The sequence below is a fragment of the Petaurus breviceps genome, unplaced genomic scaffold (genome assembly GCF_028583685.1).
Source record: "Petaurus breviceps papuanus isolate PSGF00001 unplaced genomic scaffold, PetGlider_PUasm1.0 90895, whole genome shotgun sequence".
In the NCBI taxonomy this organism is placed as follows: Eukaryota; Metazoa; Chordata; class Mammalia; order Diprotodontia; family Petauridae; genus Petaurus; species Petaurus breviceps.
The window spans coordinates 29,551,646-29,623,643 of record NW_027187372.1 but is presented as its reverse complement, the minus strand read 5'-3'; the positions used below and the strand labels follow the sequence as shown (position 1 = coordinate 29,623,643).

Below are 71,998 nucleotides of genomic sequence, written 5' to 3'. Positions count from 1 at the left end.
TGGAGCCCCCAGGCATGGGACAATGCACCCACGAACCTCCTATAGTGCCAGGGGCCTGAGCTCCAGACCAGCATCCCCCGGGGTCCTTAGCAAGAGGGGGCAGAAGAAAAGCATGGCTAGGGCTGGGGCTGGGGGTGGGGGCGGGGTGGTTGGGAAGGAGAATCAAACAGAAACCTTCTCATCTTCCTATCAGCAGCCATGCAAGGAATATTGTTCAGTGTGGTACAAAAGCAGTACTGAAAATAGCTGCAGCCCAAGTGGGGCTGCCAACCACTGCCTGAGATAACGTCTACTTGGAGACACTGGTGTCTTTGTGGGGCTGTCACTGTCCCTATTGTTCCAGAGCCTATTGCCTGGGGAATATTGTTCCCAGCTTTTGTCTCCCCTGGTTCTCTTCTGTTTGCCTTTACTTACCATTTCATTCTTCCCTTCTTTTGTGCTCTCCCTATTCCCTCCTTTGTCTCTCCCTCTCCTCCCCCGCCTGTGGCTGTGGATTGGTGCCCAGGGACACAATAGGACCTACCCCCTCCCATCCCATTGTCCCACCCTGAACCACACACACCCTATTGTCCCATTCTGGCCCTCTAGGGGCCGGAGGGCCCCTGGGACTTTGGAGTGAGGCAGAGTGGGTGGGGGTGGATTTGCCCCTCCCTGCCTCTGACTAAGAGGGGAGGGAAGGGGGACACCAAGAGGGAGGTCTAATTGGGTTCAGTAGGTGGGATCTTTGGACCTAAGAAAGCTCCAGATGCTTTCCGGAACCTAGTTTTCCTTTGGCTTTAATGGGGGTAGTGCTTATATAGGGAGGGGATTTGGCAAACAGAAGCTACCTTTGAAAACATCCTTTGGTCCTACAGCATAGGTAGTTGGGATGGAAAAGGTAGTGAGGAGAGGGACGGAAGAGGCAATTGGGAAGAAGGGAGGAGGGATGCCTTCACTACCAAACACTCAGCAACCCTCTTTCAGAGCTGCTGGTATGCATTTCCCTGACCTGGACCCTTCATTCCCTGCCCCCTCCCCCTCAGACTATCCTGATCAAAGGGACTTCTGTTTATTTGCACATTCAAATCCAGCCTGGCCTCGAGTAGCCCGCCTCCAGTAACTCGATCTCATTCGGCGCCAGGGTGAAGAAAGAAGTGGGGACCAACCCTCTCCACCCCACCCCCAAACCACCTCTCTAATTTAGCAGTCCTGGGCAAAGGGGTGGAGGAGGGGGTGGAAGTGGGACACTAGGACCACAGCCTGGGCACAGGCCGAAAAACTGGGCAGTGGCAAGTGAAAAAGACTGCAAGTCAATTTCCACAGTACCAGCTGGGCTCAGACCTCTGCCCTCCCACTCCATGGAGGAGTAAACTGGGGCATTATACAGGCAGAGAAATTCTTTCACATAGTAGCCATTTAATAGATGCTCTATTAATTGGAATCTTGTGATAGCTGGTCAGATCTTCATCCCATTCTTTCTCAGTCTCTCCTTCCTTCTTCCTCCACCTCCCCATCTTCTCCCCCCCCCTCCCCACAAATACATGCTCACTCCACCACTGCCACCAACATAGGAAGGGGTCTGGTCTTCTTGGGCAGCTAAGTGGAACAGTGGATAGAGCACAGGGTCTGGAGTCAGGAAGATCTGAGTTCAAATATGACTTCAGACACTTAGCTGTGTGACCCTGGGCAAGTCACTTAACCCTCATTGCCTCAGTTCCTCATCTGTTAAATGAGCTGGAGAAGGAAATGGCAAACCACTCCAGTCTCTTAGTCAAGAAAACTCCAACAGAAATGACTCAACAACAACTGGTCTTCCCAGAAACCACTAAGTCCTGTGAGTTTAGCTATTAGTGATAGGCAGCATTGTCTAGAAGAAAGGTCATTGTATTGGAATCCAAAGATCCTTCATATCTGTGTGACAGGTAACAAGTCCTTTAACCTTTCTAAGCCTCAGCTTTCCTCAATGTATAATGGGCAAAATACTTGAAAAGACAATAAAAGCATGAGCTGCTATAATGATTAATTGTAATATTAATATATTATTATAATTGACTTATCCTTATGCCTGCTTTCATTCTCCCGAATCTTGAGTAAAGAGAGATGGAATCTTCAGCTATCCTAAAGGGACTAAGTTTTTTTGGATGAGAACAGACTTCAATGTAGAAGAGGGAGCAGTGAAGAAAAGGTCATCTGACTTCAAATTTAATAGAGCAAAATTCTCAGTATAGGAGCCTAGACATAGGAAAGACACAAGCATATATTAAACACCTGTTATATGGCAGGCACTGTGCTAGGCCCTTTGCAAATATTATCTCATTTGATCCTCACAACAATCCTATGAGGTAGGTACTATTTTTTTATCCCCATTTTACAGTTGTGGAAACTGAGGCAGATAGTAAAGTGACTTGCTGTAGCAGCAAGCGCCCTAGCATCACCAGGGTGGCTGTCAACACAGGTTCTTAAATCTTCTTTTCTAAAGGAAAACAACTCAAAATGGGTTAATAGTCTTGCTTTAATCAAACATGTCATTTACCCAGTTCAGGGGGAAAAGGTCAGCACCCCCAACTTCAGAGAATACAAACAAGTTACAAGCAGACAGAGAAACAGATCAACAGACAGGGCTTCCAGCTGTCTGACCATTGCATCCATACCTAGTCAGTTACCAGAGAGGGAAGCACCAACATCTGGGTTTTCAAAGCCAGGGGGCTCAATGGCTGCCCAGAGTCTCCTCTGGTGAAATCACATAACACTTCTCAAAGTGAGCCCCAAAGCAAAATCTCACATCAGGGTATATATAACCTTCTCCTGGCTCAGAGAATGCACAGCCCTCTTGACCCACTGCCCAATCTCACAGCACCAAGGTATGGGCATTTCTGATAAACAAGCCTACAGCCACAGGCTTCAGGTGACCACATTCAGCCTATTAGGGGGCAGAGTATATTTTCAAATCAAGGAAGGTTCTCAGAGTCACTTAAGCCTATCAAAGGGCCTAGGGTCAAGGAAGATCTTAAATTCCCATTCCCATAACATTTGCTGAATTCATATAGCTAAAAAATCTCTTTTTAGGCTAGATTTGATCTCAGATCTTCCTGACTCCAAGCCCATCACTCTATTCACTGCATCACCTAGCTAGAAAAGCCACCAGAATCCAACCCTTTTATTTTACAGATGAAAAAACTAAAGCTCAGTGAGTGTAAGTGACTAGCCTACAGTCACAGAAGTATGAGGAAGAATTTGAACACGAGTCCTCTGACTCCAAAAGCCACAGTTCCTTCTCCCTTACCCTGAAAATCAAGCTCAGGGATGTAAGATGAAGGAGACCTGGATAGGTAGCAGCTGTTTTGAAAAAGATCCTGGGGTTTTAGTGGATTGCAAGCAGAATGTGACTCACAGCAGTGTGGTGTCAGTCAAAACAAAAGGTGTTGTGACCTTAGATAGCATTGAGGGGAATGTTTCCAGGAATAGGGAGGTGATAATCCCACTGTACTCTCTGTCCTGGTCAGACCTCGTCTAGAGGACTGTGTTCACTTCTGGGCACACGGCTTTAGAAGGACAGAGGAGTTGAATAAGATCCAGGAGGGCAACCAGAATGTTGAGGGGCCCATTGATTAAGAAAACTCTCTCAGTCAGAGAACCACAAAATATAGAGTTCCGTGAACTCATAAAATATTGAGGTTTAAGGTTCAGGGGTGCTCAAGACCCCAGAACACCAATACGCCAGGTCCTGCTGAATGAATTCAACTCAAGTCTTCTCTCAGCCAAAGAAAGCAAAGTTTATTAAAGGTTCGCCATAATGGGTAGACTCTTAAGGAACCTAGGTATCTGTGATGCTTGTATTGGACAAGCAGGCCAGAATAATCTGACACAGAGTGAATCTGAGCTAGGAAATACTCTGGCTTTCTTTTTTCATAGAGGCAAGATGGGGCCTTATATACAGAAAGTTGTGGGACGAATCTAGGGGTTGTCCAAAGGAGGAGTTTGGGAGGCTCTTCAGGAGGAGTCAAATGAGGTCAGACTCCAATGATGAGAGATTAAGGGTGGGAAATAGCTGAAGGCTACCTGGAGATGACAGACAATGGAGGGCTAGGCCAATTTAAGGGTGTAACAGATTTGGGTATAGATATTTTGAGAGGATCAAGGGTGGGGGCTAACCGGACAAAGGAGGACTAAGCCAGTAACAAAGATTGGGCTTGAGCTATAATGAAAGGCTTATGGCCTCAGGCAAATGCCTCATCAAATGAGAAGATTCAAGGAGAGTTAAAGGGGCATTCCCAGAGCCTGTACCTTATCAGGTATGTAGAAGCATGCCTCCTGAGAGGTCTTCCAGCAAAGGCTGGTGCCAGATGTGGTAGTGCAGACCTGTAATCCCTGCTATAAAGGGAAGCTGAGGCCAGTGGACCTCTTGAGTTGGGGAATTCTGAGGCACTGGAGGGTTAAAGCTAATGGGAGTCCACACAAAGTTCATCATCAGTGTAGTGAGCTTCCTTACTCTCACCTCAAAGCAGGAGGTCACCAGCCTGCCCAAGGAAGGACAAATGGAAGTAGGTAGGAAACAGAGCAGGTCAAAACTTTCAAGTCCATTAGGAAACGGAACAGCCACTTCCAGTCTGGGGCAGATAGAGAGATGCAGACAGAAAGAGGGGGAGAGAGTGAGTGGAAAGGAGGGAAGGGAAGAGAAAGGGAGTGGAGAGAGGGGGAAAGAGAAAGGGGAGGGGAAGGAGGGAGGGAGCACACTCAAAACTTGGATGACCACTTGTTAGGTATTGTTATAGTGAATATTCAGAGGTACAGTGGGTAGAATTCTGGACCTGGAGTGAGGAAGACCTGAATTCAAATCATATCTTAGAGGCTATGTGACTGTGGGTAAGTCCTTTAACCCCTCTCTACATCAGTTTCCTTTACTGTTAAAATGAAGGTAGTAGTAGCACTTGCCTGTTGTGTGGATGAAATGAGATAATATTTATAAAGTGATTTGGACACCTTAAAGTAATTAGGAGGCTCTGGGAGCCCCCTCCAGCTCTCCTTGAGTCCTTGAGGTACAGGTTCTGAGAACCCCACCTTGAACTCTGATTAAATGGTCCCATTTGATGAGGCATTTGCATGAAGCCATAAGCCTTACATTGTGGCTGGGCCCAGACCTCTGTTATTAGCCTAGCCCTCCATTGTCCACCTACTTCCCACCCTTGAGCCTATCAAAATATCAATCCACCCTTGAACTGGTCTAGCCCACCATTGTCTGTCTGCTCCAGGTAGCCTCCAGCAACTTCCCACCCTTAATCACTCATTGACCTCAATTACTCCTCCTAAAGACCCTCCCCAAACTCCTTCTCTAGACCACCCCAAGATTCCTCCCACAACCTTCTGTATATAAGAGCCCATCTTCCCTCCATGTGGTGTGAGAGCGCCATAGAATGACCTAACACAGTCTTACTCTGTGTCCAGTACAAGTGAACTTTTGATAAACTTTACTTTTCTTTGGCTGAGAAGACTTGAGTCAAACTCATTTGGCAGGACCTGGCATGTTGGTATTTTGGGGACTCCAGAGCAACCCTAACCCTCTCTATGGGTAACCTCTTCAAAAGTACCATGTAAATGCCAGCTTTTATTATTCCTTTGGTGTACAGAGATTGGATCAGATGAATGCTGAGCTATCTACCAACTTAGAAGTTCTAAGCTCTGTGATGCTTCTCTTCACCCGTCATTGCACCGTCCTGGCATATTAAGCTTTACTACCATGTTTCCCCGATAATAAGACCTATCCCGAAAATAAGCCCTCCCCTTACTGTGTAAGATTCCTCTAAAAATAAGCCCTCCCCCGAAAATAAGCCCTATTGAGATTGCTACTGTAGTTAAGGTGATCCCCTTCGCTACACGCTACATTATGGTACCCTCTGTATGCACCGTCCCCCCCCTCCCCTCCCTCCCCCCATGAAACGCACTCCGAGCTCCGAGCTGCATCCAATCAGAGCTGCAGCAGTGAGCTCATCATCCTGTTCTTTATTGAATTCATTATTGAATAAAGGTACATTTTTTTGTTCACATTTCCCTGTTTATTAAAATTGCTGTCAATGTTCATTAAAGTAAGCCCTCCCCTGAAAATAAGCCCTCTGGTGTTTTTCTGTCCAAAAAATTAATAAGACAGTGTCTTATCGGGGAAACACGGTAGATGTTGTCGTTAGTCCTTTGCTCTGGAATGGACCATGGCATCAGGGATGTGATGCCCCACTTGTAAGCGAATTGGATTTAAGTGAGGAAGGGCTGTGCAAAATCACCAGCCTCACTTTCTCCTCAGAGCCATCTGGGTCCAGTGGCCAGAGATGGGATGGAGAAGGCAGAGGTGGAGTCAGCACTTCGGAATGAGGAGCACCATTGTTATGTTTCTTAGTAGAATGGACCTAATGTCTTGATAATCTATTGTTCCTAAGGCTGGAATGAAGGATGGGATCCCCCACCCCACCCCTCACCCCTGTTTCTAGCAGAAGAGAATATTTCCAAAACAGCTGGATAAAATACCTTTGAAAGAAATAATTTTTAAAAAGCATTTTTAAGCTCATATTATGCACCAGCAAGTCAGTCAGCAAGCCTTTATTACTGCCTACTCTATGCCAGAGGCTGAATCAAATGCTGGGGAGACAAAGAAAGGCAAGAGACAGTCCCTGCCCTCAAGAAGCTTGCAATCTAAGGAAGGTTAGCATGAGGATACAAAGACAAAAGTGAAACAAGGGAGGGATCCCAATAGGTTCAGCAGGAATTCTGATCTTATCTGAGACCAGAAAACCTGCAATAGGGTCTGGAAAGAATTCAAGGTCTCAGGCTTAATTGGAGTGAGAGTTGTAGAAGTTTATTGTTATACTTCCATGAGAAGTGGGCAAGAGTCCTTTAGGGGACCTGCGAGTGAGAGGGGTACATGCTTTTACCTTTAAAGGGTAGGGCTGCCATTGTCAGGGCTGACCAGATGGGAGGGGCCTCAATGCATAGACAGAGGTCTGAGCTGACCAAGAGGAGCTTGTGAATAGACAGTTTAGATAAGATTTGGGCCAGCCGAAGGAGACAAAAGGCAAGGATAAAGGAGGGTGTGGGCCAGGCCCAGAAGAAGTGAAGAGATTAAGTAAGAGCAAAGGGGTCACAGGGTGTTGCCTAGGTGGAGTGTGGGATAGGGAGAAGGGGCTGAGCTCAAGGGTGGGAAAGGACAAATTGCAGTTACAACTGAACAGACTGGTTTTGCAAGTTGATTTCACAAATTGATCTAGACCCCAGGTACCCCATCAAAGTCATAAGGCAGTCAATTTTTTCAAAGCTTTTTTCACAATACTCACTTCCACATACTCTAGGCTCTAGTCAAACCAGAGCACAGATCTAGTTAGAAGCCAATGTAGTAGAGGAGAAGCAAATATGAATTGGGAGTTGGACAGAGGTTCAAATTCCCTCTGTGAACTTGGGCAGGGAATGTAACTGCTCGGGTCCTGGGTTTTTCATCTTTAAAATGAGGGAATTAGACTAAGGTCCATTCCATTTCGTTTTCTTTTTAAAGATATTTCTTGATCTTAAAAAAAAAATATTACCTGGATTTATCCCATATCCTTCCCTCTAGCCCTCACAGAGAGCTAACCTTATAACAAAGTCAAGTGAACAAACATTTATTAAGTACTTGTCAGGCATTGTACTAAGCCTGATACAAAGAAAGGCAAAATCAAAAAAACAAAAAACGATCCCTGCTCTCAAAAACTCACCTTCTTATGGAGGAGATGGTATGCAAACAAGTATAATGGTGGCTTTGCAAGTACCTAGATAACCCAGGATGGAGGCACCTTGTTTCTGGGAGAAGACATCCTGCAATCTGCTAGCATGGGAGTGGCAATAGCCTCTTTTGATTGACTGCAGAGCCAGAATACACTGCTTCTTTTAAAACTGACAGCCTGGGGCACTCATTCTTCCCTCAGAATTCAAAAAGGGCTATTAGACTCCTTCCTATCCATTTTTAGCAAGGGTGTCTTCTCATCCTTCCCCCTTTTACCCTGTGACCCTGAAAAATTGGCTTGGGGTTTTGTTTGCCCTTTTCAGTTCTAGGCACAGGCAGAGGAATCTTCACTGGATCCAGAATGGAGTCATGGTGACCTTAGAGGTAGGATGTCAGGTTGGACATGTAGGCAGCCAACTTAGCAGGGAAACCCTGAGAAGCCAGAGTGCCTGAAATGTGAGTCCAAAGTTGGCTCTGGACTTGGAACTTGTAGGGTCTGCGTTATGTAGGAACTGAGTTAAGTTGTAAACCAAATCACCTTCTCCCAAGAGAATGAGGTGGTACAGGGGGAAATCATGAATGTTTATATGTTTATTCTATATTAAAATATAAGTATACATGTGTACATGTTTGTGTGTGTATACAGAGAGAGAGAGACAAAAGGGGGGGGAGGGAGAGAGAGGTGGCTCAGTGGTTAGAGTGCAGGACCTAGAGTCAGGAAGACCTGAGTTCAAATCTGGCCTCATACACTTACTAGCTTTGTGACCCTGGGCAAGTCACTTAACCTTGTTTGCCTCAGTTTCCTCTTCTGTAAAATTAACTGGAGAAAGAAATAGCAAACCACTCCAGTATTTTTGCCAAGAAACCCCCCCCCCCAAAAGGGTCACAGAGTTGGACATGATTAAAAAAGATTAAACAACAAAATATTTAATATATTTATATTTACTAATAAATATTTATCAATTTATATTTAAATATAAATATATTATATATTTATTTATTGGGCAGGTAGCTAGGTGGCACAGTAGATAGAGTGCTGGACCTTGAGATAGGAAGACCTGAATCCAAATCCAGCCTCAAACACTTGGTAGTTGTGTGATTCTGGATCAAGTCACTTAACCTCCATTTGCCTCTGTTTCCTCATCTGCAAAATGGGTATAATAATAACACCTACCTCGAAGGGTTGTTGTCAGGACAGGATGAGATGATAATCAGACAGGACTGAAATGACTCACAACAACAAAATAGTGCAGCACCTGGCACATGGTGTTACATAAATGTTGACTGTTATTGTTGCTATACCTTTGAAATAAATATTCCTTTGTAAAAGATAATCCAGTTGTTAAGGGGTTAAATGGAACTAGGGTTGTGGGGACCTCTACACCATTGGTGGGGACTAGAACCAATGGCAGAGGACCTAGATGCCCCCAAACACCTTTAAGGTAACCGGAAAATTCTGTGGGAGGGATAATTTGTAAACTGATTTGGCCTTCAGGCAATGGGAACCGGGATAATCATTATCATACAACTATGTATGAACAAGATATAGAAAAGATTAATTAGAGATAACAACAGAGGAAAGTACTAGTATTGAAGAGGGTCAAAAATGGTTTTTAAAAGAGGAAGGAAAAATGAGCCAAGTTGGTCAATAACATAAAAATGTGATATCATGTGTAGTTATCCATACCAGTGAACCCGTTTCTTCAAATGAACCAGGAGAGGCATCTTCTCATATCTCTTTGGGGATTCAGTTTTGGTTGTTTGTGGGTTGTTTTTTCATTTACAATTTCATCTTATGTATTTCCTGTCTTCCTCTCAATCTACAATCTATGTTCCTATGATCTACCTTGAGACAAGGATTACTATTCTGCTACATCCACAAGAATTCCTTAAACCTAGAATATAAAAAAATAGACATCACCAAGAAAACACAGGCTCTCCACCAGCTAGCACTGCACCATCCACACATGGAACCATCAGTTCTAGCAAATGGAGAAATTTCGAATGCTGTGGATAAGTTCACTTACCTTGGCAGTATACTTTCCAGGGACGTACACACAGATGATGAGGTTGATGCACGTGTTGCTAGACCTAGCTCCGTGTTTGGGAGACTCTAAAAGAAAGTGTGGGAGAGAAATATTGGGCTACCTACCAAACTGAAGGTCTGCTGAGCCATTCTTCTGAATTCATTGTTGCATGCCTGTGAAATATGGACAATCTAGCATCCTGTCAGAAAATTGAACTGCTTCCATTTGAATTGTTTTAGGAAGATTCTGAAGATCACCTGGCAAAATAAGGTACTGGACACTGAGGTTCTCTCCTGAGCTAAATTGCCAAGCGTTCAAACTACTGTAGAGAGTGCAACTCTGATGGGCAGGCCATGTAGTCCAAATGCCATATGTATTTTACCTAAAAGACTATTTTATGGAGAACTCACACAAGGCACAGAGGTCAGAAGAAATGGTACAAGGACACTCTCAAGGTCTCTCTGAAGAAATCTGGAATTGATTGTGAGACATGGGATACACTGGCATAGGACTGTCCAGCATGGTGTGCCTGCATCAAAGAAGGTTCTGTGTTCTACGAACAAAGCAGAGTCACAACAACACAAAGCAAATGTAAGATGTACAGATCTAGAGACATCCCAAATGTTCAAATGGATCATTTGTTTCTGACCTGTGGTAGAGCCTCCTGAGCTCATATTGGGCTGATTAGCAACAATTGAACACGTTGTGCCTGGATCCCAACATCATGATGTCGGTTGGTCCTCATTTGTATGAAGGACAGACAACAACAATCTCCAATTTATCCTGTATATACCTTGTTTCTACATAGCTGTTTGTGTCTTGACTCCTCCATTAGACAGTGAGTTCCTTGAGGGTAGGGGCTAGTTTTTTGGCCTTTCTTTGTATCATCAAGCACTTGGCACAGTGCTTGGAACACAATAGGTACTTAATAAATGCTTTTTGGCTAATCTGACTGACTGGTGGAACATCATAGAAGTAGAGCTATCTTAGTAATCATCTGCTCCAGGGGTTCTTAACCTTTTTTGTGTCATGGACCACTTGGGCAGTCTTGGGAAGACTTCTCAAAATAATGCCTGATTAAGAACCTCCAATCTGGTTCAATCCCTTCAAGAAATCTATGGGGAATTTATATTCAGAATTAGGAAAGGGGAAAGGGGTTAAAGTTGATATTGTTACCTTCCATTAGCCTGGCTAATGACAGTCCAGTCTTTGGGCATGCTCTGAAATGAGCTCTTCGAATTTGGGGCCCACAAGACCCAAAGTGAATGTGTTGGTGGGGGGGAGACACAAAAAGTGCTTAAAAAAATAAAGATTATATTTAATCTAATGTGAATAACTTTTGGAAATTGCTCATATAGAAGATTAGGGAAATCAAAGGATTAGTATCTTGCAGAGTGGGAGAGAAAAAGCATCATGCAGATCATGAATAATTTTTATTGAAATAGCTATAATCCTATTAAAGGAAAAATGATATAATCAGTAGAGAGCTAGCCCCAGGGTTAGTAAGATCAAGGATTAGGTCTCCCTTTAAAGGTGTAGTAGATAAATGACCCTTGGCAAATCATTTTAACCAATTAATCAATAAATATTTGCTAGGTGCCTACTTTATGCCAGGCACTGTGCCAAGCACTAGGGATACAAAAGACAGTCCCTGTCCTCTAGGAGCCTACAATCTAATGAGTGTAATTAATCTCTTGATGTCTAGGAACTCTTATCTTTGTGTTTTTCTTAATTTTCAGTACCTTTTGTTTTTATTTTTAATTTTTGCTTTTTGAAGGGGGGAAGGAAGGGCAATTGGTGTTAAGTGACTTGTCCAAGGCCACATGGCTAGTAACTGTCAAGTGTCTGAGGTTGGATTTGAACTCAGGTCCTCTATTCACTGTGCCACCTAGCTACCCCCACCTTTTGTTTTTATAATACTCCATATTTCCAAACACATCCCTCTAAATCCCTTCCTCATTGAGTCATCTCTTATAACCAAGGCTTTTCTGAAAAATTTTAGCAAATCATCAATACATCATCCAAATGCAAAGACTCCATATCCTTAAGAGGGGAAGGAGGTGAATTTTTTCTCTTTTCATCTGGGTCAAGTTTGCTCATTATAATTATACAGTTTTTAGTTTCATTTTATTGCTATTCTTTCATTTACATCCTTGCAATTACTATGTATATTGTTTTCCTACATCTTTTCATTTTGCATTGCATCAGTTCATGTAAGTCTTCAAATTCTTCTCTTTATTCTTCATATTCATCATCTCTTATGTTGCATTGCATACTGCAGTTTGTTTAGTTATTTCCCATTCATTGGTAATCTGTTTTGTTTCTCATTCTTGGCTATTACAAAGAATCCTATTATTAATATTTTTCTGTATATTGAGATTTATGTATATCTAGGCAACTCTCTTAGATTATCAATTGCAGAACAACTGCTTGCTTATTTGCATCTCTGGAAGGAACTTCCTCAGAATGGAAAATTTTACATGATGAAATTGCATATTAAACAACAACAACAAAAATCTTTACCCCTAGACTTCCACCCAGGAAAGCATTAGGAAAAGAAGGCTAGGTCCCACCTCTGCATGTATGCATGTGCAATATAAGTGAGCTAGTACAGTTCGAGCTTAGGGCACCACCTGGTGGTTCATACAGATACAGCATACCCCAAATAGAGAGGCTTAGCCACGTCCCTCTGGTTGCCACCCAAAGCAATTTGTGTGTGTTGGAGGAGAGGGAGGGAACATGGTAGGAAAAGATGACAACTGCTCTATCATCTAAATTATTTCACTCATTGGAAAGACTTTAAGATGTACATTCAGAATGAATTTCCCCTGAAGTGACTTCTCTGGTCCATAATTTCATTGTTTCCTATAAAAGGAGGAATTAGATATATAAAACAAGAATAATATGGTAATGTTTGACTAATAAAATAAGTAGCTGACTTTTATGTAATGCTCCATGTATCATTTGATTTGATTACCTGCTTTAAAAGGTAGTGCAAATAAAAGGAAATAATGTATATTAAAGCACTTGAAAATCTATAAAATTCAAGTATTTAGGTTTCATAAGAATAAACTCCTTAATATCATCTCCAAAAAGAGCAACAGAAATACCAAAAGAAGCAAAAACTACCAGAAAGCTTTAAAGGATTTTTAAGGGGAAAAAAAGTTAAAAAATGAATAAGCAAGAGTTCCAAAATGATGACAAAATATTATGGATTAAGAAAAGCAGAGGCAAAAATGCCAGAAAAAAAATACACTAAAGTATCAATATATGTACAAGAAATACAATTGGCATTTTTTCAGGACATAATAAAATGGACAATGGGCATATAAAAGAAAATGAAGAAGAAAATTAACTTAGCAAAAAATATCATGCGAAGAAATGAAGATCTTCATATGATCAAGAAATCTCAAACCAAGATACTGGCAGAACTCAACAGCAGAGAAATATCTTTAAAAAAAAAATCAATGAAGCAACTCACACAATGTAAAGCAAGAGTCTATCACTGGAAGACACAATAGAAGAAACAACAGAGAAAAGTGAAAGACAAGCAATGGGAAGAGTGCAAGTGGAAAATAGACTCAGAACTTATGCAAACAAAATTGTTAAATAAGGAAGATAGAACAAAGAGAGAAATTTTAAGAATTCAGACATCCTAAAAACTGTGAAGAAAATATAATCTGACCATTATATTTCAGGAAATTGTGCAAAAAAAATTTTTCCTGAAAAATATAAAAAAACAAAGATTATGAGTCAAAGATGACAAAAGAGGTAAACCCTAAATTCAATTCATCATGAAATATTGTCAAGCTTCAAGATTACAATGACAAGAAGATTTTATACATAGTCATGAAGTCCCACATATTCTATTTAAATTAATGCAAATTACATAAGACTTTACTACAAAAATGAGATGTGTAGCTATAACATACTCAAAATTTTGTCGCAAAATTAATTTTCCAAGTAAACCAAGCATTCTTTCTGAAGATGGTCATCTAAGAGCCCATATAATTTCAAAAATTTGTGGATTTTGATATGTAAAATCATCAAGAATGCAAAACTGATTTTTTATATTTTAAGATTTACCAGGCATATTCAAAATAAGCCTGAGAGATAGGTACTGTTGGTATTCTTAACTTTACAAGTGAGAAAATTGAGACTCAGAAAGGTTAAGTGACTTGATCATAGCCACACAGCTACTAAGGGTCAAAGGTGGGATTTGAATCTATATTTCTCTTTACTCCAAGTCCAATTCTCTTCCCACTATATCACAAAAGCATCATCAAGATATATGCTGTCTGTGAATTCAGAAGACCAATAGACTAGCAAAACACATATAATCTGCAATATGTTCCCGGCACAGCATAGGTGTTATATAAATGCTTACTACTACTACTACTACTACTACTACTACTACTACTACTACTACTACTACTACTACTACTACTACTATATGTTTTCTTATACATGTCCTTTTGCCTCAAAGGAAAGAATCAGTAGATTCTTCCTCAACCAAGATTCTTTTCATTGACAGAGGTCTTGTCATAAGCATCATAGCGATGCTTTGGAGACATCTTACCAACTTAACAAGTAAGAGTTTCTTCTATCTTCTCCAAAGTTGGAGGAGAATTCTTTATTGTACCATGCATTAGTTAGAATTCCTTGTCCAATAGGGTCTATCCCCTGAAAAATAAAAGTACCTTCCCCCCTCCCCCCCAGCCTCATTTAATTATAAACGAAGTTGAATATAAGCTCCTTGAGGGTAGAGGGTATTTCACTTTTGTCTTTTTATCCCCAGCACCTACCACAGTGTTTTACACATAGTAGGTACTAATAAATATTTGTGGAATTGAATTGAAGATCCATTTCAAATGATGTTACCCTTTGTTGTTCAAGAGAAAGATTCTATGTTCAAGATCACAGAATCATAGGACTTCAGGGGAACATGCTTTAGAAGTCATCTAGTATAACCCATAGCTAGGAAAGGATTCCCTCTACAATGCTATTGACAAATGGTAGTGTGTCTTCTACTTGGAGATCTCCAGTGAGGAAGGCAGTGGGGTGGAGAAGGGGGATAAGCATTTATTAGACACTTATTATGTGCCTGGTATTATGTTAAACTCTTTAGAACCCTTGTGAAGTAGATGCTATCATTATCATCATCAGTAACGATAATAATAGCTAACATTAAGCATCTACTATATATATGTCAGACACCATGCTAAGCACTTTGCAATTGCTATTTCATTTGATCATCACAACAACACTGGGAGGTAGGTACTATTACTCTCCCCATTTTACATTTGAGGAAATTGAAAGAGATAGACATTAAATGACTTGCCCAGGGTGACACAGCAAGTAAATGTTTAAGCCTGAATTTGAATGTGAATTGTTTTGACTCCAAATCCATCTATTGCATGAATTAGTTGCCCGTTAACTTCTGAAATAGCACATTCCACTTTTGTACTGCTCTAATTGTTATGACATTTTGTAATGAACCTTTATACTGTTTTGAACTTTTGTACTGTTCTAATTGTTAGGCAATTTTCTCTCACATCATGATACAGTTCTCTCTTCATTTTCCTCCCAACTGTATGTCTGATGGCAGCTAGGTGGTACAGAGGATAGAGTGCTGGACCTGGGGTGAGGAAGACTCATCTTACTGAGTCAAATTTGGCCTCAGACACTTCCTAGCTGTGTAACCCTGGGCAAGTCACTTAACTGTTTGCTTCAGTTTTCTTATCTGTCAAATGAGTTGGAGAAGAAAATGTAAAACCCCTCCAATTGCTTTGCCAAGAAAACCCCAAATGGGTTCATGAGGAGTCATACATGACTGAAAATGACTGAACAACAACATATATGTAAAGGCTCCTCAGTTTCCATCCAGTTCATGCCCCCAACTGTGGGCATCCTCCAAGGCCCTCTTCCAAAGCTTCTTCTCTTTTCTCTCTCTATGCTCTCTCACTTGGTGAGCTTGCCAGCTCCCATGGGTTCAATTAATATCTCTTCACATATTTTTCAGAGCTTTATATACTGTGTACTCTATTCTCTCCCCTCATCTACAGTCCTGCCTATTGGATATTTCAACTCACTATCCCATAGATGTCTCAAACTAAACATGTCCAGAAGCAGCTTATTCTCCCGAAACCCTCCCCTGTTTTGACCATCCTTATTTCTATCAAGGACACCACCATCCTCCCACTTATTAAGTAAACAATCTCACTGTCATCTTCAGCTCTTTACTCTTATCCAATCAATTGCCAGATTTTGTCATTTCTTTTTCCTTAATGCTTCTTGTATCTTCTTCTCTGCATTCATACAGTCATCACCCCAGTTTAGGACTTTATCACCTCTTACCTGAACTATTGTAATAGACTCCTAGGTGGTCTCTCTGCCTCAGATTTTCATCTACTCCAATCCCTCTTGCACACAACTACCAAAATGATTTGTTCCAAAGCGTAGTTAGTTAGGAGTGTACTGGAACCAGTTTGAATCAGTCTTCAGATTGTTAAATTTTCCATATGAGTATAAATACTCATAAATACTTTAGAGATTGGCACAGCTACAAATTGAGGCTTGATTTATTGTTTTGTTGATTGACTAGACTTAAGAAAGTGATGGGAAAAAATGTTAATAATACAAATGAAATTTAAAAGTATGTCCAACACATACAGGTTTGGGTTTGGTTTTGTTTTTTTGAGAGAGAGAGCTGGTTGTTAAACATTTACCAGCACACCCTTGTGCATAGGTCTAACCATGTCACCCCTCTCTTTACACTCAATAAACTCCAGTGACTTATCATTATTTCCAAGATCAAATACAAACTCCTGTCTTCGGCACTTAACGTTCTCAGAAATCTGACCCCTTCTACATTGATCTTCTTTCACATTCATTGTTCCCCTCCACTCCCTTTACAATCCAGTCCTACTGCCCTATTTTCTAGATCACATATCTCCTTGTCTTTGCTACGGACTATGGGCTGCCCCCCGTACCTGTGTTCTCATCTTCACCTCCATCTCTTAAAATCTCTGGCTTGCAGATGGCCTCTGTAGGACTTTCCAGGTCTACATCTATGATTCTATGATGCTTTGATCATGTGGTTAGTTCCTCACAACTACTCCATAAAGTAAGTGAATGGTTGTCCCAGGATATTGAAATTGAAAGGTTACTAAACAGGAGTATTATGAGATAATGAATGTAAAACACTTTTAAAAACTTTATAGCACTATATAAAAGCCAGCTATTGTTTAAAAAAAATCTCTGACTTGTGTTGAGTTACCTCAGAATCTACATTCTGCCAATGTCTTCCCCTCTGCGATTATCTTGTATATATCTGTCAATGTATATATTGTCTCCATGGAGAACTCATACAGGGCAAGAGCTCATGTGGTGCTTAGAAAAAGAGATACAAGGACGCTCTCAAGGTCTCTCTTAGGAACTTTGGAATTGATTGTGTGCCATGGGAGCCAGTGGCTCAAGATGGTTCAGCATGCCATGCCCTCATCAGAGAAGCATGAGCAAAGCAGAATTGAAGTAGCTCTAATGAATCCCAAAATGTGCAAATTTAGAGAATTCACCCCAGACATTCACATGGACTATTTGTGCCTGACCTGTGGCAGAACATCCTGAGTTTGTACTGGTCTGATCAACCATAGTCGAACACACTGTACCTTGACTGTAACATAGTAATGTCATTTTGGTCTTCTTTGAGAATGAAGGACGACAACCAACCAAGAATGTAAGCTCCTAGAGAATAAGGAATGCTTTTTTACCCCTTTGCAAGTACTTAGTACACAGAGTATATACTTAATAAAAGTTTGTTTGAATGTTGAAGCAAGCTGAAATCTACTGCTCTGCACTTTCACTTTCTAGTTTCACTCACTAAGACCAAGAACAAATAGAATTTTTCTTCCACATGACCCTTTAGTGTGAGATGGTTTTCCCATTCCTTTCCTCTCTTTTCTAGTACTCCCTTGCACTAGAATGTAAGTTACTCGAAGGCAAGGATTATCTTATTTCCATTTGAATCCCTAGCACTTGGCACAGTGCCTAGAACATATTAAGTGCTTAATAAATGCTCTATCTTTCTATGACCCACATGTCTTCTCTTTTCTAGGCTAAAAACCTCCAGTTTCTCTTTCTTTTTTGCTTTTTGGAGAGCAGTTGGGGTTAAGTGACTTGCCCAAGGTCACACATCTAGTAAGTGTGTCAAGTGTCTGAGGCCGCATTTGAACTCGGGTCCTCCCTGACTCCAGGACTGGTGCTCTGTTCATTGCGCCAACTAGCTGCCCCTAAAACCTCCAGTTTCTTCAATTAAATTTTTTGTCCTGTGTTCTCCAGACTCCCACTGTCCTGGTTGCCTTCTACTAGATGCCACCTAGGTTGTGAATGTCCTTCCTAAAATGTGGTGCCCAGAAATAAACATAATATTCCATATATGGTCTTATCAGGGCTAAGTATAATAGGGTAATCATTATCCCGGTTCTGAATGCTATGCCTCAGCTGGTGAAGTCTCATCTAGCATGAATTTATGTCTCTGCCTGCCATGTCTTGCTCCACAATAGCATAAAGAAATGTCAGGATTGCTAAGAATCTCATAGTCTTTAGGATGTCTAAAATTCTAACTTATTGGTGTGTCTAAAAGTAAAACCTTTGGTCCAACAAAGAGCTAACTAACACTGCTAGGTATTCATCCCATGTATATTGACACTACTAATAAAACCAGAAGACAAAAAGGTGCAGCCAAATGGAGGATGACTCAGAGTTCATCCTTTGTGAGTCAAATAAAGTAGGAAAGTGGGTCAAATTACTGATAAAATGGGAGCTCTTTGAGGACAGAGTCCATTTCACATTCATCTTTGTCTCCTCAGGGTTTAGCACAGTTCTAGGTATATAGCAGGTTCTTAATAAGTGCTTATTGATCAATTATTCACCAAAAAGCAACAAAAATTATTTCACAGGACAATTGGTCATCTTGCCTTTGTCACCCACTATCTGTGTTACCTTGGGCAAATCCTTTAACCTCTCTGAGTCTCAATTTCCATATCTGTAAAATAAGGTCTCTAACAACTCTAAACATATGATCCTCTTACAGCGTGATCTCATTATGCAATATTCATAGACAAAGGAATCACATTGCTTTGTAAATTTTGTAGCCTATGACTCCCATGGAGAATTAAGGACTAGAAAATTTTGCTGGGAAAATTGATCAGAGTATCTAAATCAAGTTAATACATGGTAAAATGTAGACACAGAAAGAAAAATGCTGGAAAATTTGTTCCAATAAAATATAAACTCCTTGAGGACAAGGACTGCTTTGTTTTGTCTCTGAATCCTCAGCACCAACCATTGTAATTTTGTATAAGTTTTGCACTTAAGTGCTTTTTGAATTGGATTTCAGGAAGAAGACATGAAAGAAGGACAAAGATTTGGAGATTATTCAAAAGTCTCAAGAGAATCAAGAGTTGCTGAATATGGAGAGCATTGGACAATACCCTCAAAACACTTGTTTTATGACCTGATTGATATTGATGACATTGTTGAATAAGATTAAGGGTCTTGTCTTTAAAGGAGTCTTGTATAATTTTGACACATGTCAAAAATGGAGAATAGCTTTTCAGGAGACATTTTGCTCTACTAAACTAAAAGTTTTATTTTATTTTTTTTAAATGGTCAATAAAAGATAAGCACAGTGAGAGCTTGTATGCTCTACATTTTCTCATTCAGTTTTATAATGGTCAATATGAGGTCTGCCATGTGATGCCCACTTGTCCCCTGTTTGCTATCTAATGCAATTTATTAATGCTTTTTTTGTTTTTGCCTCATGGTCATTTCTGCATATAACATCCACTCCTTGTCCCTTTCCCTCTGGAATTAAACTCTCAAAGAAAAACAGCTAAGAAAAAGCAACCACTACAGTTACCAAGTTAAACAATATGGGTAACATTCTGCCCCTGGAAGACACCTGCCTCTCTGCCAAGAGGAAGGAAATATATTTCATTGCCTATTCTCTTGTTCCTTTCTATTAACCTTCATCAAAGATGCCCTTGATAGTCACATAGATTAATTTCATAAAATTTATATGTAATTTCTGTCTGAAGTAGCTACCACTTCAGATGATAGCTGGGCTTTCCTCCTGGATCTTTAAAGCACCAAAAGAATATGAAACCCAGGGTTGAGATGATTTGGAGGCGTTTGACATAAACAGAGTGACTGAAATTGTTCTAACAGCATAATATAAATGAGGTGCTAAAAAAGAGAGTTCCATGTTTTATAATGGAAGAGTAAGAGACTTCCAGTTAAGATGACAACCTGAAATATCATAAAAAAGACCAGCTCTCCCACAGAAACCCCAGAAAACATCTGAAGGTGGTCCCAGATAAAGAAATCTGAGAAGGAAACAGAAATAAGGTCCCCTATCTCATCTAGAAATGCACAAAAAGATATCCTGAAGAAGGTAGAGTCTAGCAGAGAAGTCATGCTTTTGAAGCCAATTCCAACTTGGGTAAACTCAGAAACTAAAGAGGTCAGGAGGACATGCTAGGGAAACCAGTAAGAACTCTGTTTCTAAGCTAGTAGAGGTAAGGATAGGAGGGGAGGCAGTATAAATTCCAACAAATAAACCTGAAGTCAGCCAGTGTTTTGAAAAGGGAGGTTCACAAGCCAGTGGCCACTCCTGAAGTCAGATCCCAACTCAGACCTATCAGAACAGAGCACTTCAATTATAGATGACTAGTGCTGATCGTATTCCTTCTATTCCTCCTCTCCTGCTTTATAAAGAGGGAATAAGGAGGGAAAAAAGTAAAAAAAAAAAACCCATAAGAATATATGACAGAGGGAAGTACACAATAATTAGAACAGTGAAAGTTAATGGGAAGAACTCACCTATAAAACCGAGGAGAGAGCAGCATGGATAAAAAGTGGAATCCAGCAATATGTTGTTAGAAGAAACATGTTGGAAACAGATAGACAGAATTCAAATGAAGTGATGGAACAATTTATTATGATTCAGATGAATTAAAATAAAAACAGTAATAGCAAACATGATATCAAATAACAAAAAGAACAGACAATTCAAAGAAGTAAATGAGAAAATATTATATTTAAAATCATCATAAATAAAATAGCATTACTATACATTTATGTGTATGTGTATAAGTATGCATGTATACACATATGTCAGCACAGATGCTCTAAATATATAGATGAATATATGTGTTATAGAGACATAGCTCCATAAATAGACATAGATTTTAAGTGAGGCAGTTACACAAAGTTGTCAGTCTCACTCTTTTCCAAAGTCATCAAAGTCCAGTGGCAAGAGAAAAGTCAAAATGAATGGTAATGACCTGGAATGCAGTAGATGACCTTGGCATCTTCAATGCTGACCAATCTTTAAGTGTTCCAAAGTGACTGTTTCAGCCTCCTCATGGCCATTGGAACAAGCTGTTATCATCTACTTGTTCCACTGGGGGAAGTCTTCACAAATTTGAGGTAGACATCCTTTAACTGACTGGTTGGTTTGAGGCCTGTCAGTTTCTCTCAAACTCACTTAACCCATCTGCTAAGACAGTTTTACCAGGTTGTGGCCACTACACATGCTACAACTTCTTAATATTTTCATAAAGAAAAGAGAGAAAGAACATGTCAATGAATTGAACTTGTAACTACAAAGACAACTATTAAAAAAAAAACATTAAAACAAAAAAGAATTTCTGAGATAAAAGAACAAGCAAATGAAAAAACCCCTAAGGAATTGATAAAGAAAACTAGGAGCTACTTTTTAAAGAAAACACTAATTAAATAGATAAACCACCAGCTAATCTGGTTTTTAAAAGAAGTATGCAAGAACCAATGTCAACATCAAAAATAAAAAATGAGAACTTACAACAAATAAAGAAGAAATAAATGAAATTATGAGAAATTGGTTTACTCATTATATGCCATCAAAAATAATTTAAACTAAATGGAAAAATAATTACAAAAATATAAAATACTCAAATCATCACAATAAGAAACAAGGAATTTAAATAACCCAATCTCAGAAAGGAAATTGAACAACCCATAAAGGGACTCCAAAAGAAAAATTACCCAGGACCAAATAGATTTCTAAGTGAATCTTATCAAATATTCAAAGAAAAAATTTCAGTAGGAGATAAGTTGTTCATAAAAATTAGAAAAGAAGGATCTTACCAAATTTTTCCTCTGATCCAAATATTGCCTTGGTACCTGAATCAGTGAGAAAGAAAACTATAGACCAGTATTTCTAATATTTATCAATGAAAAATATTTAATAAAATATTTGCAAAGAGGCTAAAGTAACATATTTTAAATGATATAAATTATAGTCAGGTTGGATTAATACCAGGAATGCAGGATCAGTTCACTATTAGGAAAATTATAAACGTAATAAGCCATACTATTATCAAAAGCAATACAAATTACACAATTATATCAATAGATACAGAGTTTTTCACAAAAATAACACATTTGATGTTAAAACTATAGAAGGAATAAGAATAAACAAATCTTACTTTAATACAGTAAATAGCTATTGAAAACTAATTGTTAGCATCATCTGCAGTGAAGAAACAGTAGAGGCCCATCCAGTAAAACCAGGGATAAGGCATGGATATCTAATGTCATCTCTATTTTTTAGAATCTTCAAGAAAAAATTGAAGGAATATGCAAAGGCAATAACTAAAATTATTGCTTTTTTAATGTAATATGATTTACTTAGAGAATCAAAACTAAAAATAATACTAAAAATAATCATTAAGTCATTTCTCAATTGATAAATGGTCAAAGGCTATGAACAGGCAGCTTTTAGATGAAGAAATCAAAGCAATCTATAGTCATATTAAGATGCTCTCAATCAATATTGATTAGAGAAATGCAAATTAGAACAACTCTGAAGTACCACTTCATACCTTTCAGATTGGTTAACATGACAGAAAAGGAAAATGACAGATGTTAGAGAGTATATGGAAAAATAAGGACACAAATTCACTGTTGTGAACTGATCCAACCATTCTCAAGAATAATTTGGAACTATGCCCAAAGGGCTATAAAACTGTGCATACCCTTTAAGCCATTAACAAGAGATCAAAGAAAAAGGAAAGAACCCACACCTACAACAATTTATAAGAGCTCTTTTTTTTTTGGTGGTAAACAACTGGAAATCGAGGGGATGCCCATCAATTTGTGGATGACTGAACAAGTTGCTGTATATCATTGTGATGGAGAAATGATGACCAGGAAGGTTTCAGAAAAATCTGGGAAGACTTACATGAACTGGTACAAAGTGAAGTGAGCAGAATCAGGAGAACATTGTATATACTAACAGCAACATTGTCAGGATGATCAACTATGAATGACTTAGCTATTCTCAGCAATACAATGATCCAAGACAATTTCAGAACACTTATGAAAAAAAATTCTATCTACCTCCAGAGAAAGAACTGATGTAGTCTGAATGCAAATAGAATCATACTTCTAAAAACTTTATTATTTTGGGGGATTTTTTTGGCATCCATTTTCTTTTGCAACATGACTAATAGGGAAATATTTTACATGACTGTACATGTACAATCTACATCAGATTGCTTGCATTTTCAAGGAAGGGGACAGCAGAGGGAAGGAGAGAATTTGGAACTCAACATTTAAAAAAATTGTTGTTTACATGTAATTGAAAAAATAAATTAAAATGAACTATTTAACAACTTCAGTAAATGGAAGAATTTTAAATAAAGCCACCAAAATAATTAGCCTTTCTGTATGTTACTAACAAAATCCAACAGAAAGAGATAGAAAAGGAAATTCTGGTCAAAATCACTACAGAATGCATAAAATATTTAAGAGTCTATTTGCTAAGATAAGAATCATATGCATAAAACTACAAAACATATTTTTTTTACCAAAATAAAAGAAGACAAATAATTAGGGAGGAATTTATTGCTCCTGGTTAGATTTTGTTAATATATTTAAAAAGACAATACTACCTAAATTAATTTAAATATTTACTACCATACCAAACTACCAAGTACTAGAGAACTAGACAAGAATATAATAAAATTCATGTCATGGAACCAAAGGTCAAGAATCTCAAGGTGAGAAATGAAGAGAGAAAAAGGAGGGTAGGCCTAGTACTACCATATCTAAAACTTTACTACAAAGTTTGAAGCAGTAAAACAATTTGATTGTGGTTAAAAAATAGAAAAATTATAAATGGAAATAGAAAATAAAGGTCAATGGAACAGATTAGGAATACAGGATGCAGAAGCAATTGAACCCAGTAGCTGTGTTTGAAAAACCCATGGATATAAACTACTGGAGTAAGAATCTACCATTTGACAAAACTTACTGAGAAAATTGGAAAGCAGACTGGGAGAAACTAGGCTTATATCTTGCGCTATATCTCACATAAACTTCAAATGGATACATGACAGATATAAAAGGGCATGTTATAAATAAATTAGAGAATAGCAGACATCTTTCACAACCAATGAATAGAAGAAAGTTCTTGACCAAATAAAAGATAATCAGAGGAGATACATTTTTTTAAAAATTGACTATATCAAATTAAAAGATTTTTATACAAATGTAAAATTGATTTAGATTATATTTTTAAGTCTAAATCAAACTGGCATGGGTTTAATACTCTGCCACACCTTGTGAGTCTAAACTCCTTACCTCTGTAACTTCATTCTTCACCTACATTCCAGAGAAACTTGCTTAAAAGTCAAGCTTTTGTCTGGTAATTACCTCCACCCTTTATTCAGGTGACCTCTCTATTATTGTAATTTGTATCTCCACCCTGGTATTGTCCACCTTGGTAACCTCACCCAACAGTCATCTAACTCAAATGCTAGTTCCTTTGTAACCTCCCACTCAACCCAAATTCTAGTTGATTCAACAAAAGCTGCTGCAAACTACTCCCTTTGTCTATAGTCTAATCTTATTATCTGAAGACTATTCTCATTTTCTGAATGAGAAGCAGTTGAAGTGATTTATATCCCAGCTCCTTATTAAAATGTCTACCAATTGGGGTTATCTTAACTTTGCCAGAGAAGGATTAAATGATGTATGGTTAGGTCAATCAGAAAGAAGAGGTTTAAAAGACTGTGTCATTTGGCTGAACTGAGGCGCCCATTTTGACCTACTCTGTTAATCGATTCAAGCACAAGGAGGAGTCAAGATGGTGGAATAACCCAACATCTCCCAAATTCCACTTCAAACAACTTTAAAATAATTTCTCAAAATGAATTCTAGAGTTGAAAAACCAATAAAAGGATGGGATAAGACAACATTCCAGCCCAAGACAACTTAGAAGGTGGCAGAAAAGTTCTGTCTCACTAGGAAAAGAGAGGAGTGTAGTCCAGTGCATGCCATACCCAGTAGGCCAGTAACAAGGTCCCAACCCTTTGCACAAGTCAGCAGCGAGGCACCATTAATGGAGTACAGGCTCTAGGAAGCTCCTGGAACTCTCCTTGAATCTTCCCACTTGACAAAGCATTTGCCTAAGGCCATAAGCTTTTCATTATCCCAGGCCCAAATCTCTGTTACTCTTAACTTAACCTAGCCCTCCATTGTCCTGCTACTCCCCACCCTAGATCCTATCAAAATATCATACCCAAATCTTTTGCCCTTAAACTAGCCTAGCCCTCCATTGTCTGTCATCTCCAGGTAGCCTTCAGTTATTCCCCACCCTTAATCCCATTCCTGGAGTCTGATCTCAGTCCCATCAAGACCCTCTGGAAACCCCCTTCTCTAGACCATTCCTAGATCCCTCCCACAGTCTGTCTGTATATAAGATTCATCTTGCTTCTATGAAGGTGCTGAGATCCAGTCAACTCAGACTAGGTCTGTGTCAGATTGTTCTGATGCGCTTGTTGATACAAGTATCACAAATATATAGGCTCCTTAAGAGTCTACCCATTATGGTGAATCTTTAATAATTGTTTTACTTTGACTGAGAGAAGGCTTGAGTTGAATTCATTCAGCAGGACCCAGTGTGTTGGTATTTTGGGGTCTCAAGCACCCCTAAACCCCAAATCTCAACACCATGTCTTGGCACAAGCCAGCCAGAAGCAGGCCTTGGAGGCAATTGAACCTAAGGCAATTGATTACATTAAATCAAAAAGGATTTTCACACATACACAACTTAACAAAGTCAAAATTAAGGAAAGCAGAAAACTGGGGGAAAATATCTTTACAGCAAGTTTCTCTGATAAAAGTCTCATTTCTCAGGTATATAGAGAACTGAATCAAAACTATTTTGATATGACTCATTCTCCAATTGATAAATAGTCAAAGGACATGAACAGGAAGCTTTCAGAAGAAGAAATCAATGAAATCTATAGTCATATAAAAAATGCTCTAAATCACTATTAATTAGAAAAATATACATTAACAAAACTTTTAGGTGTAGTGCCTGGTTTTCCCATCCCCTGACCTCAGCCCTTCCTCAGGGAGGTGAGCAGACTGGTTCCACCCTCCCCCAGCAGATGTGGGCCCTTCCCCAGTCAGCAAACCCCTACAGAGGTGGGTGGGCTTCTGGGTCAGGGAGACTTGGCTCCTGCGGGGAATTTCAAGGTATGTACTGACCAATCACTGTTCTTGGCCTCTACAAGTTTCTGAGTACATAATACCTAACCATTGGTGGCATAACCTCCCTTTAAAAGCTTAGGTTTTACCTGAGATTGCTGCTGTAAGACCTGGGACAGTGGGGTGGTACCTCATCAGCCCACCATGTGGCCTAATCAGCCAACGTGGTGTATAATAAAGGATCCAATTCTAAATTGTTACTTTGGTCTTGTGCACATTTTCTGGGTAAAACAGAGGGTCTACCTCATACCTATCAGATTGGCTAATATGACAGGAAAGGGAAATGACAAATGTTGAAGGGAATGTGGGGAAATTAGGACACTAATGCACTGTTCTTGGAGTTGTGAGGTGATCCAACCATTTTGTAGAATAATTTGGACTTATACCCAAAAGTCTATAAAACTGTGTCTGCCTTTTGACCCAGCAATACTACTACTGTGTCTGTATACCAAAGAGATCCAAAAAAAGAGAGAAAAGGACTTATACATCCAACAGTCCAACAATATTTATAGCTGGTTTTTCTGTTGTTGCAAATAATTGAAAAAAAAAAAAACCATCCATTGAGGAATGGTTAAACAAGTTGTGGCATATGACTGTAATGGAATGCTATTGTACTATAGGAAATGATGAGAAGAATAGTTTCAGAAAAACTTGGAAAGACGTACAGGAACTTATGCTGAGTGAAGTGAGCAGAACCAGGAGAACACTGTACACAGTAATAGCAATATTGTATAATGATCAGCTGTGAATGACAGCTATTCTTAGTGAAACAAAGATCTAAGACAATTCTGAAGGACCTATGACAAAAAATGTTATCCCCCTACAGAGAAAGAACTGATGGAATTTGAATGCAGATAAAAGCATACTGATTCTAAATTTTTCCTTATTTTTTCCTTGTTTTTTTTGTCTTTGTTTTTTCATAACATGACTACATAGAAATATGTTTTGCATGACTGCACATGTATAACCTTTATCAAATTACTTGCTTTCTCAATGAAAAGGGAAAGGAGGGAGGGAGGGAAAGAATTTAGAACTCAAAATTATACAAAATGAAGGTTAGAATTGCTTTACATGTAAGTAGAAAAAAGTAAAATTGAAAAAACAAACTGAAAGCTCAGAAATTTTGAACATCAGCCTACCTTTATTACTTTCTATCACCATACAAATAAGTAAACCAGTTAGAATCAAAAGAGAAAAAATAACTGGGAAAAATATTTACTACAAATTTTTCTGATAGAAGTGTAATATGAAGGGGCAGCCAGGTAGCACAGCGAGTAAGAGCACTGGCTCCAGTGTTGGGATGACCTGGGGATCGAATCCCGGGCTCAGACACTTAGCACCCACCCAGAAACACCTGGCCGTGTAACCTTGAGAAAGTTATTAACCCCAATTGCTTAGGGGCAGCCAGGTGGCTCAGCAAGTAAGAGCACCGGTTCCAGTGTTGGGATGACCTGGGGATCAAATCCGGGCTCAGATACTTAGCACCACACCCAGAATAACTGGCTGTGTAACCTTGAGCAAGTTACTTAATCCCTATTGCTTTTAATAAATAAAAAAAAGTCTAATATGTAAGATTTATAGGGAATTGTTACTAATACATAAGAACAAGAGCTGTTTTGCAATAGGTACATGGTCAAAGGATATGAAGAGGCATTTTTCATGGTAATAAATCTAATTTATGAACAACCACATGCAAAGTGCTCCAAATCATAAAGACATCAATCGATAAAAGAAATGCAAATTAAAATAACTCTAAGGTTTCACTGAATATTCATCAGATTAGCAAAGAAGACAAAAAAAAATGACAATTGTTACAGCAGTTGTGGAAAAACAAGCATACCATTATAGAAAGCAATTTGAAAACAAAACAAAAAAGTTACTAAATTGTGCAGACCCTTTGACCCACTAACATCATTAATCGACATAAACTCCAAAGAAATCAGAGGGAGAAGATTCATAAGTCCAAAAATATTTATAGCAGCACTTTTTGTTATGGTAAAGAACTATTAAAAATTGGGTACTCATCCATTCGAGAATGGTTGGATGAATTCTGGAATATGTAATAGAATATTATCATAGCATTTTAAGAAATGATAAATGGGATGGATTCACAAAAACCTGGAAAGACTGTATGAACTGATGTAGAATACAGTGAGAAGAACCAGAACTATTTTTACAATGATGCCGCCATTTTAAAGGAATCCAACTTTGAAGGACATAAGAATTCAGATCAATGCAATGACCCAGCTGAGACTCCAGAAGACTGATGATGAAACATGTCACCCTCCTCTTGGTGGGGATATGAGAGAATGTAGGTGCAGAATGAGACATACGTGTCTGGGTTCAACCGATGCAATACCAATTTGCTTTGCTTGACTATTTATTATGTGGTAGAACTTTTATTGGGAGTGAGAGGAAGGGCTGGGATGTACTGATACAAAAATAAAAGAAGAAAAGAAAGAAAACAGTGTACATGAAACATTTTTAAAGGTACAGAAGAAAGCAGAAGGAAGTTCAGAAAGGGACAAAGACAAGCAGGGTAATACTGACAACACAATATGATATTCAATATATATTTTTAAAAAACAAGTTGTGATAGATTCACAGTTTCATATACAAATCTTTTCTAACTTCTGCATATGGTGATATTCATGCTTTTTGATGATTTTCTAGTTCATTATAATTTTTTTTTAAAGAGTTAGATAATAGGAAAAAAAGAGATCAGAAAAATGCCAGAAGTCTTTGGAAGAAGATGCCAAGGTAGCATCTGACCTGACTCTTTGGTGACTAGATGGGAAAGAAGAGAGAATCCTGATGGTGTAGTTAGTAGCTAGAAAGACATTGAGAAGCCTATGAAGGCATCAAACTGATCATTATAGAAGTAATCAGATGGTAGGTGGGAGTTAATACTACCCTACACCATTTATCTTTGAAAGCAAAATGCATGTGTGTGGATTCTCTACCAACATTGTCTTTGAGTACCCCTGGGAGAAATGGAATGGAAAAAAAACTGGGTGGGAAGAATTGAGCTTTCATATTCTGCCCAGGAGTGGGCCCATGGCTCTGGAACTCTGGCTCCATACCTTCTTCATTTCAATTCTACTTTAGTAAATGTATTTGTGAGTGAGTAATCTTTTTAAGCTTCTACCAAAGTGGGGAAAAAAGAGACTAGACTCTTGAAGGGATGGGGGTCAAGTCATGAGAAACTTACGAGTTATATTTTGTTTTAGTTATATCTCTAGATAGAGGTCCTGGGAAAATCCAGTGCAGGATTTTCCTGGCTATTGATGGTTTTACCAGGAGTGAGGTGCTATAGTTAAAACTTTGAGCATCATCTAATGGCTTGATTGAATATAGAAACCCACTAGAATGGTTATTTTGTTCTCACATGCCCAGACCACGGGCTGGGGACAACTAAGCATAGAGAGTCACATGATGGCTTGCCCAGATCAAGATCTAGCACTCTGAGTAGTTACCTGGGGCCACAACCCCCAATGTTATAAATAGGTACAACACCAATCCTGACTGTGACCAAGTAAAGGATATCCTTTATATTGGTAGGAAAGTAGCCATACAGGTTGGTAAACATGAATATTTTCTAGGTTGCCTTTTTTTTGGGTAGAAATGAATCCTAAAAAGGTTTTTTTGAGGTGTTTAGTATCTACTCCTCATTTAGATATCCCTTAATGTTTTCAAAATTGTGTTGCCTACAGCACAGATCTCTTTTATATATATTTGGTAATAATAATAGTTAGCATTTATACAGTACTTTAAAATTTGCAAAGTATTTTATAAATATTACATCATTTGATCCTCAAAACAGCTCTTAGAGGTAGGTGCTATTATTATCCTCCATTTTACAAAAAAAGAAAACTGAGGCAGATAGGTGATTTGACCAGAGTCACAGTTAATAAGTATCTGACTCCATATTTGAACTCAGGCCTTCCTGACTGCAGGATAAAGGCTCTTGTCATCTATCTGCCACTTGGTCTAATCCAGCTGCTTTTTTCAAGCTTTGTTTTCTTCAGTACTATTTCCACATCTTCAGGAAGTACATCTGGAGTGCTATTGTTATAGAAAAATGTGGTGGCTCCATTGTCTTTGATGATAAAAAGTTTGTTATTAAAAAAAACTTTCTAGATCTTTTACAAAGATACATGGCTATGAGTCATGGAATGCCAACGAACTGAATTTGAAGATAATTCAAAGGACAATGGAAAGGGCTATAGTAGGCACAAGCAGGTTAAAACGTATTAATAAGAATTACATAGAAGATATGATATAAAGGACATCATAAAAGAAGTGTATGATTTTAAAAAGGAAGAATGAATAAGAAAAGAACAATCTATGTGCTCCATTGTTATCTTTATGGTGCTATGAGGAAGAAGGTCCCTGGCATGTTGGGTGAACTCTCTGGGTTAATTTATGGAAAGACAGGGATAAGAATTACATGGGATGGACAGGCATGGATGGGTTGAGGATTTACATCATTAGAGGGAATACACAAACTGATGAAATCACACATTCATTGGAGTACTAGATGATTGCTTTAGGGACATTGTCTGATATTATTCTGGACTTGGAGTCTGGAAAAGCTGAGTTCAGACTGCTTCTGAAACATGCTTGCTATGTAACCATGGACAAACCTTCTAGCCTCTCTAAGTCTCAGGTAACTCTGTAAGATTTATTTACTAAATTTTAGCTAGATTGTGATTTGTCCTTGGTATGTTAATATTGACAAATCCTCAGACATAGGAAAATACTGGTTGACATAGAAGTCATTTCAGAATTAACTGTAGTTACATCATACATTATTTAGAGTAAAGTTAAAAATCAGTAAAAAATCAAAAGAAAGGATGAAGACAAGAAGTAACTGTGGGTAATTATAATATTTCTACCCAAACTCTTTATTTTGTTTGTATTCTTATTTATTAAAATTTAGTAACCATAAAGAAAAACAAACTTTAAAACAAATAAAAATAAAAACTATCTTCTCTGAGAGGTAGCTAGGTGGTTCAGTGGTTAGAATGCTGGACCTGGCGTCAGGAAGACCTAAGTTCAAATCCAGCCTCAGATATTTACTAATTATGTGATTCTGGGCAAGCCACTTAACCTCTATATAACTCAGTTTCCTTATTTGGAAAATAGGAATAGTAATAGCACCTCCCAGGGTTGTTGTGAGGATCAAATGAGATAATATTAGTAAAGTACTTTGCAAAACTCAAAGAAATACAATATACAAATGCTTGCTATTATTATCTGTGAAATCATAAAGCTGAGAAAAAAACTGGATTTGTTAAATACATAGAAGGAACTGAAAAGGAAAAATAGGAAAAATATTTTAAAAGATACATATGGAAGTTGATCACTAAGGTGCAAAAAAAAAATTCAAAAGGGCAAAAACTACAAACAATACATTTACAGACCATATTATACTAAAAATGTTAAGCAACAAGGAAAATATGATAAAAGGCTACAGGCCTTTATAGAGACTCAAGAATAGCTCATTGGATAATGCCTAGGTTAAAGAACATATTAAATAATAACAGACTATATTAAAGATAATGAAACTATAAATATAACATAATAAAATTTATGGGATGTAGAAAAAGCAGTACTCAGAGGCAAATTTATACTCCTGAATGTTGATATTCATGAGAAAATGAACGGAGTTTACAGTTAAACAAATTTTAAAATGTCCAGGATATTACAGAAGGGTTATCTGATCAACTACAATTTGGACTGCATGCCATCTAAATTCTCTTCCCTATCTGCAATTATATGATTGTTTTTGACCCTCTCTCAACACAGCACATTTTTTGGCTACTGTTGGTATCTAAATCTTGATTTAGAAAAAACATGGATCTGATCCAGTGGCAAATTTTAGGCTCCTTATGGAATGACTCCTACTCTAAATTTTTTTTCTGAGAAAATATTTTTGAATGGAGGAATAATATTTTAATAATTTAATGGATTTGTGATCTCATGGATGTATATATTTCCTCCAATGACGACATTCATGTCTTGTGGACTTCTCCAACACAACCCTCATGGGTATCCCTCTCACCCCTCACCTACATTTTCAGTTTCCTTTTATCTATTGTCTTCCTCCATTGAATTATGAGCTCTGATAGATACTACTTTTTCTTTATTGTATTTGTACTCCCCAGTCCTTAGCACAGTGCCTGGCACATAGAAGGTGCTTATCAACTGATTGGTTGACTGATTGACAATGATGTAGATCGCAACTCATTCATGCCTGCCCAGTCTTGTGCAACTTTCTTTCATGTTCTCCCATAATCTCACCATAAGTTTACCCGATGTGCAAGGGATTTTCCTCCAATACTCTTGATATCTTATGGACATCAGTCACACAGCCTGTCTCCTGGATAGTCCTCATTCTCACCATATTATCATCCCATCTTTTTGAACCTTACAATTCTTAGATGACGTTTTTTAAGGACCGCTACTATACAATTCCTTGTTTGTAATGGCTGCAATTTGTTTATTGCATCTCTCCATTGTCTTTGTAAGATCCTCAACTTCAGTTCTTCAGAGATTATAGTGCTTTATGACTCAAGTCATAGAACATAACCAGGAAAATATTTGTATTAAAAATATGGGTCTCTGTTTTAGAGAGCAAGCCTAATCTAACCCACTCTTCTCTTCTTGTTCACTTCCAGGCCCATTTTGTTGTCCATTTTTCTATATCTTTTCAAGACAGACGTACCCACAGATGAGTCCTATAGGTTCTCCTTCCAATTGTATTTCATAGCCTAAACAATTGGCATTCTTCTTCCATTTGGTTTTTCCTGTTTACATAGGTAGGGCAAACTATTTTGGATGAATATGGATTTCATTTAGCAAGCTCTATAACATTAGAAGGCTTGCTACTATCAGCACAATATTTTTGGAAAACATGAACTCTTGGAAGTCCTCACAATCTCAAGGGGAACTCCCTTTCAACTTGAACTCTGTTGGACTTCCTCCATGACCATGGTGCACACCTTTGGTGAAAGTTCATCTCCCTGTTTTATGCTTTGCTTAATATTAATGAAGAAAATCACCAGATGAGATTATCTTTCAAAGAATCTCATATAATTTTGATGTATTCATAGAAGACACAGTGTTGGAGACATACCCCCTTTAAGGGGATGCTTGATTCTACAAAATCAAATACTTTTTTATACTCAACAAAAAATTAAGGTTTTTATATTCTATACATCTTTCAGTCAATAATGCAAAGATAAAAATGTGTGGTAATCTGGAATTCTGCTTGTGAAAACTTGACTGTTCCCTTCTACCAGCCTTGTCAAGATATTTTTGATGCATGTACAGATTATTCTCATAATAAATTTTATATAGGTAACAAAGTAAGTATATGGATCAGTAGTTATCAATGCTCTCTAGCATGACTTTCTGTGTAATAATAAGGTCTAAGATTGTTCCTTTCTTAAAATGCTGTAAGAACCAATCCTTTAGTGCCTCAATATTTTATCTCCTCTGACATAGCCATCCTTTATAAATATACATGGTCTAGAGCTACAGATTTTCCCACCTTTGTTTTCTTATGGGCCATTTGCATTTCCTGTCAGGAACCATCCAGATTGGGATGTTACAGTCCACATGTGATGACTCCATTAGTGAAAAGTTGTTTGTCTTTTTCTTTAGATAAATATCTCTATAGACTTTGAAAAATCTTTTTATCTCTTCATGATCTTCCTTCCAGTTTCATCTTTGAATGTTATCAGGATGACTTTGTGCAATTGGATCTCTTGATATGTTTTCTCAAAACTTGTATTCCTGGGGTGGCCAGGTAGCACAAGGAGTAAGAGCACCAGCCCCAGTGTCGGGCTCAGACACTTAGCACGCACCCAGAAACACCTGGCCGTGTAACCTTGAGCAAGTTACTTAACCCCAGTTGCTTAGGGGCTGCCAGGTGGCTCAGCGAGTAAGAGCACCGGCCCCAGTGTCGGGGTTCGAATCTAGGCTCAGATACTTAGCACCACACCCAGAAATAACTGGCCGTGTAACCTTGAGCAAGTTACGTAACCCCAATTGCTTTTAAAAAAAAAAACTTGTATTCCCTTTCACAGCTTCTTGGTGTTTTATGAGATCCTGCTTATGTGTCACCATCTTTGTCTGTAAGATTTCATAAATTAATTTATATTCTAAATTGATGTTGCACTTGGCTACCATATTTCTCTGCTTGGCAAGTAGGTCGAGTGTTTGCTGATTAAGATGGTTTTTAGGCTTTTTTGGTTTCCTCATTATGGCAATTGATTTACTTTGGTTAACCTTCTATACAAAATTGTTCTAATTGGTGTCAATGTGATTTCCTCCATCCACTTCCCTTTTCTCAGCATCAACAACTATTTAAATAGGTCAATGTGGAGTTATGCCAGTGCATACAGTATATTTTTCTCATTTGTATTATGTCTTTTAGCATGTATTAATTTTTATGCTAACAAGTTAATGATCTGACTATGTACAGAGTGCTTATTCAGGAATGAGTTATTTCCTATTATTTAATTTTTTTTTGTGCTGTTATTCATTGCTCTCTAAAAGAAAGTCTTTTCCTATCCCCTCATTCAATGTGAAAAGAGCATCACTCAACAGAGTTAATTCTGTTATTATGTCTTTCAAGGAATCTTGAATGATTTGGGTGGATGGATGGGAGACATTTTGTTTGAAAAGAGCTGCTAAGGGGGTATTTTGCTTTACAGTATCAAATTTTTCCCCCTCTCATAATCCATAAACAATAAACATGAGATCTTATATTCTCTATATTTTAAAATAAATTGTGAAATGATAAAGACTTCAAGCATTATTGAGTATCACTTTTGAAAGGCTGCTTGTTTTCTATACAATCCTTACTGAGGATACTTTTGATTCATGCATAAAGATTTTGAATAGGTGGAAAAGTAGGCATATAGAATGGAGTTGAGGTGTTCCTCAATACCCTTTTTAAAGATATTAATAAGGTCCAAGGTTTTTTTCCATGCCATGCCTTGGTATCTTTCCTTCCTTCAGATACCTTACATACTAATCCATTGGTACCCTTACAATCATGCCTCCTCCAGCATGGATCTCCTCTCTCTACACTTAGTCTTATCTGACTGCTTCTCCTGACTTTGCTCTCTTTAGTGTCATTAGTATGTTCCCTATACGCACATTTATGGATGTAATAGTGGGGTCCAAGTTTAGTGAGTCCATTATCCTTGATGGTGAAAAGTTTATTATAGTCGTCTTTACAGATCTTTTCCATTCTTCTTCTTGGTTTTATTTTTCCCTCTTTGTTTCTCATTTTTTTAGGCAGTGAGATGGCATAGTTGGTAGAGTACTAGGCCTGGAGTTAGGAACATCCAAGTGAAAATCTGATCTCACACACTTACTAGTTGTGTGACCCTGGGCAAATCACTTGACTGAATAACAAATGTGATACGTATCAAGCAACACTTAGCATACGTAGTGTTTGGCACATAGCAGGTGCTTAATAAATATGTTCCCCCTCTACCCCATTTTGATTTTCTTCTTCCATTTTTATCCTTGAGATGACTTTTCTTAGTTATAGCTATTGCAAAAGCTTTCTTTAAACTGGTTTTACTTTCCATTGATTGTCTCTACTTTATTAATATGATATTGCTCATAATTGTCCATTTTCCTTCTTCAGAAGTATAATTCTGCTGCCCCTCAAGCCTGAAAAAGTTTTGTAGTGTTGTAATACATGCTGCATGCCACATGAAGGGAAAATAACTTCTGATTGGCACAAGGAATGCTGAGCTCAATCCTGCATAAGGAACTTAATGAGCTTTTTCCATATATTTTGTAGGAGAAACTGGTAGTTAAAGAATGGTCCAGGGAAGTAGAAGAAAAAAGGAGTGAAAATGATAAACTTGTATGAAATTTTAAAGTCTGTTAAAGGGAGCTTCTTTGGATTACAGTGCTCTTTCTCTCCTGGTTTAAGCTTGTTTCTGACTAAAGAATTCATTCTTATTTATGTGTTCTTTGATATATTTTAATCCATATAACTTCTCTGATTTCTGTTTGCTTTTCTTGTGAATAAATGAGTTTACCAGTTATTCACTATTTGTGATGGTCTTTTGTGTAACCAGCATTTAGTAGAAAAGAGCTTAGCTGGTGAGTGTAAGCTAATTGATAATCCCTCCCTCAAGGGTGACCAGGAAAACAGTTTTTCTTCAAAACCTAGATTAATATCACTATACTAGAGACATTTGAAGGGTTCAGATATATTAAATTCTAGCCCAATACCCTTCATGAAGATTAGTGAAAGGAGAGCCTAGCATCATCTGTACTCCTAGAGCCTAATCCTTGTCACTAACCTCATACTCTCAACAATGGTGCAGGTCCTGCTTTGGTTTGTCTTCTCTCCATAGTGATCAGCTAGGTCTAAGGTAATTTTTATTCATTCCACCTACAAATGGCATCTATATATTTAGAAAACTTACGTGGGCATGTCTATCTCACATATGCTTTCAAAACAAGAATAAAGTTGTGCTTACTTTTTGGCTGTCACTTGGGAAGTAAACCATATATTTACTATGTGTGCTAGCTAAGGACTTTTGGGACTCATAGAGTCTTCTTGTGGCAGTGCATTTATAGCAGTTAAACTTCTAAACAAAATAATTGCAATCATGCAGTGTCAACATAATTTCTGATACCGATTTTTCATTTTTAATTGCTGATTATTTATTTAGAAAGTTCTGAATTGAATAATGTCAATTGTATGACACATCTTTTTCTCACTTTTTCATTATTCTTTTTTCTGAACTAAATTGGATCTTTATCCTGATAAGTCAGTGGTCTAGCAGTTGATTTAGGGATAAGTCACTATCAAGTCTTTTCTTGTTTGTTAAAATATAATCTCTTTTTCCTTTTGTATTACTATTTGAGGCTTACCATGGCCAGTACCTACCAATTATTTTCTCAAAAAAAAAAAAGTATTGAGGCTACTATATCTTACTATCTGTGAGTCTTTGGCCTCTTTCATTTCTTTTTCCCCAAGAACCATGATGCTTTCCTATCTACTTCTCCCATCTTCACCTTTTCCTATTTTTACATTAAAGTTACTAACTATCAGAGTGTATACTGATTTAATTCAGAGGATCTTATTGAGTTCTTCACTGAATTTTTCCACCACTTCATTCTCATTGCTATTGTGTATAAGTTGCCATTAATTTTCATAGAGATCTTTTGGCAAATACTTATCAATACTTCAATATGACATCATCTACATTCTATGTTGGCTCTTGCCTTTGAATGCATGATAATAACTTGCTACACCAAGACAGAGACTCGTCCTTTCATAACTTCTCTCTTTCTGTATCACTGATAGCAAAAATGTCAAGATTGATATGATTGACTTCCTCCAGTATTATGTGCACTAAGTAATCACTCAACAAGGATTTCACATTTAGAATTAGCTTAAAGTTAAAGATAGTTTAAAAAACATAGATTATAGATAGGAAATATAACTTATGTGTAGTTAATCTACTATAGATAATTTATCTTTAACTATAAACTATAGATATTTTATCTCTCTAACTACCAGAGATAGTTTAAAAAACATGTAATCCTCTGAACCCTCTTTTCTCTTTTCCACCAGTCTGACACCATTACTGTAGAAGCAGAAGGGGCAACAAAGGACCAAGGGTAATTCTGTGATTTTCTTGGTTTCGGTTCAACTCAAATGGTAAAACCAAACTGGCCTTCTTACTCTTTTTTACACACTTGTGTCCCTTTGCTTTTTTCTTTTTTGGTCTTTTTTGGTGGGGGGAAGGCAGGGCAATTGGGGTTAAGTGACTTGCCTAAGGTCACATAGCTAGTAAGTGTCTGAGGCCAGATTTGACCTCAGGTCCTCCTGACTCCAGGGCCGGTACTCTATTCACTGCGCCACTTAACTGTCCCTGTCCCTTTGCTTTTGTACAGGATGTCCCCCTGCCTGTAATGCTTTCCCTCCTTATCCTGCCTCTTAGAATATGTACTTTCTACATGTTTAATTTTAACTAAAAAAAATCTGTATCTAACCAACATCAAATAAAATGAGATTTCCATATACAAAGTTGGAGGGAGGGGAAGATGAGTGTACATGAAGCTACAAATCTTTACTGTGTATAGCTTGCTTTTCTTTTTTAAAGTATACAATAAATTTAACATGCTAGTTTCAAAGCTATTTTATTTGTGTATGTTTTCCTAATGATCTTCATTTTGTTCTCTTCTTTGTCTTTAAAAATATGCTTTAATGATTATCTTTTCTTATTTTCCTTCCCTTTATTTTTATAATCCCAGTGTTACTCTTCTTAAGTACTTCCCCCCCCCAAAATTGAAAAAAATAAAAATAAACACCTATTATCAGATATACACAACTGAGCAAATCAAACCCCAAAACTGGTTATGTCTGAAAATATACGTCTCATTCTCATCATCCTATTGGCAGGAAGTAAATAGTGTATTAAATCACTAGTCTTTTGGAATTACTGTCGATCATTGCCTTGATCAGAGTTCTTGAGTCTTTCAAAGTTGTTTTTCTTTACATTGGTTTTATTACATACAGTTTTCTGCTTGTTCTGCTCACTTCACTCAGCATCATTTCATATAAGTCTTCCCAGGTTTCTCTGAAATCTTCCCTTGTGACATTTCTTATGGCACCATAATATTCCATTACATTCACCACTTCCTCAGTTGATGGGCTTCCCTTGTTTCTAGCTCTTTGCTACAACAAAAAGAGCTGCTATAACTTTTTTTTTTTGGTAATATGGGTCCTTTTCCACTTTCTTTGATCTCTTTGGGGGCCTCATTTCTCTCAAAACTCAGTTTAATCACCACCTTCTGCATGAGGCCTTTCCTGTTCCCTCTAGCTACCCCCGAATTACTTTATATTCACTTTGTGTACTCTTGCATGTACATATGTTATCTCATTTGTCAGAAGTTAGCTCCATGATGGTAAGGAGTCTTTCACTTTGTCATTTGGGCACAATGCATAGCACGTAATAAATGCTTCCTGTGAGTCACCTATCCCTCCCAGCTTTAAGTCATTTGCAAATTTGATAAGCATGCTAAATTTGCCTTTATCCAAGTCATTGATAAAAATGTCAGCCAACGTGGGGCCAAGCACAGGTGCCCAGGACATTCCCCAGAGATCTCTATCTAAGTTGATTTTGAACCATTATCTTCGAGTCAGATCATTCAACTACTTACAACTCCATCTAATTCTATTTTCATTTAGTCCACATTTCTCCATTCTTCCTATAAGAATAGTATTAGATACTTTATCAAATGCTTTAGGTGCACTATTTTAACAGTATTCCTCTGATCTTCTAGTTTACTAACCTTGTCAAAAAAAAAAAAGGAAACAAAGTTAGTCTGGCATGAGTTGTTTTTGCTGAAATTAAGCTGGGTCTTTGTGATCAGCACTTCCTTTTTCCAAATGTTTGCCAGCCACCTCTATAATGATCTATTCTAGAAGTTTTCTATGAATCAAAATCAAGCTCACTGGCCTACAGTGAATTTAAAGATTCCATTTTCTTCCCTTTCTTGAAAATGGGGGCATTTTGTGGTATGCGATTGTGATGGAATACTATTGTGCTATAAGAAATGATGAGTAGGATGCTTTCAGAAAAATCTGGGAAGACTCATGCAAAGTGAAACGAACAGAATCAGGAGAACATTGGACCCAGTAGCAGCAACATTGTCAGAATGACCAACTGTGAATGACTTAGCTATTCTGATCAAGGCAATGATCCAAGAAAATTCCAAAGAACCCATGATGAAAAAATGTAGAAAGATAACTGATGAACTCTAAATACACATTTAAACTTTATTTTTATTATTTTATTTTGTCTGTGTTTTTTTTTCAAAATGGCTAATATGGAAATATGTTTTGTATGACTTCACATGTAATAATTGATATCAAATTGTTTGCTATATCATGGAGGTGGGAGGGATGGAAGGGAGAAAGAGAGTCTGTAACTCAAAAAATGTTTAAATGATTGTTAAAATTTTTTTCATGTAATTTGGAAATATTAAAATAAATAAAAAAAAATTTTTAATGGGAACATTTGCTTTTTTCTATCTCCATAGTCCTTTTCTGTTTTCTACAACATCTCAAGTGTCACTGACAATGATTTAATAATTATTTTTCCCAAGACTTATATGAATTGGTGCAAAGTGAAGTGAGCAGAACCAGGAGAACAATTTAAATAGTAACAGCCATATTGAAAAGATCATCAGCTGTGAAAGACTTAGCAACTCCAATCAATATAATGATCTACCACAACTCAAAAGGACTCGTGATGAAAAATGCTTTCCGTCTCCAGATAGAGAACTAGTGGATTCTGAGTGCAAATTGAATAGGTTAAGTCAAGTGAGAGTTATACCTTTAAAGAGAGGGGAACAAATGTTTTTTGAACTCTGGAACATTATGCCCTTTATTCCAGAGTTCTGGGGAAAATCTCCAAGATAAAGCTTAGGTATAGTTATTATTCTAGGGTCTTCTCAAAAAGGATTAATAAGGTCCCTCCTAAGAAATTACTCAATGTACAAAGTAGATATCAGATATAGGACAGCTATTTATTTCCTCTACCAAAAAAAAAAAAAACCCAAACTTAAAACACAAAGGACTCAAACACTGACAAATAAATAAAACACTAAACAATAATCCCTAAGTTTTATTATACTCTCCCAGGAGGTAAAGACTGCTGGGAGACTTGTGGGACTGTTGAATTGATTTCACTTTTATCTACTGACTGTGCAATTCACAGGTCTGAATTTCCTGGCAAGCCAAATCATGGCTTGGGCTTTATTAGTTCTTTCATTTATCTCATACTCCTAACAGTGGTTATCTCTTCCTTCAAAAAGTTTTTACAGAGATTAATTCCTTCTGGGCAACCAGTCCCTGGACCCAAGAACCCCTTACCTTTCAAGCTTACAAATCAGCATTTACCTGGCTAGAAATATCCATCTCAGGACAGCTGTTCAGTTACCTGTACTAAGGAAAAGAAACACAAAGTAGAAGATCCCATATTAGGCTCAACTAGGCAATCATATGTGCTTGCTAACATGTGAGTACAGTTGCCATTGCTTATGGGAGGAGGACTGATAGATCCTTGGAATTCCCCCCCTCCTGTTACCACCACCACCACCACCATGAAGTTTGAGGGAAAGGCTGCTGGAGCCCCAAGCAACACACACCAAAGAGAGGCAGAGAAATGATGGCATCACTCCTCTTAAAGTCTACTGAGTGGGCAGTTTCTCCTGGCTCAATGTCCAATGCTCTTTTTGGCAGAGCCTTCTCCCAACCCCTGCCATCATGGGGAACATGAGAACAACTTGAAGCCTACTAGTCACAAATACCCTTTAGCAAGAGGTCAAAACACATGTCACCAGCAGTGATCAAAGTCTCCTCCCTGTTACCTATACAAATTGGATCTTGATTTCTCTGTGTGTCTCCATCAGTGTCTTCTGACAACTCCCATTTGTCTTCCTCATCAGATTTGCTTTCCTTTGTGGCTTTGAATAGAGTTCTCAAAAGGAGAACTGTTAACTATTAACAACCACATTAAAGATTGCTTCAAATCACTAATAATAAGAGCAAAACAACTCTGAGGTTTCACTTCATGCTTAGAAAGTTGGCAAGTATGACAAAAGATGGTAACTCTTGGTGGAAATATGAATTGATCCATCCACTCAGGAAAGCAATTTTGGATTAAACGAAGAATATTCATTCGCTTTAACACAGAAATACCATTGCTAGACTTCCCAGGATGCCAATGACAAAAAGGAAGGTCCCATATACTCCAAAATATTTATAGCAGCACTTTTTGCTGCAGCAAAGAACTGGAAACAAAATTGATTTCTATCAATTGGGGAATAGCTAAACAAGTTGTGGTACAGGAATGTAATATTAATGTGATATAAGAAATGATGACAGGAACACTGTATTCTGACTGATAACTTGGAGCACTGAAGAGGTTTTCTTCAAGTCCCTTCACCATTTCTAGAATAGAGACCAGTCCAAACTTAGAACAGAGATAATACTTGACTGTGGCATAAATATATTGATTGTGTTGTATTTTTAAAAATAAAAAAATTGTCTTCCTATATTTTATTAATGTACTTTGTTTTTATATCAGTCATTTACCACCTCCCCAGACTGAACCCTCTCTTGTGACAAAGAAAATAATCCAGCAAAACAGCTGATGCAGAGAACTGTGTTGGCTAATGTCTAATGATGTGCCCTAGTAATCTTCCTCACCTCTCTGCCGTTAGAAGGAAGTATGCTTCATTCTCTCTCCCCTGGGATTTTCAATGGTGTTTCCATTATTCAGAAGTGAAGTTCCTTTATATGAGCTTTTCATGTATATGATCAAAGTCACTAAGTATGTTTTTCTCATAGTTCTACTGTTTGGTCTTTAACAGTTCATACATTTCTTCCCAAATTTCTCATAATTCTAAATATTCCTAATTTCTTACTGTACAATAATATTCCATAGCATTCATATACTATACGTTTTGTAGTTGTGGCTTTTTAAGACATTCACTGCTTAATGGGTGCCTACTTTTTTTTTTTTTGCTTTTTGGAGAGGGGAAAGCAGGGCAATTGGGATCAAGTGACTTGCCCAAGGTCACATGGCTAGTAAGTTTTAAGTGTCTGAGGTCGAATTTGAACTCAGGTCTTCCTGACTTCAGGGCTGGTGCTCTATTCACTGCAGCACCTAGCTACCCCTGGGAACCTACTTTCTAAACTGGTTTTTCAAACTGCCTGTGGTGTTTATCTATCACCTCCCAAACACCTTATTAAAACTTTTACAACCTTTTATCACCTCTACATACTTAACAACTAAACCCATTTTTTATTCATTTCTCTTAAAGACCCAGAGATTCACATTCAATTTTCCCTTTTCTCTTGTTTGTTTCATTTACCTATTTCCTTTCCTTTTCTTACTTACCTGACCTTGCCAGTTCCCTCTTCCTTAAGTCCTCTTTTTCATGTCTTTACTCCTGGGACACCTATGGACCACACTTGGCATCTGTGGGTACTAGATGTAACACTTGGGGGCTTTTCAGTTGGTTTTTGGTTGGTCCTTACTTAATTTTTTGTTCTGCCATCTGCAAACCTACAGAAAAACAGTGTACCATGATATTAATTATCCATTAAGAAAGTATATCTGACTTGTTCATAGCTTTATAATCAAAGTATTAGCCAGATGCAGCTTTCTGGTGCACATGTGGGTAAGTAAGCTTCCCATACTGCCATGCTATCTGACTTTAAGCAGCTGAACTACTCAAAACCCATGGTGACTGGGTTTTGAATTTCTATTAGGAAGGTGATATGAAATAGTGCTCCAAATTATTAAAAATGAGAAATCTCTATTTCTCCCTCTATCCACATCTGGACTTTCCCCTCTAGGCTGAAAAGGACCCTACCCTCTACCTCTATTCACTGGACACAATCAACACACTGTGACCATGTCGTTTATTAGGCATAAGACAAAAGAAAGAAAACTCAAGTGCTCCCCACACATAGTCCTCCTCCTTCAGTCATTCCAAATGCCTCTTTTTTATTCTTCCAGATATTTGGGGTTGCAGAGGAAAGATCCTAAATCCTGGAAATTATAGGCAGAATTAAGGGAAGGGCTCTTGTGTCTATGATCCTTCTCAGCGTAAGGGAGTTATAACAAATAGAAAACAAAAGAAGCATGGCAGAAGAGGGGTGTTTTTCCTATAGCTCTCCAGCCCAGGGGCAGCATTCCATGCATGGAGACAGCCAAAGAAAATGCCAGGAGCCACAAGATGGAATGTCTTATTTGTGGAATGGCCAGGAGGCCAACGTCACTGGATCTAAGACTAAGCGGTGGAAACTAAGGTGTCAGAAGACTGGAAAGGTAGAAGGGGGCAGGGTTATAAAGGACTTTGAATGCCAGAGGATTGTGTATTTGATTCTGGAGGTGATAGGGAGTCACTAGGATGTATTTGAGTATGGAGGTGACAAGGTCAGACCTGTACTTTAGGAAAATCATTTTGGGGAGGGGAGGATGGATTAGTGTGGGAAGAGACTTGAGGCTACTGTTTAGTGGGACTAATGATTTGTAGGAGCTGTGCTGAACTGCAAGCCTAAATCCCCTTCACTCCCTAAAGACTGATGTGGAATTGGAGTGTTGGGAGGGTTATATCTCTGAGGGGAAATGTTTGTATTTTTGTTCCTGCTAGATCTTTGAAGTAAATATCCTCCTGTAAAAGTGATGCTGAGTGATCAAATAGTCCTGGGGTGCTAATCACTGGGCATTTAAAAGGGTGGGAACATAATCGGTTGGGATTCAAGTTGATGGTGGAGAAAACAAAGACTCCCTAACCCCTTCACAGACCTGGCCCTCAGACCCCGGGGCAAGATTCAACCTATGTTACAAATGTAACATGCTAAGTGTTTTGCAAAACTTCAAGCATTATATAAATGTCAGATTCGATTATTATGGATGTTGAGGGCGGGGTATAATGGAATGAATGGACAGAGCTCAGGAAGTTAAATTAGGGGACATTTTTTGGCAAAGGTTAGACTATTATGAAGGAGAAAAGATCTAAGAGATGTAAAAAAAAATCTTGAAAATTTAAAATATACAAAGCATCATTGCTATTACTTCTTTGTATACTATAGAACCTCATGGGTAATTGAATGAAAAAGCATTTTTAAAATTTTATTTTTTCTCTATGACGTGTAAAAGAAATTTTAACAGTCATTTAAAAAAATTTTTGAGTTACAAATTCTCTCCCTCTCTTCCTCCTTTTGCACCTCCTTGAGAAGGAAGCAATTTGATATAGATTATACATGTGCAGTCATACAAAACTTTTCCATAGTAGCCACATTGCAAAAGAAAATGTAGATAAAAAAACTCAAGAAAAACAAAGAAAATAAAAAGGTATACTTCAATATGTATTCAGACTCCATCAGTTCTTTCATTGGAAGTGGATAGTATTTTTCATCATAAGTCCTTTGGAATTGTCTTGGATCAATTTATTGTTAAGAATAGCTAAGTCATTGGGGTAGCCAGGTAGCACAGAGAGTAAGAGCAGCGGCTCCAGTGTTGGGATGACCTGGATCAAATCCGGGCTCAGATACTCAGCACCACACCCAGAAATAACTGGCCGTGGAACCTTGAGCAAGTTACTTAACCCCAATTGCTTTTAAAATTAAAAATTAAAAAAAAAAGAATAGCTAAGTCATTCACAATTGTTGCTGTTGCTATGTACAATGTTTTCCTTGTTCTGCTCACTTCACTTTGCATCAGTTTGTGTAAGTCTTTCCAGGTTTTTCTGAAAGCATTCTGCTCATCATTTCCTATATCACAGTAGCATTCCATCACAATCATATACCACAACTTGTCCGGCCATTCCCCAAATGATGGGTATCATCTCGATTTCCAATTCTTGAAAAAAGCATTTATTAAACACTTACTATGTGCCAAAGATTGTAAACAACCTTTTTATACAGTGACGAAAACAAAGACAAGCCCTGGTCTAGAGGAGCTACATTCTAATAGGAGACAACTGATAGTGGTCAGGGAGAGAACTTTTGTATTGGAAGTTACAGAGTGAGGGGGCGGCTAAGTGGTGCAGTGAATAGAGCACTGGCTCTGGAGTCAGGAGGACCTGAGTTCAAATTCAGCCTCAGACATTTAACACAAAAATTAGCTGTGTGACCTTGGGCAAGTCACTTAACCCCAATTGCCCTCCAAAAAAAACAACCAAACCAAAAAAAAAAGTTACAGGGTGAGTAGAGACACAGGGGAGTAGATTAACATATCCTCACAGAATTATTTTATAGTTACAGATCTGGAAGGAGTGGGTGGAGAGATGAAGGAAGTACTGGAAAAGGAGGGGTAGAGAGATATAATAGGAGAACCAGGCAACCATCAGTTAAGAGAGTGGGGCCTAAGGACCAGAGTTCTAAGTATGAAAGGGTGAGTGTTCCAAAAAAGTCCAGAGAGTGACATGGTAGGTAATCTGTTAATCTAGCTGAATGGCCCTCTACTATCTGCCTCTCCAGTCTTATTTTAGTCTACTTACTACCCAAACTGTCCTTCACACTCGACCTCCCCAAACAGAGTGTGTATTTCCCTATGTCTTTGTTTATATCTTCTATTCTCAGAATCCCCTTTCCTTAGCCTCTAACTCACCCCAGTCTCCTTCATCTGTTGAAAACTTTTAAGACCCAGCTTAAATGTTACCTCCTCATGTAGCCTCCCCAGCCAGAAATGTAGGCATCTGATAGTCCCTGACCTATGTTTCCCAGGGTCTTTGCATTCTCTCAGTAGCTTTAAGCAGGTCCAACTTGAAAGCAGAAGGGGGATCTCATATCCAGGAGAGAAGTGGGCTGGATACCTGGATGGAAGAGGCAGAGACAGAGGGAAGAAGAAAATGGGAGCTGGATTTAGCTCATGTGAATGGATTGCATATGGCATGGCCTCTCAGCTATGTCCAGTTCACATCAATACTAGCAGTCCAAGAAGAAAAAAACAGGAGAAGGGGATTTCATAACCCTCTCTCCAACTCCTTCTAAAAGGAATCAGGAGTTTCTGCAAAGTTTCAGCATTCACTATTCATTGGGAGAGAAGTATCATCTTCCAGACTTTAGCATTCACAGAGTGGAAATCATTTGATATCCTTTCTAGTTCCCCAAACTGCTGGGCCCTAGTGAGGTGCAGCTTAGGGGATGGAGAGGAATAGGCTATGTATCTCCAGTCTCTGGAAGTTTGGAAGGTGCTGGTTTTGAGAAATGGGTGGTGGGAGCATTATTTTAAATAAATATCTTTTGCTTTTCTATGATGTAATCTGTTTTGTTCTAGCTTGATAAAGAGATTCAGTGGAAATGGGGGCTCATGAGCTATGGATTAAGAGAGAGAGAGTGAGCTACCCTTTGAGTGCCAGAGCCTGAAAAGTAGCCAACATTAGGAGACCTTCCCTCTCCTTCTATATTTTCTTGGTCATGGATAACATTCTGTTTCCTATTATATACTGATTTGGTTATTAGGGCTAGAGTTCTTTAATCATTATATATCTTCCTCATCATCCTGTGGTGCTTTCTTACGCAGTACTATCCTTGATTGCATGCATGCATGCATGAATGTTATTAAGTTGGTTTTTTTCTTATTCCACATCCATTTGTGAGGATGAACTCTATTAGAAAGAGATAATATTTAATGCAGATAGTTATGGAGCTTAATAACCTTCTTGGTTTTTGACAGGGGTCAAAAGTTTCCTGCTTTTAGATCAAGGTGGAACTGCTGTGTAATCTCATATTTCTCTTCTTCTATGTTAAAAATCTCTTGTTGGTGTCCAACCTACATAGATTCTTCTAGAAGTAAACATCAGTGAAATGATCTGAAGTTTTTGCATTTGAAATGTCAACCTTAGCAGAGGTAGCAATGATAAATGTCTGATGGTCCTTTCACAAAGGAACACAGTTAAAGGTCCAGTTACAAGTAGCAAGCCACTAAACCTGTGGCTTCAGTGGCAGCCAGTAGGGCTGGTCAGAACTGTCCCAGCAGTGATCTGAGTGAAGTACAGCTCTGGATAGAGGCTGTGGGGCTTTTGCCATGACAGTAGTTTCGGAGGCCCATATTCAGTAGGGGAATACGGAACTATTTTGTGAATTTTAACCTATTGGGTACCTCCATTCTTATCACCACTAACTGGATTTGAGACAGTAATAGGAACTTTCTCTCCCTCTCTCTTTTTTTTTCTTATAAGTCATGTCTTAGTTGTAGCAATCCTCTGCTTCTATGTGGCCCTCCTGGAGAATGTTACAGATTTGAAATATCTCCAAATTTCTCATTTCAGAACTGGGCTCCAATTGCAGTGATTTCAGGCTTGGGGTTAGTCACATTTTCATGTCTGTCTTTCTGTCTGTCTGTCCATCTGTCTGTCTCTGTCTCTATATACATGCATATATAATATAACATAATATTATATATGCATGTATACATACAAATCTGTATGTAAGTGTGTGTATGTGTGTGTATCTACATTTTTTTTTCTTTTCCACTCACCACAATGAGAGAAGGGGGAGAACTTAAGCAGGATTTCTATGGAGAAAAGGGACATCCTTTGGTGGAGAGGTGGGGGAAGACAGATGAGGAAGAAGATGCCTGGAGTCAGCCGTTGTGTATCAGCTTCAGAGCCTTCTCGCCTCCTGTTTCCTAGGAGGACGTGGGGAAACTCTGCTGTTGGCCCACCACCCATTACCCAAAGCTCAGACTGTGATAGCAGAGGACAGGATACTCCGTATCAGGGCGTGTCATTACTGTAGCAGTTATTTCTGTGCGGCCTCACACTGAGGTTTGACAGAGAACCTCCATCACCATATGTACAGGGACACAAGAAACCAACCCAAGCAGCTGCCTGTGGTAGGAAGCAAGCCTTCCTTCCTACCCGAGCTGCCTCTGTCCCCCTTCCTCAGCCACAGCCTGCCTGTACCTCGTGAGCTCAGCAGGAACTGCCCTGATGGTATCTGGTTTCCTAGATTAGCGAGAACTCTCTCAACTGTAGATCCATGATAAGTCAACTAAACTTCAAGTAGGCCCAGTTTGAGTAGAGGGGGCAGGAGGGGCAGGAAGAGGTGAAGTGAGAGGTCTGGGCATCCTGAGAAGGAGTAACCACCATCTCCTGTAATAGTCTCCCCATGACCACCACCCCACCCCCACTAGCTGAAGCATTCCCCCACCCCCTTCACATACACCAGGTGCTGCTGTGATTTCCCAGAGTGGAGTCTGCAGGTGTTTAATTAGCAGTCTTCCTTCCTACTTCCTTGCTCCTGATTTCCACTCTCATCCCTACCCCCATAGGCCTCTCCCACAATAAGGAGAGTTCCTTCCCTAACCAGCTAAAGACTGGAGGAGAGACAGGAGGAAGCCATTTCATTCAGAGTTTCTGGATGATGCCACCATCTTGGAAACCTCAATCTGACCCTTCCTTCCCTCTCCCCCCAGAAATGTCTCTGCCTTCTGCCTGCCTTCTCATTTCTAAAATACACATAGTCCTGACCCATATGTGATTCTGCTTATTGACATATGTTCATATATGTCTTCTTAGACTATAACCTACTCAGAAGGTAGGAAATTGGCTACTGGATCATAGTTCTGGATGGAACCGTAGTGGCTATCTAATCTAACACCCTCATTTTACAGATGAGGAAACTGAGACCAAAGAGGTTAAATGCAGTTAGTACGAGAAACAGGATTTGTATGTTCAAAGCCAGTGTTCTTTTGTTCTTTCCATTCAACCATACTGTTTCCTTTTAAAGGAGGCTTTACTGATGCCTTTTACTCTTTACCAAGTCATTTTCCAACATACTCTGCCTAACCCCCACCCCAACTGAATCTTTCCTTGTTTTTTTTTCTTTTAAATAGTATGTTATTTTTTCTAATTACATGTAAAGACAATTTTTAAGTCCTTCCTTGTTAACAAGGAAAAACAGTACAGCAAAACTGATCAACGTAGCAAACTCATCTGATAGCACCTTTCTCCAGAGAGGAGGAAAATGTGTTTAATTATCTAGCTTCCAGATCAAAGGGTGGTCACAGCAATTAATCTGAGTTCCCCCATTATTAATATTGTTTTTATTTGTATCATTGTAGTAATTGTGTTAAATTGTTCATCTACATCCAGTTTCATTTCATACATGTGTTCCTGTGTTTGAATTCCTTATACTTGTAATTTCTTACTGGGTAATGATATGCCATGTAACACTCTATGGTGGCCAAATGCTTCTTGTTAATGAACCCATTTCATAAACAGGAAAACAAGGACCCCAGTGGAAAAGTTCCTAATTATCAGACACCCTCTACTGTAAATTTTTCCTCTGAGCCATCAGTTACTGGAAATGTTTAGGGTTAAGTGGCATGGGGGGAGGGTCACTTTATTTTCCTCTTAGGATTTGTTTCCTAAAGTCGGGATTGGTTGCAATCAAGAAAATACCAGCATTGCAATAAGCCAACATATCTTGGCTTTCTCTCTCCCCAACTCCTTGTGCTCATGGTTGGGCATTCCTTAAAAACTCTGAGCTCATGGTTCTAAAACAGGGAACCATTCTAATATATCACTTTACTTTTCATGCTTACCTTACATCCAAACATTAAAAAGGCTCCACTAGCCTGTGGGCTTTCATATACCCTCCCTGTCCCAGTTGGCATCCAGTCCTTCCATCCCTCCAGGTCAGGTTGGGCCCACCCTGCCTGGAAAGAATTCTTGGCTGGGTTCTTTTGCCCTTTTCTTTGACCATATCATTGGGGCCCAAGGTCCCTGGCAGCTTCATTCCTTAGTGCCTATGTTAGGCTGATCACCGATGAGGGAGTTTATCTCTCAAAGCTGGGAAATAAAGGGAAGCCTCAGGGAAATTTTCCTTGTCTTTCCCAGAGGAAGGGAGTTGGGGGTGGGGGGGAAAGACTGAAGCTGAAACTCATGTGCCTTCAAGCTCATACATCCCAAACAAAGGCAGCAGTCTGGGGAACTATCTCACAATAGAACTCCACTGGAAACCTCAGAAATAACTCCTGTGTCAAGGGAGCCCATCACTGGCAGGAAGGGGGAATTTTCCAACCAATCCTCTTTTCCCCAGAACACCAGGCAAAGTCTCAGGTGACTTATGTGTTAGAGCTAGGGTGGAAGAATCAAGGGAGGAGGGAAAGGGATATGGTGGGCACCACCTGGATTAGCTAGATGCAGAGAGAACAAGGCCCTTAGTGAGACAAGCAGGAAGAGAAGCCCTGCTAATGACAGTTTTGGATTGGATCAGATTGTAACCAAGACTCTGAATTGCCGAATTTAATTGTTGATCTGGTTCACTCCTCCCCATCACAAATGACTCAGGAGGGTGAACACAGGCCTAGGTCCTCTGTGGCTGAAGCAACACACCAGGAGACTCTGAGGATTCCAATCTTCTTCCAGTGCTTAATAACAATAGCAAATGTTTCTATAGCCCCTATGTGCCAGGCACTGTGCTAAGCATTTTACAATTATTATCTCAATTTGATCCTCCCAACAAACCTAGGAGGTTGGTGCTATTATTATCACCATTTTACAGATGAGGAAACTGAGGCAAAAAAAAGGTTAAGTGACTTACCCAGGGTTACATAGATAGTAAGCATTTGAGACTGGATTTGAACCCAGGTTTTCCTGATTTCAAGCCTGGTTTTCTGTCCATTGTATCACCTAGCTGTTCCTTGTGTAATATGTTGTGAGTTTCTAGTCTTCCATTTTCATCTAAGCTCAGTCTCTTATACCGACAAGTGAGCAGGGGACTAAGAGACTTGTTCCCTGTGTGCCAGACAAAGCTGTTTAACTGTGTCATGGACCAACAGAATCATAGAGGCCTGGAAGGAGCCTCAAAGTTCATCTAATCCATTCCCTCTTTGAAATACGAATATGTGCTACAAGATTCTTAACAAGTGATCATTCAGCATCTAGCTGAAAACCTCTATAAGAGAGCTCACTAGCTCTAGAAGGAGCCCATCCTATTTTTGGACAGCTATACTGTTCGGAAGGTTGGCCTAACACTGAGGCGAAATCAAGGGAAGAACTTCCCAATACAATTTCCCCCAATGCTACCACGGAAGAGGATGAATGCCTTCTTGGTGTCAGGGCTGAGCTTCTTGGAAGGGGGCTACAAAGTATATGGGAGGTGTCATTCTATGAATACCAAGTTTCTAAGGTTAGAGAAGTAACAGAAACATAAAGGCAGAAACGTTGCTGACAGAAAGTGTCACAGAGCAATAAATAGAAGCATTCCTGAATAGTGTGTGCCTTCCCACTGAACAGCTCAAAGGGCTTCCCATCAATGAGCTAGTTGGCTCAGTGGTCCGCTCAGATTTTTGTTTAAAAATTTTTTTTTTCTGAGACAGAAGTACATTTTAAAAAATTCCCTAAAATGCTCAAATAAGCTCCATTTTTTACCTTTCACAATCATTACCTTGAACACATTTCTTCTTTGATTCAGTCAATAGGGTAGAGAGGAAAGACTGACTGAATGGAGACCTGGATTTTTGGTTTTCTGTTTTGTTTTTACCTCTAAATCTCTCTCTATAGTCACTATGTGACCTCAGACAGGTCTTCTCTGAAACTCAGTTTCATTATCTGTAAAGGAAAGTTGAACTAGATGAATTCTAAGGTTCCTTACAGCTTTTCATAACATTATGTGACCTCTTAAATAATGAACAACAATATAATAGAATAACTACAGGTAGGATAATAAATCTAGGCCTAGAAGGATACTCAGAGGCCATGTAGCCCAATGCTCTCAATTTTACCGATGAAGAAACAAGCCCAGGGAAGTTTGTGATTTCTCTAAGATCATAGAGTATTTGCACCCAGTGTTCATTGCTACTATACCGTATTAGAAACCCTTTTCTAGCCCTGATCTTAATAAGCCAAGGGAGACTTTGCAGTTAGCTGGGACAGTTCAGAAGACTTCCTAAATTGAATGAATTGAATTGAATTTTGTAAAAAGGAAGGGGTTTAGTTCAGTGGATAGGAAGAGGAAATGCATTATGGTATGAGGAAACAGTTTTTGCAAAAGTTCAGAGGCAGGTATGTTTAGGGGAAAGAAATTTCCATATTGACTGATGTACAATAGAAAATAAAGGACAAACAGAGAAGCGGGAAATATTAGGGTCTTGAATGCCAGGCTGACGTGCTTAGACTAACTATTAAGGAAGAAATACACACCGTTTTTAAGGAGGGCTCATGTCCACAGAGGAATAGTTTAGCAAGATTAGTCTGGAAGCGGTATGTAGAACATATTTGAGTGGGGAGAGAATGGAGGTGGGAGTATAGACAAGTTCAGATATGAAAAAGGGGTCACCCTGGACTAGATCAGTGATGGTGGGCACAGAAAAGGGATGGAGGACCATTTCCAGTTGTCTTGTTCTATATCTAGCCACTGGACCCAAATGGCTCCAGGGGAGAAAGTGAGGCTGGTGACCTTGCATAGTCCTGCCTCGCTTAAATTCAGTTGACTTGATGTCATGGTCCTCTTTGAGAGAAACAAAGACCAACAGCACAACAACAGAAAAGGGGTGAATTTAAGAGATGTGATAAAGAAAGTGTCAACAGGATTTAGAATCATTGAATCTTATCATTTGAAGGGAACCCTTAAAGTCACCTAATCTAAACTTCCACATAGAACAGTCCTCCTTTCTTGAATGTCTCTTTCATCCAGCCTCCATATAACCATTTCCAGAGAACTTACTACCTTGTGGGATAGTCCTATTCTCTTATTGGGATGTAAAGGTAGAATGAGTCAAAAAATGATTCTGTAGCTTCAAGCTTAGGTGACTTAGGAGAACTGAGTTGTCATTTACAGATATAGAGAAGTATGGAAAGAGACACTGAATTGGGCAAAGAGGAGCCATTTTAGAAAAGTTCAGTTTCAAGTAACAGAGGGACACCAAAGTGAAAATGTCTAGTGGGTAACTCAGCAGATTAGAGGTAATGGTTGAAATCCTTTGAATGGATGAGCTCTCTGAAGGAGACAGTATAGAGAAAGAAGAGTAGAGGACAGAGGGTTAAACCTTAGGACAAATTCCTATTTTGAAAGGAGAAAAATAAAACTGAGCCAGAGAAGGAGGAGGGCCAGAGAGCTAAGACAAGAGCAGGAGACAATTGAGGAAAAACTTACATTGTGATCTCATCAGAGGTTGGCAGGCAATATTCCATATGTGTTGCACTCCCCCAACCTCTTTATTTAAAAAAATTTTAATAAAAATATTTTCTCTTTCTCCTACCCCCCCAATACTATCTTATCTCACTGAAAAAAAAAAAAAGAGAACAAAATTCCTTTCTTTCTTTCTTTTTTTTTTTTTGCTTTTTGGAGGGGGGAAGGCTGGGTGATTAGGGTTAAGTGACTTGCCCAAGGTCACATAGCTAGTATTAAGTGTCTGAGGCTGGATTTGAACTCAGCTCCTCCTGACTGCAGGGCTGGTGCTCTATTCACTGCACCACCTAGCCACCCTGAGAACAAAATTTCTTGTAACAAATATTCACAGTCAAGCAAAACAAATTTCCACATTGACTGTATACATACAAATATGTATGTGTGTATGTATGTGCATATATACATACATATTTGTATATATACAGATATACATACACATATGTATATGTGTGCATGCATATATATAATTCTGCCCCCTAAATCTATCACTTCTCTCTCTGGAGGTACAGAATGTCTTTCATGATCAGTCCTGTGGAATCATGGGTGATCATTGTATTCATTATAGTTGTTAACGTTTTTTCAAAGTTGTTTGTCTTTACAATGTTGTTTTTGTATCACTTGTTCTCCTGATTCCAATCATTCCATTCTTCATCAGTTTATGTCTTCAAAATTGTTCATTTTTCATAATTATTTTATTCAATATAGTCTTCTTTTTCTGCTTATATCTTTCTGTCATTTCAAATCTTTCTGTGTTTCTTCAAAACCCTCTATTTCCTCATTTCTTATAGCACAATAGTATTCCTTCACATTCATATACCACAACTTATTCAGCCATCTCTAAAGGATGCAAAAGTATTTTTTTTCTGACCTTAAATCAGCAGCAACTATGCTAATAGATCATCTTCTTGCCCCTCCCCCTTAAAAAATCACAGGATCACAGAATTAGTGCTGAAAGCCTTCCTAGCCCAGCTTTACAGCTTAGAGACGTCACAAACACCTTGTTGGAAGAGAACCTTAAAGGTGACATTTTGCTTTCTCAAATCAAAGGTTTTTAAAAAATAGTTCACAATAAAAATGACACTCTATAGCATTCAGTTCATTGCATAACGGTAAGGACGTGGTCCACTGTGGAATGTCACTCGTGAAAGCTTGCCTATTCCCTTTTAATACTGTCATCATGAAAACTCTTGATGAATACATAGATTATTCTCATAAACTGGAATGTAGATCTATAGGTCAATAGTTATTAATGTTCTCTTGGGTGTTGTTTTTTTCTAAATAATAAAGTTTTAGGTTATTTCCATGTGTTTGGAGTTCTTTGCTTTTGAGAGTCAATCCCTCAATGCCTTCAAAACTGTGCTGACTTCAGCACAGACATCCTCCATTTATGAATATTAGTACCCTTTGTCCCACTTTTCTGCCACTGCTACCATCAGAAATTGAAGGGAGCTGCACAGGACTGAGCATCATTTATATTTTACTTTGTTTCATGGTTTGCCATGGCAAAAGAATTCATCACCAAGTGGCCAGGCTACTTGTTAATATAAGAAAAAAGAGGAGAGGAAAGCATGAGAAGGCCTTATGGTCTGGATTGAGCCTTGAAGGAAAACAAGAATTCTAAAAGCACAGATGAAGAGGAAATACTTTCTAGGGATAGAAAAAGGTTTGTGTCAATGCAAAGAGAGGGAGATGGAGTATTGTGTTTGGAAACAGCTAAATGCCCAGTTAGGCTGGAATGTAGAATTCATGAAAGGTAGCATGAAATAAAGCTGGAAAGGTAAGTCAGAGTCAGATTTTGGGAGGCCTTAAATGCCACGCTAAGGCATTTGCATTGCGCATAGGCAGTAAAGAGTCAATTACCTTTTTTTTTTTCCACCTTTAGCAAGGAAGTGACATTTTTAGACCTATACCTTAGAAAAATTATTTTGGCAACTGCATGAAGGATGGATTAGAGAAGAGAGAGTCTAGAAACAGGGAGACAAATTAGAAAGCCTTTATAGTCATCCAGGTGAGAGGTGATGAGGGCCTGAACAAGGGTTATAATTACATGAGTGGAGAGATAGGGGAGAAATGAAAAACTGTGGAGGTAGAACTGACGTGATTTAGTAACTGACTGGATGTGGGAGATGAGGGATAGGGGAGAGTCAAGGATCATAAAAGGCAGAAGGGAATTTTTCTCTCAATTAATACAACCTCCTTGACAGGCATTATCTGCTAAATGCTTCTAGTGAGGGGGAGTTCACTTTTTCATGATGAAATAATATTTTATTGTTATAAAGTTCTTTCTTATATTAAGGTGAAATTTGCCTCCCTTTAACTTGTATTGATTGAGCCTGGTTCTGTCCTCTGAAGCAAGAGTGAACAATTCTATAGCCTCTTCCACATGGAAGCCCTATAAATACTTAAAGACAGGAATCATGTCCTCCTTAAATATTCTCTTTAACAGACTAAGTGTCTCTGGTTCCTTCAGCCATTTAACTATAGTAGTAACAATGGTGGTAAGAAGGTTGTGTTTCGTTTTGTTTTATTTTAAATCTGGGTTGGAGACCCAGCACTGACACTTACTAACTTACACTTACATTTACTAGTGTAATCTTGGGCAAGTTACTTAAACACTCTGGGGTCCCAATCTGTTTGGGTCAATTTCCTCACCTTTAAAATGGGGATGATATACACTTTACTACTTATCCCACAGGATAAAGCTGAGGAAAACACTTTATACATAGAGCCTTGTGGTAAGTCACTAGACATGTCCCTCCATGTTGCTTGATGCACTTGTCAGTACTGTTTGGATCGTTGTTTAATAAATCCATTCAACCATACTCTCATCTGACAGTCATCTTTTCTTTTCTTTTCCTTTTGGAGGGGGGAAGGCAAGGCAATTGGGGTTAAGTGACTTGCCCAAGGTCACACAGCTAGTAAGTGTGTCAAATATCTGAGGCTGTATTTGAACTCAGGTCCTCCAGACTCCAGGGCCAGTGTTCTATTCACTGTACTACCTAGCTGCCCCCAGCTATATTTTCTTTCTTTTTTCTTTATTTTTTTTAATCATTGCTTTACTGATAATTTAAAAAAATTTTTTTAATAAATTTTATTTTTAGTTACCTCATTCATTTTCACAAGATTTTGAGTTACAAATTTTCTCCCCGTCTTTCCCCTACCCACCACCCCAAAACAGCATATCCCACTGTATACCCCTTCCCCCAATCTGCTCTTTCCTATATCCACCCCCTTCCCGCCTCTGACTTTCCAGTAGGGCAAGATGAATCTCTATACCCCAGTACCTGTATATCTTATTTCCCAGCTTCATGTAAAAAAAAATAGTATATATATTTTTTAAACATTTGAATTTTAAAACTTTGAATTTAAGATTCTTTTCCTTCCTCCCTTGTCACCCACCCTTACTGGGCAGTTGAGCAATTCAATATAGGTTGTACATGTGTAGCTACACAAAACATTTGCATAGTAGATATATTGTGAAAGACTGACTATATTTCCCTCCAACCTATCCCACCTCCGACTTGTTCTATTCTCTACTTTGACCCTGTCCCTTTTCAAAAGTGTGTGCTTCCAACTTTCCTCCCTCCCAACCTGCCCTCCCCTCCATCATCCCCCCTCTCACCCCTTCCCCCCTACTCTCCTGTAGGGTGAGATACCCTATTTAGTGTATATGTCATTCTCTCCCTAAGACAAATTTAATAATGGTAAGTTTGACCCATTCCCTTTTGCCTTCATGTTCTTCCCCTCCATTGTAACAGTTTTTCCTTGCCTCTTCTATATGGGATAATTTACCCCATTCTGTCTCTCCCCATCTCCTCTCATTATATTCCTCTCTCACCTCTCAATTTCACCTTTTAAGTATCATCCCTTCCTATTCAATTGGTCCTGTGCCCTCTGTCTATGTATACCTGTACACATATATACACACACTCACATATGTATTCATACACCCATATACCCTCCCATATAGACATATGTACATATGTATACATATATATATAGACATTTATATTCCCTTCAACTAGTCTCATACTGAGAAAAGTTTCATAAGTTACAATTATTGTTTTTCCATGTAGGAATGTAAATAGTTCAACTTTGATAAGTTCCTTATGATTTCTTTTCCCTGTTTACCTTCTCATGCTTCTCTTGCTTCTTGTATCTGAATGTCAAGTTTTCTATTCAACTCTAGTTTTTTTCATCAAGAATGCTTGAAAGTCCTCTATTTCATTGAATGACCATATTTTCCCGTGAAACATGATGCTCAGTTTTCCTGGGTAAGTGATTCTTAATTAAAATTTTATTATAGTAAATTATATAGTAATATTAAAATCCCAGTTTCTTTGACCTCCAGAACATTGTATTCCAAACCCTTCAATCCCTCAATGTAGAAGGTGCCAGATCCTGTGTTATCCTGATATTTATGTTTCCACGATATTCAAATTATTTCTTCTTGGCTGCTTGTAATATTTTCTCCTTGATCTGGGAACACTGGAACCTGGCTATAATATTCCTAGGAGTTTTCTTTTTTGGAATCTTTTTCAAGAGGTGATGGGTGGATTCTTTCAACCTCTATTTTGTGCTCTGGTTCTAAAACATCAGGGCAATTTTCCTTGAGAATTTCTTGAAGGATGATTTCTAGGTTCTTCTTTTGATCATGGCTTTCAGGTAGTCCAATAATTTTAAAATTATCTCTCCTGGATATATTCTCCAGGTCAGTGGTTTTTCCAATGAGATATTTCACATTGCCTTCTATTTTTTCATTTGTTTGGATCTGTTTAATAGTATCTTGATTTCTCATAAAGTCACTAGCTTCCAATTACTCCAATCTAATTTTGAAGGAATTATTCTCTTCAGTGAGCTTCTGAGATTCTTTTTCCATTTGGCAAATTCGGCTTTTTAAGGCATTCTTCTCCTCATTGGCTTTTTAGGCCTCTTTTGCCATTTGAGTTAGTCTTTTTTTTTTTTTGCCTTTTAGAGGGCTATTGGGGTTAAGTGACTTGCCCAAGGTCACACAGCTAGTTTTTCTGTTAAGTGTCTCAGGCTGGATTTGAACTCAGTCCTGAATCCAGGACTGGTGCTCTATTCACTGTACCACTAGCTGCCCCTGAGTTAGACTATTTTTTAAGGTGTTATTTTCTTCAGTCAGGTTGTTGACTCTCTTTTCATGATTTTCTTGCATCATTCTCATTTCTCACCCCAATTTTTCCTCCACTTCTCTTATTTGGTTTGCAAAATCCTTCTTAAGCTGCTTTATGGCCTGTAACCAGTTCATATTTTTCTTGGAAGCTTTTGGTGCAGGAGTTCTGACTTCATTGTCTTCCTCCTGTTCCATGCTTTGATTCTTTTTGTCCCCAACAAAGGAATCCAAAGTTGGATTGCTGTACTTGCTTTGCTTTCTTTGCTTGCTTATGTTGCTACTCGATTATTTGACTTTTTAGCTTTTTGCCACAGTAGAACTCTGCTTCCAGAAAGGAGAGCTTTGTCCTAAATTGCTGGGGTTTTCACAGCTGCTGGAGCCATTAGTTGGATGCCTTCTCTGAGGCCTCCACAGGCTATGTCACCTGGCCACACACCCTAAGACCTCCATCCAAGACAGTGATCCATATCCAAGCAGGTTAAAGCAAGAGTCCTCAGAATGGTTGCTTAGTCCTCCTACAATCTGCAGGCTACGAGCTCTGAAGCAGCCGCCCAGCAGCATACCTCAGCTGCTTCTCCCTCCAGGGGCAGAAGCTGGACCACACTCTTGATCCCCCTATTCCCAAAGTCCACACTGATCTTTTACTTTGCCTTTAGCATTTATGAGTTGATAAAACTGGAAACCACCACAACTGCTGGTGATCCACTCTCCCAAAGTCCCTCCAGCCTCGGCTGGTCAGGGCCACCCTGGGGCTAAAACCATGGACTCATGTGGGGCTGGGCTCTGCTCCCAGTGTGCTGGGATGAACCCTTCCTACTGGACTGCTGGGCTGCTTTCAGCAGGAGGTTTGTTTCTCTCTGTCACTTTGTGTGTTCTGTAGCCCTAAAGTTTGCTTAGAGTCATTTTTTATAGTATTTGAGGTGGTTATGGGGGGAGCACATATGCTGCCATCTTGGCTCCTCCCCCTAGCCATATTTTCTTAAAGGATACCATGAATCATTAGATCATGAAAGAATGTCTGCTAAAATCAAATATTGTAACATGTTTTACAATCAACTATGACTCCCTTTTTTAGTCAGTGGTTTTCCTTTGCCTAATAATTGGTATGGTCCCAAAAGGGAGCTGCGTTATTTTTTTCTTTCTTACTGTCACTTTTCTAAGCTTAGAGCTTGGAAGATCTGACTAGATGGGAAATGTTCTATTTTTACTTTTTCTTACATGACTCTCTATTGCCTAAGAGGTTAAACTCCTCAGATCCTGGAAAAGTTCTGTAGTTCCCAGGCTTAGGGTTTTTCTTTTAGCCAGGAGAGCGCAACACTATCTTGTAAGCCCAGAAATGGCTCCATCTGGCAAGAAAAAACTGACCAAAAGGAATAACTGAGCCCATCAGAGACTTGTGGTTTTCAAGTACATCAAATCCTGATAGTCTAGAGTTGTGAGTTTCCCCAGGCACACGTTTCCCGTTCATATGCCTCCATGCTATTGTTTTGTAATGTACACTTTCCCCATGGACACTGTGTATAATGGCAGAAGAATCTGTCCCAGGTTTGTGGGTAGAATGTTATATTTTAATTATTCTCGCTTTGCCTTCTATTTAGTAAACATTCCTAATTAAGAGTTAAAGGGGTCATTTTGACTGATTTGTTAAACAGAAAGTATATCAGGGGGGCTTGGGGGTTATAGGTTTAGTATGAGTGTATTCACTCAGGCATGACTATCTCTAGAGTACTGAGGATGAGTTGTAGCAGTATGTCCACTCTTCTATGAATCCTGCTATCATGAATATAATTTGGGTGACCCAATCAGCTGCAGTCCAAGGAGGGAAAAGAGAATAAAAGAAGAGAGGAGAGAAGGGAGAAAGGGAGAGAAAAGTAGGGAGAAGCAAGAGAAGAAAGGAGGGAAGGAAGGAAGGAAGGAAGGAAGGAAGGAAGGAAGGAAGGAAGAAAGAAAGAAAGAAAGAAAGAAAGAAAGAAAGAAAGAAAGAAAGAAAGAAAGAAAGAAAGAAAGAAAGAAAGAGAGAGAGAGAGAAAGAAAGATAGAAAGAAGAAAGAAAGAGGAAGGAAGGAAGGTAGGAAAGAAGGAAGGAAGGAAGGAAGGAAGGAAGGAAGGAAGGAAGGAAGGAAGGAAGGAAGGAAAGAAGAAAAGTTCCTTGGGTTGTATATCACATAATTTTTGCTATGTACAAATATACTCTATAGATTAAGTATCAGCAAAAAAATGAAAAATGATTCTATAACTTTACTGTACTAAAATATCTGTTTGAAGAAGTATTTTTTCCAAAGCAAATATTCCTTCTTTAAAATAATGACATTTCTGGTTAGCCATCACTTTGCCATTCCTATTTCTTGGTTTTACCTACAGCCTCTAATACTAATATTACTCTAATATCATTCCTCTTCTCTGTTGCATTCCAAATCCAACAGGGGTGAAACAAATACTTCCCCACCTCCATCCCTTTCTTCCATAGCTTCAGCATTCCTACAGCATCCTCCCAACTTGCTCTGCCAGTTTACAACTAACCATTTCTACCAGGGCTGACCAAATACCACATTGCTGGGAATAAGTGTAAATTTGTTTTGTCTTCACTCTTTCTCACAGAGTGATACTAAGTTACATAGAGCCAGCTCTGTAGACGACATAGAAATAATCTACAAGTCTAAGCCTGAGAGGCAAGTTCAACTCAATACATTTAATCAAAGAAAATACTAAGTGAAGACAAATAGAATCTTTTTTAGGGAGTACTCTCAACAGTCTCCTCCCACTATCTACCCATACTCTCTAACCTTGGGGAAGCAGGGAGGTGATTGATGGGTTAGATTTCTGTCTCTAAGGTACTTGAGCAGAAATACAAGTGACAGCATCAAATCAACCATTAAACCCTTTTTATGTTTCAGGTACTATGCTAAGTGATAGATTTATCAACAAAAAGCAATTCCTTCTCTCAAGAAGCTTACATCTAATGAGGGAGACATGTATATAAAAAAGTAAATATAATGTACATACAAAGTAAATTTAGAAGCAAAAGCACTGGTAGCTGGGGGTGGAGAGGAGGAAAAAGACTACTGGAAAGGTCTATGAAGAAGGTAGCATTTGATGTGAGTCTTGAGGAAGGCTGGGGATTCTAAGAGATGGTGAGGAAGGAATGTGTCTTGGGTATGGGGGACAGTTTGAAAGGCAGATATCATGTGTTAGGAACAGTAAGTGGGTAAGTACAGATGGATTGTAGAGGACGGAGAGGGAAATAATGTATAAGAAGACTAGAAAAATGGGATAGAGCCAGGTTATGAGAGCTTTAAATGTCAAATAGTTTCTATTTTATCCTAGAGGTAACCACAGCCATTGAAGCTTATTGAGGAGGTTGACATGGTTAGACTCACACACCAGGAAAATGACTATGCAGCTGTGTGGAAGATGGTTTGCAGTTGGGGAAGACTTGAGTTAAGGAGACCAATTAGGAAGCCATTGCAATCATTCAGATGGGAGGTGATTTGCACCTGAGTTAGGGTGGAGGCCACATGATGAGAAAGTGAATATATATTAGAGATGTTATAGAGATAAAAACTACAACATTTGGCAACTGATGGAATATGTGGGGCAAAACCAAGGAATTCATGATTTGAAAGTTATAAATGTGGGTGACTGGGATGATGGTAGAGTCCTCAACAATAACAGGTAAGTTCAAAAGAGGGGTGGATTTGGGGGAAAATATAATGAGTTCTGTTTCAGGCATGTTGAGTCTGAGATGTTGTCAGGACTCCAGTATGAAATACCCAATAGGTAGTTTTTAATGTGCAATTAGAGCTCAGGAGAAAGACTAGAGATAAAGATCTGTGAATCATCAAAATAGAAATTATAATTGAAGCCATAGTAACTGATGAGATCACCAAGTGAGAGTACATAGAGAAAAGTGGGCTCAGGACAGAGTTTTGGAGGGTACCTACCATTAATGATCATAATACAAATGAAGATCCAGCAAAGGAGATGGAAAAGGAGAGGTCCCATAGGTTGGTAGGACATCAGGAAAAAATTATGCAGGAAAATCCAGAGGAATAACTTCAGGAAAAGAAAGTGGTCAACAGTATCAAATATTGCTAAGGCCAAAAAAAAAAATGAAGATTGAGAAAAGCCCAGTGGATTTGGCAATTAAAAGATCATGGGTAATGCTGTAGAGGGCAATTTCAGTTGGATGATGAGGCTGAAAACTAGACTACAGAGAGTTTAGAAGAGAGTGAGAGAGGAGGGCATGTAATGTAAATAGCTTTTTCAAGTTTAAATGAAGAAGGAAATGAGGATGAAAGGATCTAGTGAGTTTTTAAGGATGGGAGAGACATGGGTCCCTCTAGAGGCATTAGGAAAGGAACAAGTAGAAAGAGTAAAAATTAAAGTGAGAATGATGTGTGTGTGTGTGTGTGTGTGTGTGCGTGTGTGTGTAATCTTCTGGAGACAACAGGATCAAGGATGTACAAACAGGGGTTGGCCTTAGCAAGAAGGACCAGAGGGTGGAATGAAGAGGGGAGTGAAGGATAATTTCAGAGGGACATGAAATGAGAAGAGGAAAAAAAATGGAACTTTTGGCAAATACTCTTCATTTTTTTGTGGGAGGGAGTATGAAACAAGATCCTCAGCTAAGAGAGTGGGGTCAAGGGGATGCTATGGGAGACTTGAAAGTAGAAAGACCAACTACATACCTAATCTTGCAAGAATCAGCAATAGCAACATGTAAGGCTTTCCCAAATAGGCTCCTCCTGTTTCTGAAGAAGTCAATGGGAAATTTGTTGTTATTGTTGCTGGGAAGACCACCATGGTTGAAGTCGTTTCCACCAGAGATTATAAATTAAACTGTTTTATAAAGGGAAGGGAACGTAGTCCAGCCTACATTCAGATCATTAGAGTATACTGTGACTCCCTGAAGAGATGGAGAAAGGGGTTAATAATGGGTTCCGAGGAGAGAACTCTCAACTGCACCAGCATCATAAAGATATTAAAGGGCCTATTACAAAAAGCCAGGTTGAATTGATTCAGAGTGAAGGACCTAGAAAAGTTGGCCAACAGACCCTAAGTGGATAGAGATAAAATTGGAGTCAGGAAACCCTGGGTTCAAGTCTCATATCTTATTGTGTGACCCTGGGCAAGTAACATAACCTCATTGCCCCAAGTAGCTCTGTAATATAAAGAAACTACTATCTGCAATGCAAAGGAAGCTCCTCATCTGAACTTCCCACACTGATGATGAAATCGCAGGAAAGTAAAAAAAAAAATGTATCATAGCATTGAGAAATGAAAGTACCCATGGCTCAACACATTTCATCACACGGAAATTTCTTGTTGTTGTAGATGGATTTTTTATGATGAATTAAAAATTTTCCATTTGCATTTTTGTCACCCATCATTATTGAGTGGCATGTGAAGTGTGAGAGTCTCTGATATAAAGCATTAATAAAATGTGTTATGGCTGAGGGGAGGTAGTTGTGAGAAGTCACTAGTCAGTTTGCCCTTACATATGGATATGCCCTTACCAAGTGTGGTGTGAAGTCCCAATTAATGTGATAGGGTGGGGCATGTTCATATGAATTCAGTCATGCAGTGAAACACTGTGTGTGTGTCTGTTCTGTCAGTTGTATGCCATTTAATAAACATCATTATTGTTACTAGACCTATTTTCTAAAGTGTTTGTATTTGGTAGATACAGTAGACATTACCTTAAATTCTTTTTGTGGCTGGTATGTATATGAGTTATCTTAACAGTTTTTGTTATGAGTACAGTGAGTTAAGTTAGCTTAGAGACAAAATTTTATTTTCTATGTAAGAAAATGTATTATTTTGTTGCAAAATAGATGATTAAAATAAGGATTAGGGTCTTCAAATGTGCTAAATTACTTATTTTATTTTGCTTTTTGGAGGGGGCAAGGCAGGGCAATTGGATAAGTGACTTGCTCAAGGTCACATGGCTAGTAAGTGTTAAGTGTCTGAGGCTGGATTTGAACTCAGGTCCTCCTGACTCCAGGGCCAGTGCTCTATTCACTGTGCCACCTAGCCACCCCTAAATTACCTATTAAAGTTGGTTGGTTGTTGTCCTTTGTTCTCAAAGAGGACCAAAATGACATCACTATGCTAGGGTCAAGTTACAGTGTGTCCAACTGTGTCTGATCAGCCCCAAACAAGCTTGGAATGCTCTACCATTGGTGGGGCACAAATAGTCCATGTGAACTTTGGGGCAGATTCTCTAAATGTGCCCATCTCACGTTTCTTTTGAGGGACTTCAATTCTGTTTTGCTCATAGAGCACAGAGCCTTCTCTGATGAGGACATGCCATGCTGGGCAGTCCTGCACCAGTGTCTCCCGTGTCACACAATCAATTCCAAAGTTGAGTAACCTTAAGAGTGTCCTTGCATTGCTTTTTCTGATCACTATGTGAGTGCTTGCCCTATGTGAATTATCCATAAAATAGACTTTTTTTGACAAGCACATGTTTGGCATTTGAACAACATGGCCAGTCCATTGGAGTTGCACTTTCTGCAGTAGAGTTTGAATGCTTGGTAGTTCAGTTTGAGAAAGGACCTTAGAATCTTATACTGCCAGGTGATCTTCAGGATCTTCCTAAGACAATTCAAATGGAAAGGATCCAGTTTCCTGGCATGGCACTGGTAGACTGTCCAGGTTTCACAGGTCAACAATGAGGTCAGCACAGCAGCTCTGCAGACCTTCAGCGTGGTAGTCAGTCTAAGAACTCTTCTCTCCCACACTTTCCTTCAGACCCTGCCAAACATTGAATTTGCTCTGGCAATGTGTGCGTCAACCTCATCATCATTGTGCACTTCCCTGGAAAGGATACTGCCAATGTAAGTGATCTTATCCACAGCATTCAAAATGTCTCCATTGGCTGTAACCAATGGTTCCCCATATGTACGGTCCCCATATGTACGGTCCCCATATGTACGGTGTGGTGTTGGCTGATGGAACCCCTGTCTTTTATTGGTGTTAATTATTAGGCCAAAATTAGCACAAGCAGCAGAGAATACATCCATACTTTGTTGCATCTCAGTCTCAGTTTCAGAGGCTGCATTGAGTGCACAGTCATCTGCAAACATAAGATTATGCACCAACACTCCCTGCACTTTAGTCTAAATTACTTGTTAAACTAGTAACTGCTTAAACACATGGATTTTGCTACATGCTGTTTGCAGTTCATAGGATTGGAAAATAATAAAAGTCCATTAAACAGATTTTGATTTTTGCTAAACAAATATAACAGTGATTACCTCCAAGTCTAAATATAGCACATAATATCCAAATCTACCAGCAACCATAAGATTGGTTTTACATATTAAAGAACCACATATGCCAAAACAATAAAAAGCCATGTAAATGGTAATAAATCTGCTGAGTCAGATTGTAATGAGGCTCAGCTGTCAAAGTAGGTCAGCAAGGTGGTAATCACTCATTTGAAGTAACCTATCTTCAGATCTTCATTTAATAACTCAAGGAGACCTAAATGACCTTGTATGTTAACTTGTCCAACAATATTAAAGTGATTTTTTTTTAGCTGCTGGACTAAAAGGATGGAATATCTCACAAGAGGACATGAAAATATATGCAAAATATTAAATTTTTCTTAAAAAGCATTATGACAATTATTAGTAGTAGTTTGTTCTTTTTACTAATATTATAACTTGGGTCTACCAAATGCTGTTGCTTAATTTGTGAATGGAACAGCAGAGAAAGAAAAGATGAAATATTATGAAATATAGCTTCAGAGGGAAAAACTGATTCCAGGAAAGAAAAATGTATTGTCAATTCCTAGTTCAGGGGCTCTTTGCCTACATTGTCTTGGACGCCCTTTAGCAGTCTGGTGAAGCCTATGTATCCCTTCTCCAAATGTTTTTAAATGCATAAGGTATATAAGATTATGGAGAAAACCAATTTTATTGAAATAGTTTTCAAAATATATCGGATCCCAGGTGAAAACACCTGCACTAGGAGGTTCTGAAAAAAAGTTTTTAATTAGGTTCTACTTGATTTAGTGAAAAATTCTGTTAAGGTAATGGATTGAAATCATCCAGCTTTTTTTCTGAAAAATAAATTTCTAAAAAACAGGCTAAAATCAAAGAGGGTATATTTGTGAGTCTTCAAATATGTGTTAGAACACAAATAATTCAGATGAAGTGCAAGGAGCTATATTTTAGAAGTTCTCAAAAACTTTTGGGGAAAATACAAGGCAAAAAACCCCACCAAGAAACTAGTAACAATTTCAAAGTCTATTGACTTTGTGTGGTTTGGAGGTAGCATTCTTGTATTAATATTTGGACAACTTTCTGGGAAAACCCAGGTACTCTCAGTAATGAGAACCAAGAATACTTCCATCAAGAAATCTGTTAGTCAATAAACATTTATTACACACACAGAAAGCTAAGTGTTCATGACTAAAAATGTGCTTCAGGAAGAAAACGAACTTTTTAGAGTAGGTCCTGCTCTCTGAGTGCCAAGTACTGTGTTAAGTGCTGGGGATGCAAAGAAAGGCAGAATAAAGCACCTGCCCTCAAGGAGCTAACAACTAAGCAGAAATAAACTAGCTGCAGGATAAATAGGCAACAATGAAGAGAGGGAAGGTACTAGAATTAAGGATCGGGAAAAGGTTCCTGTAGAAGGGAAGTAGGATTTAAGTGGAACTAGAAGTAAATCAGGGAAGATAAGAGGCAGAGATGAGATGGGAGAGCACTTCAGGCATAGGGGACATCCCAAAAGTCGGGAGGTGAAGTCTCTGTTGGCAGATCTGCAAGGCCAGAGTCATTAGATGGAAGGATATGTAGAAGGGTGAAAAGGGTCTGTGTGTCTCGCAGTGCAGAGGGTTTTTGTGGTAGGCAGACCAACCAGAACTCTATTCAGATAGTACAGGAGTGAGGAGATGAGCACCTGTACCAGGGCAGTGAGTTATTGGAGGTCAGAAGAGGGGAGAGATGTTACAAAGATAAAACTGAGTGGCCTTAGCAATAAATCTCCTCAGTGGAAAAGCTATACAGATAAGAGTCCAAGTATGTTGGCTAAGCAATGAACAGGGCAAAATGCTACGGGAACTCTTCCGGGTTGGTGTCATATGCTCCCTTGTTTTCTTCCAGAAATACAATTCTCCCCTTTGCCGTGCTGGAGTTTCCCTGCCCAGTGTCAAACATTTCTGTTGCTTTGTGTCAGTCATTTACTTAGGCTACTGCTTCTGAGATGTCAGGCTGGATCCAGACCCTCCCCATGTGTTTGAATGCTTGTATTTATTAACAGAGATGTGTTTCTGACTTTTGTAGTCTTGCAGGCACATAGCGGTCTGGCCTTCATCAGCTTCTTTATTGTTCTCATAACTGGCTCCTCTAAGACTATCAAGCAATACAAATGTGAAGGGGAGGCCCTGTGAGCCAGCACCAGATTATACAAGTTCAGTGTTAGTACAGACTCCTCACAGGGACTACTTGAAGGAACACGCAGTTTAGTCAACTTAAACAAGTACAATTTTGTTTACTAAAAAACTATTTCTTAAAAATCAATTTTAGTTTTCAATATTCACTTCCATAAGCTTTTGAGTTTTAAATTTTCTCCACCTCCCTCCCCTAGAAAACTATTTTTAAAGAGTAAAATTGAATTCCATGAAAATGGTGACACACAAAATCTGAAGCCACATTTAAGTGTGCATTTGTGCTTTGTGTTTTTCAGAGAACCTTAGAGATCATCTAACTTCATCTCTTTATTTAAAAACTGGTACTACTGAGGGCCAGAAATGAAGAGTTGATTCCAATAAAAGACATCCAGGTGGTCAGACAAAAGTGATCTAAAATTGGGTCTGTTGCTATCCTAAGTTCCTCCTATCACCAGCTCATTGAGTTATGAAAAGTCAGTCCCTTGTTGATATGCATTCCCCTTCTCTCTAAAGGGCCATCTCTGAACACAGACTTAATAGTTGTTGGGAAAAGATGCAGTCCGTTTATATACTGCATATATATATATATATTTCTTTTTGAGGGGGTGGAAGGCAGGGCAATTGGGGTTAAGTGACTTGCCCAAGGTCACATGGCTGGTTAGGTGTCAAGTGTCTGAGGTCACATTTGAAATCAGGTCCTCCTGACTCCAGGGCTGGTGCTCTATTCACTGCACCACATAGCTACCCCAATACTGCTCATATTCTAAAGTGGTAGAAAGCCTTAGTGCCTTGGAGTACTTCTACATATTTCAATGGATCTCTGATCTCATTCATGTGAGTAAACCCTTCAAAAAAACCAACCCATCCCTATCTACCTCCTCATCCTATTATCTTTGTTCATATTCTCCTATAAATCCTCCACAGGGGATCTGCTCAGTGTTTGGGGAATCTACCTTGAGATCTCTTCACAATGAATGTGTACCAATGGAGAACATGGGATGTCCATGAATTCTCAATCATCACCACATGACAAGTTCACCTGAATGATGATTAACCCATTAACCCATCTGATGACTTCCTCGATGCTACTTCTCTTAATTCTTGGTTAAGTGTTACAACCTACAGAGAGCAATACCAGAATACTGTAAAATGATGGGTGTTTGCTCCAAAGAACATAAAGTACTCTGGTTTCTCTTAATTTTTAATAACATCTTTCATCTTTTACTCCAAAAAAAAAAAAAAAAAAAGCAAAACCAAACTCTAAGTCCTCTGCCTCTTCTGTACTGTTGCAGACTACCATCCTGCCAGTCCCCCAGGACTTACCACCTCAGCGTCATCCTGACTCTCCTCTCATCATATCCAGTTAGTTGTTCAATCTTGTCATTTCTTCTCCCACATCTTTCATTAACATTCTTTCCTCTTCACTCACACAGCCACCACCCTACTAGAGGCCCTCATCACCTCTTGCCTTCTAATTGGTCTCCCTTTTAGTCTTTCCCAACTCTAATCCATCTTCCAGTGATTTTCCTGAAGCCTAAGTGCACCAATTTTAAGGGTATTCCCTGCTTCCCCACTCATTAAACTCCAGCATCCAACTGGATGTTTGGCATTTAAAAGCTCTTCACAACCTGACCCCTTCTTACTTTTACAGCCTTTCTAACCTTCCACTCCACTCTACAATCCAATTGCTATTCCTTGCACATAAAACCATTTCCCTTATCTCCACACCTTGCACTGGCTCCCCAAGCCTGGTAAGTTTTCATCCAACTTCCAATTCTTATAACATCGGCTTTCTTTAGGACCAGCCCAAGCAGCACCTACTCCAGGCCTTTACTGGTCCCCTCTCAATACTCTTCTCTTCCATGACTTAAATGTTGTCTTTCCCACTTGAATGTAGGCTTCTGTAAGGCAGGGGCTGTTTTTGCATTTTCTTTGTATCCCTGGGGCATAGTACAATACTTGGCAACTTTCTTAATAGTGCTTAATAAATGTTTGCTTATTTAGAAACTTGCAGTCACTAAAGGTACAGCATTTCTCAAAGCAGTTCACTGCCCCGCTGAAGACAAACCTACTAATGGACCAATGCTGTAGTACGCAGTTGGAAGAACAGCCCAATTTAGAAAATAGGTATTTTTCAACCACCTGGCTATTTCAGTTTGGACAATTTAGGCAAATGCTTAATTGATTTAGATTTCATTCAGGAGATTCAGCAACAATCCAGTACTTATAATCAGGGCATGGAGCAAAGGGAGGACCTTACTATCAAATTCCTCTTCTCTTTTGACTTTGCTGTATACCGCTACAGAATAGCAAAAACCAGTGGCAAGCACATCCATTTTATGCCTTGACATTAGAGATATCAATTTATCAGAAATAAACTTAAAAAATTTTTTTTTTTAAATTACTTTCTGGTGATCTTCATTCTCATATATACACAGATCTCTTGTAGAAGGGTCTTTAAGGTGACTTTCCTCTACTTAAAGATTGCTTTAAAAAAAATAATCAGGGGTCACTAGGTGGCACAGGGAATAGAGCACTGGCCCTGGAGTCAGGAGAACCTGAGTTCAAATGTGACCTCAGACACTTAACACTTACCAGCTGTATGCTGTTGGGTAAAAGTCACTTAACCCCAATTGCCCTGCCGTGCCCCGCCTCCCCTCCCCCATCCAACAAAGTAAGTACAGTAGGACCTTTTATTTACTATAGCTTTTAGTCACTTAAACAGCTATAAAGATGTACATCGGAGACTTTAGATTTGTGAATATTGGATCCTTTTCATTCCTCTTATCAATTTCTTCAATGCATATGTATGTATGTGCTCAAAAAATGGTGCAAACACTAGTTTTTTTTTTTTTTAGGGGGCGTGGGGGACAACCACATCTGGAATTTCTTCCAAGTCCTTGGTTTATCCCCCCTTTCACATACCTTGAAAATCAATTCTTTAATGCCCTTAATAACTGTGTCCTCTCCCAGTTTCTAGGCCAGCTGAAATATTTTCATTCAATACCATGTCTACTTCCTTGTGCCACATATGCTCATGCCTGTGAGACAGACTATATAAGGTGGGGCCACTCTCATAGGATAACGAATTTATTATAAAAATCTTCTAGGTCCTTTACATTTGTTGTTCTTCTAACTTCCATCTTTAAAATGCCCTTGGGATGATTTAGCAGGGTCTTGCCAAGCTTTCCCCCTCTACTGCTATTTTGCTGTTTTGTAAGGTGCTACTACTCCATTCTCTATAATCCTCCTCTGAGATCTCTAAAATGACTTTGTATAAGCCAATGTTGACTTTGGCTACATTTTTCCGCTTGGCAAAGAGACAAAGTGTACACTGGCTGAGTGGTTTCTATGCTGTTTTGGTCTCATTGTGGCAAGTGATTTCTATCAG

At 38.7% G+C, this 71,998-nt stretch overlaps 1 long non-coding RNA gene across 1 annotated transcript; it reads right to left on the bottom strand.

Moving 5' to 3' along the window:
* Positions 1–20,816: 20,816 nt before the first annotated feature.
* On the bottom strand, positions 20,817–43,845 carry LOC138150936 (uncharacterized). The gene is made up of 4 exons (XR_011165696.1): positions 43,317–43,845; positions 41,285–41,356; positions 21,937–21,972; positions 20,817–21,353 (listed from the first exon to the last, which is right to left on the bottom strand). It is a non-coding gene; the product is annotated as an uncharacterized lncRNA (long non-coding RNA).
* Between the last annotated feature and the right edge of the window lie 28,153 nt (positions 43,846–71,998).